Raw genomic sequence first — 68,100 nt, 5'->3', positions numbered from 1 at the left:
GTGGGTCCTCATCTTATTCCCTTTATTGAACAACGAGCTCATCATACACAGTCATTATGCATTTTCATAAACATTTGATGAACAATAACTGTGAGAAACATAAAATATTGTTTTTGTCCTTCAACTGTAATGACCATATGGAGACGCGTTTTGCATTGGAGTCAGCAGTTGCGGTACATCCTCGTTAATAACAGCTCTTGCTATTTTTACTGTTTACAGCACAAATGCAGCCCTTTATGGGGGGGAAGAAGGATTTAATCTGCAGGGTCTTTGCAATGATTTGTAAGAGAGATGCTGTGCCCACATTCCTCTGTGATTCAGTACGAGCTATAATTACTCAGTATTCTGGGCAGCTCTCTTACAAGATGTCAATTTATGTGTAATCAGAGCGAACGCGGCAGCTGGGGATGTCTCAGGCCTCTCCCCCTGCACACACACACGCAGTTTCCTTAAGTTTGCAAAGAAAATATTTTACAAGGCGATGGAGTGAGGTCTCGCCCTGAAAGCAGGGCTGCTGGAGGGCTGGTGGCTGAGCAAGCACACGGCCTCATTGGTGGCCAAGGCATCCTTGACACAAGTTGCTGGCTTTCACAGGCACCTCGTTCCGCTTGTGCTCACCCCGATGGGGATGAAGCCGTTCCTTTGGCCTCCCCTCACTTCAGCTGCCCCATGTTTATTCTTGTTCCTTGGCTGACATGGAAAGGACCCTGATACTGCACTGGTGAGGATGGGAGGCTTGGTCATGGGTGATTACCATCATGCAGCAAGGCTGATGCACATACCGGGTGCTCCGGGATGGCTGTCAGCCATAGGGGAGATGGCTGGCTCTGGTTTCTACCGGCAGTAGGCTCAGCTCAGGGTTGCACCAGGCTGAGCAGACCCACAGACAGCTGCCAGACCCAGCGCCGGGGGCTGGCTGGGGTCCCTCCTGGCTCCTCTGCTCCCCTGCTGCAGTTCAGCTCCCGCTGCCCCAGGAGGTCCCAGCTGTGCCCAAAGACCAGAGCAGGGACACTGCTGTGCTGCCCACAGCACCCTCCCCTCGGGCTGGGTTTTACCACAGTCCTAAAGCGCAGAGCTGGGAGCCTTGCCCAGCAGGTTCCTATGGCAGCAGTGCCTGGATACACTGTCTGCAGAAGCACTCCTAGAATGGAAAGAGACCCCTCAAACCACGGCCATCCCTCGAAGGGGCTTTTCCCCATGGCCCAGAGCAGCCTAGGGTCTGAGGCAGAGCACCTTCGTCTAGGGGACAAGTGGTTCTGCACCGGGGACCAGTCTGGACTCCGAGCCTGAGGAGGGATGCAGGTTGTACCAGAGCTGCTCCACGAAGCAGAGGAGGCAGTAGGGTAACCGAAATCACAGCAAATGTGCCACCGCCTGTCCCCCCCTCCCAACAAAACGCCCAGCTCTCCTGCCCAAAGGAGGCTCGGGAGCAGAAAATCAGCCGGCAGGAGCACCAGGCTGTGGCAGGAGCGGGCAGGAGACCCTGCAAAATCCGGAGATGAATGTCCCAGGGCTTGGATGTGTCTGGCTCACCATGCGAAGCATTAATAAAGTTTCTCCCAGGGCAGGACACAGATTCAGACACGACACTTCCCCTTCAGCGCCGAGTCCCAGGCCAGTGTCGGCCCCGCATGGATTTATTGCTCCCTGCGCTCGTAAATGTCGGCACCGCCGGTGATGGATGCGGGAGCTGGGAAGCCCTCCCCCCAACTTCGAGAGATTTCTTTATTTTTTTCTGATCTTTTACAACAGCCATAAACCAGCTGCTGATTAGTGATGGGTCTTAAAACTTTAGGCAAAAGCTGTTGAAATCAGCTTTAAGTGCTAAGCTTCTCCAAAAGCAGAGCAGCTTAGCGTTTCCCTTTTGAGGTCACATCTGTGACGTGTGGCCCTCTGAGCCACAGCCGCTGCAACGGCAGGTCTGGACAGCCCTCGCAGTCCCCCCGGGTCAGGGACCAGCCCTGCCCTGTGCTGCCCTCCCTGGCACAAGCAGCAGATGTCCCCAAACACGGCCATGCCTGTGGCCCTGGATCCTGCGTTGCCCAGACTGTGCCAGGCAAAGGGCAGAGCCCACACTCCTCTCGGACCTGGGGAGAGATGTGAGGGGCAGGAGAGCATGCAATGATGGGCATCACCACCTCTCCCAGCAGGGCAGCGGGTCCCCCCATCACTCTGGGCTGGCGTGATCCCCATGGGGACTGGCCATTGCTCCCCAGCCCAGATCCAGTGGTCCCAGATGATGGGCAGCACCAGCAAGGACGTGGGGTGAGAAGGGCGGTGCTAGGAGAACCTTCCCAGCGGGAGAGTCCTCAGTGCCCTGAGGATGTGACAGGGCTGGTGGTGGCCATTGTTTCTGGATGTGAGAGTTCAGCGAGTGGGCGACTCCCATCACGTTTCCTCATGAGCTCATTGAGTATCATTGACTGCAGAGGCCACAACTTTGTTTTCTGTTGATGCAGAACATGGCTTCACATTTTGGGATAGGAGATTGTCTTCTGGTGCCTCTGACGCTCCACTGTTCCCAGCTTCCTTCCATCTTCCAGCCCCTGGGTGAGTCCTTGTCCTCCATCCCAGCCTCCATTCACCAGTGTTGACCTTTTCCTGGCTGCTGGCATGGGGCTGTACCTGCATCCTCGGACAGGCTGCTGCAGCACCTTCAGACCTGTCTTGGTTTGTGCACCTCTGCCTCCTTGGCTCAAATAATTTTGCAGAATATATAGTCCTTTTTCCCTCGTTACATTGTTGAAGGTAGCAGATGGATGGATGGATGGAAGGACAGTTGGAGGGACGGATGGAGGGTTGGATGAAGGGATGGGTGGATGGACTGACTGGCTAGAAAGCAAGTGTGGCATTTTGGGCACATTTCCTGTAGGTGATAACCAGCCTTCGACCCACCTCTCTCGCATTCCCACTCCCCCTTCCCGTTACACTTTTGGGCTGTGCAGACCATGTGGAAGGCTCAGACCTGGCAGGTCCCCGTCGCTCTCGCCAGCGGGGAGGAGGCTCCGTTCCCGCGGGGTTGCTGCGTGGACCATCTGTCCCACACCGGGGCTGGGCATGTTCCCTCCCTGTCTGCTGCTTCTCTCAGGAACAGAAGTTAGTGAAGATTTATCATAGCACTAAACCTCAAATTGAGCACATTTGAAAGAAGAACAATTTATTCATCAAAAATATAGCTTCATTTTATCTGCAATTATTCTCAAGTTAAGGCCTCATTCAGCAAGCAGTTGGCTGAATAAACAGCAACTTTCTATGTCTAAACCATCTCATTTTGACATTCCATCACAAAAACAAATGCAGGAGGACATAGCCTACCCAGACAACATTTGGAAAGTTCCCTGGCCGTTTTTTTTCTGCCAGAAAGTGGTGGGACTGGGGAGGTAGGGTAGGGGGCAGCTTTTCCAGCCTTGCTTCTGACCAATATGGAAGGACCGGCTGGGCATCACGTGGGGGACAGAAATCACAAACAGCGTGGTTCATTGGTTTTGACATTAAAGAAAGAGAGCATACAAAAAAAGACAGTTGGCTGCACAAACACAAACTTAACGAAATCATGGGGATGCTTTACCACCAGCAAGAGTCCCTTGGGAGGGCATCCTAAGGAAAAAAAGAAACACAGGAGCGCGGGAAGTTACTAAAAAGAGTATATTAGGTGCACAGCAGCTAAACATCCTGATGCAGAAGAACCACAGGACAACAGTAAAAGACCAATACTGCTGCATCAGGAGCACTTTAGTGTCCTGAAAATCAAAAAGTTATCCTATAAAAATGGGAATGAGGGTATAAGAATGAGTGTAAAGGGAAAGCTCAAGCACATGGGGGTAGAATGAGAAATACTAAGGAGCCAAGTGAGTTACAGCCAGCGAGGAGCATAAAAAGCAACAAAAGAAGTTCCAGAAATACACTGGAAGTGTAATGGAGAGAAAAGAGAGTTAGCACTTGTGTCTTGTGGTGGAGAGAAAAAGCAAAGAGATTACATAGAGAAGTAAATGGTGCCTTCCTCACCACGGTTTTCGCAGGATAAGGCTGTAACCCGTATTTAGGGCAATTATCATCAGCAAGGGGATAGGAGCTGAGGTCAATGTCAGGAAGGAAACGGTTACAAGTTGCCGAGATAAGCTCCGTGTATATGAGTAGTCAGGGGTCAAGAAAAATTACCCTGGAAAATTTAAGCAATCTCTGAACTATTAGCACTAGTTTGTGACAAATTTTGAAGGCTTGAGAGATCCCAGAGAAGCGCAGAAATCTATCTGGGGGAAAAAAAAAAAAAAGAAAAAAAGGAGATGAAGAAGTTGGGGAGTTACAGATCAGCCATCCTGGCTTCAGTTCCTCAAAAAACTTTGGAACAAATTATTGAACGATCCATTTGTAAACACCTAGAGGACAATAATGTGATAAAAATAAAGAATAAAAACCAGCAAACACAGTTTTATCAAGAACGAATCGTGTCAGGACGATCTAATTTCCCTCTTTGCCAGGGTAATTGGTCTAGTGGAGGAAGAGACAGCAGTGGATGTGATATATCTTAGGCAAAGCCTCTGGTGCTGTCCTGCATGTCATTCTCATAAACAAGGCAGGGAAATACAATCTGAGTGCAAACCCCGGGAGGTGGGTAAAACTAAGTGCAAATTGGTGCTCAAAGGGAAGCCAGCCACGCTCCGCTGGCAGGCTGAGAGCAGGCTGCAGGGGGCTGGCAGGGGTCTGTCCCAGGGCGGGCTGGATGCCTTTTCTCTCCAGCAGTGCGGCTGGTGGGCATGCCAAAACGCGGGGGTGACGCCTGGGTGGATGCCCAAAGCCACCGGGGATCCCCAGTCCCCCGGCAGACACTCAGTCATGACAAGTTGCCCTTGGGAAGGAGGACAGGGACCGCGTGGGCAGCAGCGGTGCAATGAAGGCAAATCCTCCTGGGAGGTGGTGACGGAGCTGCAAGCGCAGCGGTGAGGCACCCACCGGCGGTGGGACCGCGGGGCTGGGGGGACTGAGCTCTGGATCTTCGGAGAGATGCAGCAAGCAGGAGCATGCAGAGGAGAGTCCCAGGACGGCTGTGACCGGCCCTGCTGTCCCCGCTCAGCCCCGCACACGCCTCCCAGCACCAAGCCCCATCGGGAGGACTGACACCCTTCTCCAGCCCCCTCAAAACATCTGTGAATTAAAGCAATTCCTCTTAACTGGACATTTCAGGTGATGGGAAATGCATGGCTTTGAGTAAAAAGCCCTGTTAAAAATATATATACATATTCAGATGAAAAGACTCTATTATTATTTTTTAATTATGGTTCATGCACTAAATTAAAAATTCATTCTCCCTCCACCCCCACTCTTGAGCCTCCTGGCTTTTAAGCAGTGACAGCTTCGGCTCCGTCTGCCAGCTCAGCCCCCGGGCCAATGCACGAGGAGCCGTGGTGTCAGCAGCAGCACTGGCCCCGTGCAGAGCCACAGGCCCCAGGTAGCTGCAAAGAGGGGTGATGCTGCATGACGGAGCTCCCAGTTTAAACCAGTCCAGCACAAAACAACACGAATCGTCCACCGCCCCAGAGAGCAGAGGGGTGAGCTCCAGCCCCACCTCCTCATCTGGGCAGATGCTTTCCAGAGGGGGTGCCCAAAAAGCTCCTCCCTGGGCAGCCTCAACCAACAACAAGTGTTTGAATCTACCCTGTGACCTTTGCTTCCCTGTTTCCTCCACCACTGCCAAGACCTGAGAAAACACCCTGTTCTCAAACGAAATATTGCAGACAACCAGAATGACACCATCTTGGAGTTCAGCATCGTGCATGCAGCCCCTCCGCCTGAAGAGGCTTGACAGTTTGGACAGGGAGGAAGGTGTGATGCTGCAATGTTTCTTTGGAGAGGGAAAAAAAAAGGAAAAAAGGACGGCTTTTATTTTTAGAAGTTTTAGCAGCCAAATTGTTGTCAGGCCGTCTGTGCTCTGCCGAGCAACACACAGCGTTGGGCACAGCCAAGAAGAGTTTTCTCACAGAGCAAAATGTCACAATAAAACCAGGTTTAATCAGAATCCCAGCACCCTTCACAGAAAAAATGCCAAATTTTGGACAATTTGTGTATTGTTTATCATCTTTTTTGTTACCGTGATCCAGTAACGGGCGGAAAAATGTGGCACTGGGCCTGAACTGTTGTTATCTTTGGGAACACACCACGTTCCCCATTGATGCCCTCTGGTGATGCTGTACAGCCAAAAGGAGGTCTGGGAGATTAGTTCTTCTCTTCCATCCCCCACCGCCACCCAGCTTGGCCCTTCATTGCTGTCCATCCTCTGCAACTGGAGATGCTGCCAAAAAAACACAAGGAAGGGTGTGGACCATCTTCTTATTTCTCTTTGTTTTCTGATCTTGGACATTTGCCCCAACTTTCCAGGGCTCAACAATCTCATTACAGACTCACAGAACTGCTGCTGTTGGAGGAACCTCTGGAGATGGTATAGTGCAACCCCCTGCTCAGGCAGGGTCACCTAGAGCTGCTCAGGGCCATCACCCACTGGGTTTTGGATATCTCCAAGGATGGAGAGTACTCCTTTTGTCATGATGAGCTCCAATGGCTTAATCATCTTCACATCTCTTTGTTGGACTCAGTCCAGTATGCCAAGGTCTGTCTTGTACTGGGGAGCCCACAACTGGGTGCAACACTCCAGAGACCACCTCGCTTGTCTTTAAAATAAAACCAGTTCTCCGATAATTGTTTGCATCAGAGAGTCAGGCTGTGGGAGCTGCGTCTGTCCTGGAGAGAAGCTCATAACCACAGCTGTCCCCACCTCTGCTCGGCCGTCAGCGTGGGGCCAGGCTGGCAGATTGGCACGCTGCAGCATGGCCGAGGGGACACTTGAGCCCGGGAAAGGGCAGCACCCTCACCCTGGGCCAGCCCCAAGGGTGGTCCTGTGGGCGCCGGGAGGGAGCAGGCAATGGGCTGTGCAGCACTGGCCGGCAGCTGCCATGCGGGCACGTGGCGCCTGCGGAGGTTTTGCCAAGCCTGTCCTTGACGCCGACTCCCAGGCATGTTCCAGGGAGAATTTATTGCTTCAGATCCCTCATAAATGCCAAGTCAGTGTGTGATGGATGGGCTGGGAGCTCCTCCCACATGCTCTCCGCAGCAGCTCCAGCTACTGTCCCCAGCAGCAGCAACAAAATGCCATTGCCACTCGGACCAGGAAAAGGCACATGGAGGATGGCCTGGCAAGGAGCCTTTTGGGGGGAGCCCTGCATCAGCCAGGCATCCCCAGGGCCAGAACAGCGTGTCCCCAGGTGCAGGGCTGATAGACCCACTTTCGTCTTGCTGGGCACTGCTCCATGCACACACCTCTGTGCCTCCTCCAGCCCTCCGATATGCGTGCTCTCCCATAAACACCCCTCACCCTGCGTGAACACCCCTCACCCACACACACACTCCCATGGATGCACACACACACACGCGGTCTTGTGCGCAGTCCAGTGTGTGCTCACACCTGCAGCCCCCACATCGCCACGCCATCATCCCACGCACATAAAGACACTGATGGAGGTGGCCGACGACGTGCCTGGGGGGAGGGCTTGTTCAGAGAGCTGCCATGCCCCATGAGTGTGAACAGGGACGGACTTGGGTGTCCCCAGCCCACTTCCCCTGTCCCAGCACCCTGCAGGAGCCCCGCATGCTGCTAGGCAGGGAAGAGTAGGTGGGGAGTAGGTGCAGCCACCAAAGGGCAGGCTGGCATCTCAGTGCCACCTGGTACACCTACATTAGGGCTCCTTGGGGTGCTTGCCGAGCCCCTGCCATCTCGCGATGGCAGGCTGGAGTGAAAGGAGAATTTTGCCTATGGGAGAGCCCAACGCACTTTCCATGCACCGGGCTGCAGAGCAGTGCAGTGCTCAGGCTGGACGACCGGACAGCGGGATGCCTTGGCTGTAGCACAGCTGGAGCGGAGATAACTTGAGTTTTTAAAGAGAACTGAAGGGCCCACAGTGCTGTGCTGGGGAGGGGGAGGCTGCGGCAGGGGCCGGAGGAGCCTGAGGGGCTGCAGCGGGATGAATTCAAGGGAGCAACCACTTCAAGAGTGGCCCAGACCCTGGGCGGGGGGATGAAGGCAACCAAGAGAAAGCGGAACGGCAAGCAGGACGAGCCCCTCCGTGGCTGCCTGACCACGGCATCGCAGCAGGTCCTCGCTGGCCCGGCCTTGCTGCGGGCAGACGTTTCGGTGAAACACGCAGCGCAGCTCCGGCAGGGCCGCCCTCCGCGCTCGCCCCTGCCCTGGGCAGGCGGAGCGGCCCGCTGTGCCCCGCGGGGGGCACCCGGCAGGGAAACCGGAGAGGTACCGGAGGGCACCGGGGGCTGTGCGGGGCCGTGCCCGGCTGCACAGCGGGGGATGCTGCGGGGGGCCGGGCAGCGCTGCCGCACCCCCACCGCCACCCCCGGCACCGCCGCCACCGGCACCGGCACCACCACCCGCACCACCTCCAGCACCGGCACCGCCACCACCACCGTCACCACCGCCAGCACCGGCACCGCCACCACCCGTACCACCCGCACCACCGCCACCGCCGCCACCGGCACCGCCACCACCACCGGCACCGCCACCACCACCGGCACCACCGCCACCGGCACCGCCACCACCACCGCCACCGCCACCACCACCGTCACCACCGCCACCGGCACCGCCACCACCACCGCCACCGCCACCACCACCGGCACCGCCACCGCCGCCCCCGCCACCCCCGGCACCGTCGCGGCGGGCGGAGCCGCAGCGCCACCCAGCGGCGGCGAGGCGCTACCGCCGCCCCCCGCACGCTTCCCCCCTCGCGTGGGCACCCACCGGCCCAGCCCAGCACCAGCGCACCCCCCTGCCTGCCCCCTGCCCGCCCCCTGCCCGCCAGGACCCACCGCCGTTGCTGTGTACTCCCCCAAAAGCGTGTCCAGACAAACGGCGCTGCTGTCTCAAGTGGGTGGTGTGACCCCAGAAGCAGCAGGAACATCTACTGAAGCCCACATCTGCATGGCAGGGCTTTGACTGTCTCCGCTCCCTGACGCAGCTGCATTCACCTCTGGGGGGGTGAAAGGGGCTGAGCAGCCCCTTTTCTGGCTGTACATGGGTCCTGGTGCAGCTCTGGCCTCTGGTCATCGCCTGGACGAAGGAAGCTAGTCAGTGGAGGAAGCAACGGGAGACCTCCACAGGCACTCTCTCTCATGCCAAGACCCCTCACATGTGCTTTGTTAGGGCTGTATGTCTGTTTCTGGGTAAGCAATGCAAATCTGTTCTCTCCAAAATGCAGGGAAAAAGAGGTGCCACGTGCTCCCTGGAGGGAAGGAGCTGAGAGCAATCCCACACGAGGTGTGGTGATGGCAACCCCAAACTCACCTCAGAGCAGGTTCATCTCTCATCCATCTTCAACCTGCTTTTTCTCACCTTGAACTAGCTGCCTTGCACTTAAAAAAAAAACCATAAAGACAGCTTTTTAGCAACGCATAAAAGGTTTAAACACTTGGAATGACTCAGATCCAGTTTCCTTGTACAGCTGGTTCTCTGCAGGTGAATTTGGTCTGCCTTCGGTCTCAGCATCTGGGGGCTTCCTGAAGGAGTGACTCAGTCACCGTGGAGTGCTGTGGGGTCCCTCCTGCTGCAGAGGAGCTCAGGACTCAGCACAGCCCATGAAGGTCCTTCTGCAGAGCTCCTCAAGCCTTGCAGGGATGGCAAGGTTCTTGACTCGTCCTCCTGGCCAGACCTGAGTACAAGAATTCACAGGAGGGAGATGGAGTCACACCAGTTTTCCAGCACGTTCCTTGTTAAAAGCAACTTCATGTGTGTCCAAGAGCCAGCTTAAAATGCATGGACGTGTTGAGCAGCAGTTTGCTTTTGGTTGCCTGTAACCAGAGCTTGCAATAAGATCCCAGCACCTTATTTCCACCAGGTAGTTTATCTGAGCTGTGTTAGGGTTGTGCTGGTGCAGCAATGCTGGACAGCATCTGCTGTGCACAAGCAGCCAGAGGACCAAAGCCCTCCAGCCACCTCTGGGCTGGCAAGGGAGTGGGATGGGGTGATGGCACAGCCATCCCCACGATATGTGAGGCCACTGCAGTGTCTGCTTCTGGAATATCCACAGCTCCAGAGACAAGAAAACTTGGGAAACCCCAGAGAAAGTCATCTGTCGTGGTGGTAACGCCACCTCATACACCAGTAGGACATGACCCGGCTGGAGCAGAGCTGCAGAGTGGCTCTCGAAAGCAAAAAATATCAGCAAGAGGAACAACCTCTGTTGGGTTTGTCTGCCAAGTCCCGCCTGGATTTTGTCCAACTTTACCCTTTAGGCCTGAAATCTTCCATCCCAGAGTCTTTCTCTTTCCACGTTTCACTGCAAACAGTCGCAGCCAGAGGGACAAGGAGTGCTGAAGCTGGGGCAGCCAAACACCCAGAGGTCTGCTGGGGGGATGGTGCCCTTTGTCGGAGCAGCAGATGAGCTTTCAGAGAGTGAACTCACTTTTTCCAGCTGTATCAGCAGCTCTAATGAGAGAAAATTACTTTGTTTGGCCTGCATTAAGAAAAAAAAAAAATCAGTCACTCTGGTGGAAAGCTGTCACATCGCCAGCTTGTGGAACAGGGACTTGGAGTGTTGCCTTCTCCTGTCCCCAGGAAAATCTGCAGAAATTTGGCCGGTGACGCTGAAAAATGATTTCAGTTCTCATACAGTCAAGGTGCAAGTTTTGGTGACGGCTGCCAGCACTGCTGTCCCAGGCCTGGTGTTCTCCCACCATCCCTGGTGGGACCATCCTCCAGAGCACTGGGGTGGGCTCCGTCCTGGGCTCTCCCTCGTCCTGCAGTCCTGGGGTGGCTGTCACGGCTGTGTGACAGCAGGAACGGGGATCAGGGATGGCAGAGCCGTAGGGGCCTCTGGCGTCTCCAGGTCAGCCTCCCCCTTGGAGGAGCATTAGATTAGGCCATGGCTTGAATCCCTCCAAGGAAGGGTGCTCCCTTTGATACTTCCTTGGGCAAAGAATTAAGAAATTACATATAAAAATCTGACCAGAAGGAATTCTGAATGTGCAAAATGAAGCCACGCAACCACCAGAGTGAAAGATGGGATTCAGCCTTGAGAAAATCAGCATTTCTGGGCAGTAAAGTGCATCCTGAAGTGACACCAGCCGCACAGCCTGTTTTTCACAGGCCACGTTCATCACGAAGGATGGGGAGAGCAGGGGGATGTCAGGCCGGGGAGGAAGGATGCCGTCATCTGCACGCCCTGCGCCGTCTGGTGCCAAAACCTGAGGGTGGGCAGCAGTGCTGCGGTCAGAGAAAGGGGCAGTGAAGTGTCACCCCAGAGCAACACCTCGGCTCTGCCCTTGCTCTCCTGGGGGCTGCAAAAGCAAAGTGCAAAGCCCTCACCTGGGAAAAGAGAAGCCCATGGGGAAGCAAAGGGCTGGTTTGGAGAGGTGGGGGCACAGGGGTGGTGGCTACACAGAAAGTATAAAGGGCGAAAAAAAATATGAGTAGGTCAGCCAGGATCTGCAGCCCGTGCGGTGAGCGAGGATACGTGGGTTTGGACACGTAGTTCAGGGCTCTCCTCAGCCTATGGATGTTCGAGACGCAGAAGTGGATGAACCCTCTGTGAGCGTGCCCTGGCCCTGCAGAGCTCGGCTCAGCTCAGGGGCAGGGCTGGCTGGGATCGCAGGGCAGGGACTGCGGGGTAGACGGAGGAGGACAGGCGATGCGGCGGGTATGCGCCTGCACGGAAGCAGATGGGGATGGAGCGTGGTGCTCAGCTGATCTGTCAGATGACGGACGGCTTGCATGCTGCCGCTGGCTGCGCTGGCCGGGGAGGGAGGCAGACACGGCCAGCACCGGCAGCCAGCAGCCTCAGTCACTTTTCCCTTTTTCTCCTTAATTTGTCCCAGAAGGCCCCTGTCCTCCCCTTCTCGGGCTGTGCCCGGCTGTCAGAGGCGTCGCGGTGCTGGTGGGAGGACGGGGAACCACAGGGCGCTCGAGCAACCCCCTCTCCATCTCCAGGACCTGGCAAGCCCCTTGCTCCCAGCGCAGGAGACTGAGCCTGGAGAGGTGAAAAGACCCCAGAAAAGTCAATCTATTTTCAATTCTATTTTCTATTTTTTTTTATTTTCAGCCTTTATGGGATCTTGCACTTGGAGGGGACCGTCAGGCCCTTTCCCTGGGTGCTCTCCCTTTGCAGGGGCAGCTTGGTGCTTCCCTGGGACAGGAGAATAAGGGAAAGCATGAAGTTTCCCACACAGTATTTGCCTGTGAAAAGGAGGAAGGCAGGAAAACAACACAAAAATAAAGAAAACAGAACAGCTTTTGTCCTTTCCCTATGGACATCTCAGGAGCGCAGGGCAAAAAGGAACATATTTCCTTCCACTTTGTTCAGCTGGAAGAGAAGTCCAAGTGCCACTCAGTGCTACCTGCTCTCAATTAAATACACAGAAAGTTAACAAGCAAAAATAAGTGACACTTGAAAAAAGACAAGTATCAATCGGCTGCTGCGAGCTGGGAATTGACCTGTCCCCTGAACCAGACCAAAACCTGCCTCCAGAGAGGAGCCGTCTCTGGGCAGCGGACATCAAGGCTCTGCGACCGAAGGGGCTTTGCTAGGGCTGTAGCAGCCCTCAAATCGATGAGGCTTTGCTGCGAGGCACCTCTGCTTCCCAAGGCACAGTAATTAAGACCATATTTTTAGAAAAATGAGCCACCACATTAATCAATAAGGAACAGCCAGGTTCTCAAGGATAAGGGTGGCTTGAGTTAATCTGCTACAGCCTTGAGAGCGCTGCTTATCCCGAGTCCGATGGTGTCTGGCTGCTCCCAGATTGCTGCAGGGAGCCCTGCCCTGAGCCCCCGGCACCTTGGGCTCCCGCACCCGCACCTGGGGGGTCTTCGGCTCGGCTCAGCATGGGGAGCCCGGCTCCGTGGGCCTGGCCAGGGGATGTCCCTTGCAGGCAAGGGCTGCCAAAAGGAGTAGAGGGGCTCCTTAGTAGCATCACCTGGGAGAAAGCTGAGAGGTTTGGGAAGGTGCTTGCTGGCGAGCTGTCCTTGGAGGCAACTGGCCCCAGGGACTGCCAGCCCCGGGCACACACCTCCCTGAGTTCACACCTCAGCAGCAGCTCTTGATGGGGGCAGGAGGGGCACAGGCAGCCCCCCACCAAACGCTCCTGCTGTCCCTGCTCCGGGCTGGCCCCTTCTGCCTTCCACCCATCTCCCAGGGACCCACATCCCTGCTCCGCCAGGGAAGCAGAGCCGAGGAGCCCCTTCCTTCCACCCAGCCCTGCCTCTGCCCCGAAGCGCTCCTCTCCCTCACCTTCCCTTCCCCACTGCTTTCCCGGGAACGCTCCCCCAGCACGAGGTGTTTAAATCATTTACAAAGGGCTAAAATAGAGCTGGCTCCCTTCCAGGCTCTCTGGCATCCAGGCTCCATAAACAACCCACCCGCCAAGGGAGTCAGCTTGGAAAAAAGGCTTTTTATGTCTATTCCCCAGACCCCACTTCCACAGAAACCTTCCGGCATGATCCTTTCTCAGCTGTAAGTGCAGCAAAATTGTTTCAGGCGTTCGCTGACCTTCCTTTTCCCCCAGGCACACTCGTGGACATCTCACATGACCCATTTCTACTCACAGATGGAAAACCAGAGGGACACTCTGCAAAAAAAAATTACCTGATGTGGGAAGTCTGATGTGCCTTTCCCTGCCTTGGATATTTCCTAGGTGCCCTTTCAGAGGCAACCTCCCTTTTTTTTATAGCTTTGACCTTTATGGAGATAGGAATTCACCTGGGTATTTTCTTGTGGCTGCTGAGCCACATCAGGCCCCCAGGAACTCAGAGGGAGAATCAAGAGGACATTTATTTCTTAGGCTGCAAGTGATTCACTGAAAATCGTTGGGATGCAAGTGGAAAATGCCAGGGATCAGAGCCCAGCCCAGCTTCCCAAATCCTGACCGTGCTGGGTGAGCAAGGTCTGAAACAGCCAGGAGATCAGCTGCAAGACGAGCCCCCCCGCATCTCTTTCCACCAGCACAGTCTGTGGCAGCTCTCAGCTGCTCTTGCCGGGGCTCCCGACCCACAGAAACACCCCACGAGCTGGAGCTCCCGCCCTGTGACTCCCCGGGTGACCACCAGCAAGTCCCCAAAACTCCCTACTCTGGTCCGGTAGAGGCAGGACGCGAATGCTGCAGCCTCACCCGGCCTGCGCAGTGCTGGGATGGGGTTCACCACTACCCTGGCTGCAGCGGTTAAACCTGCAGGGGCCTCTTTAGCACCACGAAAAAGGGGAAGGATGCGGTTCCCCGGTTCCCCGGCTGTGGGAGGATGGGCCGGCTCCTCCACCCCACTGCCAGCACGGCACAGCAAAGCAGAGCAGCGCTTGCAATGGTCCGTACCGCAGCAGGAGCCAGAGCCACCCCCGGGAGGGTGACAGGGAGGGTGACAGGGCTGCTTGGAGGGGTTAGAGAGAACCAACTCATCTAAATACACCCTGTCCTAGTGCTGGGAGCTCCTGTGCACCCCATGGGGGTTTTATTCCCATCAGTGTGGATATTAGTGGGTCCGGGGGTCTCCCTGAAGAGCGGCACGGCAGGAGGTGAAGCCTCTTGTGAAGAAAAATAACCCTCAACCAGATGATGAGCCACACGTGGTTGCAATCTGGGAAGCGCCGTCCCCACCACCACCTTCTCCTGGGTTTTGCTGGTGGGTCCATGGCAGACGGCTGCCCCTGACCCGTGCTGGGGAAGGGCTGCAGCTCCTGGCCACCCCATCACACCCTGCTCCAAGGACCACATTTAGCAGAGCTAGATGCCAGCTGAGGGTCCGCACCATTCCCCACACCCCTGCCTGCTTGCTGGCAGGGTGTAGATGTCCCTCCCGGCATGCTGGCCCGGGGTGGAAGCGGTTTGGTAGCACTGGTGCTGGGCACGAGTCGGGTGTATGATCAGCATGAGAAATACCTGCCGGAGGAGGATCTGAATCAGCACTCTCCAGGGAAACAGCAGAGGATGGATGCTGGGAGCACGGGGTGCCCGGCGCAGCAAGGGCTGCTGGAGCAGGCAGGGCTGGAGGGCTGGAAGAGCTACGGGACAGCGAGGATCGAGCCCCAGTCCCAAGGATGGGCCAGGGTTGCCGCTACCCCAGCACTGGTCTGGAGGAAGACTATGGTGAGGAAGGCTGATCCCTGCGCCCCGGCAATATGGCACAGCCCAGCAGCCCCCAGGTCGTGCGCCCGTGCCCACTTCTGCCAGAAGAGCGATTTTCATCTCACAACTCTCCCTCCCAGGTGCCGTGAGCGGCTGCTATTACTTGTTGCCATCTGTTATTTTCGCGGTGTCAAAAATGCCTCTCTGCCGAGCACCGGCCCATGAAATATGCATGCCGTGGCCTCCCCCTTTCCAAACTGCCATCTCCTCCTGCACTAAATCCCCTTCTCACCTATTTGTCTTGCACTGAAATTTGTTTCTTTACATCTTATGGCTTCTCAAGCCATCAATAACAGCCTCTCCCCGGCTCAGTGCTGTCGCTGGTGCGGCCCAGCGTGCCCATTGAAGGACCCAGATGTTTGTTATCAGGCCTCGGGCATGTTCCCTGCGTGGGATACAGCAGCGTGGTTGCGTTCGTGATGTGGGTACCCATGCCATGGGCTGGACTGTGCTTCCCACGCCACACACGAGCCAGCTGCAGCCACCGTGCCAGTAGGAGCAGACCTTGAGCATGCACCGTCCCCCTCTGTGCCAGCAGCATCTGCCTAGACATGGTGGGGTACGGGGACAGTGGCCTGAAGGGCATAAAGTCACAGCTGAGGGGTATCGGGAGCTGGGGGTCAGTGCTCTGCAGGGCCATGGTGTGGTGACCCGCAGGGGCTTGGCACAGTCCCCACAGCAGCAGCCTTGAGCATCCCTTGTTGGTCTCCCAGCCATCGGCGGGGCTGCCAGCTCAGGGTTCCCCTCTGCTTCGGGAGCAGTCATCCCGAGATAAACACCATCGGCTTTCGCTTCCACCAAAATGTGGCTTTTTTTACATTTTGTCCTTGCGTTTGGATCTGAGACTAAAGTTTCTCCAGAAACTCAGACCTGGCTGTGCACCACAAACTCCCCCTCCCAGCCTGGAGGCTCTGTCGATGCCGCAGGGCTGCCAGCTCTGCCGGCACAACGGGCAACGCTCGGAAACTTTCCCTGCTAAGATCAGGCAAATATTTCCCTGGGGTCACTGATGCTGTCAGAGCCTTTCAAGGGAATTTTCTCTGTGGCACCTGGCTGAGAAACAAGCTCCCTGCCACGGCAGGGGGGTCTGGCTGTGGCTGTTGGTTAACAAGGAGTCATGGCTTGGTAAGCCATGAGGCTAAAAGGGAGCAAAAGTTATAGCTGATTAAAAGTTTTTAATTGCAGCGGTAGCATCTGCTCCTCAGGCTTTAATGCAGCTCAGTGTAACGTTGGCTTTTTTTCTCCAACAGGCGTTTGAACTGCAGCCTGAGACTTCATGTGCACAACCTCGTCGTGGCAAGGAACTTCAGGTGAATTATTTTGCTCTAAATAGCATGAAAGGGTTAATGCAGTGCAGGAAATATTTTGAAGGCAATGGATGTTTTTTCATAGCTGACTTTTTACCCAGCTCTGTTAGGGGCAATGCCACTGTCTGCTCTCACCATGGAAGGATGGGATGTCCCAGAAGGAAACCTTGCAAATGAGCTCAAGGAACTTCTGTGGTTTCCTGCTAATTATAGCAGTGCCAGTGCTGGGGCGTGGAGGAAAAAACATCTGCTGTAGCTAAGTGGTAGCTGTACCTCATCCAGACAGGGCCAGACTTTTTCAGTTCGCTGGACTGGGGGTTGCTTTGGAAAAGAAAAGTTTTGCATCGCAGCTGCTGGAGCCTTCTCAAAGCTTCGGGCTCTTTCTCCACACCCCACTCAGGACGTGGTTTCCCACCGCAGCCAACCTCGCAGGGCCGCTGCTGCCTGCTCCCCTCCTGCCTGGCCGATGCTGCCTGCGCTGAGCATCCCCAGGCACAAGATGTCACTGAGGAGCTGGGTTTGGGGAGGTCTGCATCAGCCCGGAGTCATCCTCCGGGAGCCGCTGCAAACCTGGGCCTGGAGAAGTGGGCATGGAGAGGGGACATGGTCACAGAGAGGGGACGTGGGCACGGAGAGGGGCCGTGGGCTTGGAGGTGGGATGTGGGCACGGAGAAAGGATGTGAGCATGGAGAGGGGAGTGGCTGTGATGCTTGCTGCTTCGAAACGGTCCCGCAAAAAGGAAGGAGGTCCCTGCTCTCTGCTCCCCGGGCCAAGAGTCGGGAGCGTATCTGGCCGTGGGGTGCCAGGGAGGTGCTGGGTGATCTCTGGAGTTCAGCACTGGGTGTGCCTGGGAGGAACAGCCCAGGCAAACGCCTGCCAGGAGCAGTACGGACACTCAGCCCTGCCTGGGAACCTCTCCGCGGTGGGGCTCTGTGGGGCAGGCAAAGCCCAAGTGCCCCAGCCCGTGCCGAGGGAGCCGGTCTCCTGGCTCAAGCCGCCCCAAGCACCCCAGCGCCCATGAATCCTGGACCAAATGAACGAAGATTCAGCTGAAATACCCAAATCGTTCATGCACAGACCAGGAGGAGCAAGCACAGGGGCTTGCAACATCTCTCCCATGACAGGTCCCCTGAGTCCCACGGGCCTCCCAGCTCTGTGGGCTGGACGTGCCACAGCTTCCCCCAGGGATTGCTACGAGGGGACAGGAACCCTCTTGGTGCACCCTTTGGCCTGCCCTGGGGCTGCTCTAAGGGGTCAGGAGCCCCTTGGCCCTGCAGGATCGGCCCCGGTGCTCCCTTCAGGGCCCCTCCAGTGGGAAGGGGACTGCTTCAGGGCTCCCCTGGGACCTCCATAGCGCTCCCTGGGGCTCCTCCAAGGGCATGGGGCTCCCTTCGCCCCTCCCCAGGTGTGCTCCAAGGGGACAGGGCTTCCTTCGGCCTCACCCGGGGCTCCCCTCGGGCCACCCCTGCCCTTCTGCGCCCTGCCCGGGGCTCCTCGGAAGGGATGCGCCCCCGGGGCGGGGGCGGGGGAGGGCACCGGCCTGGGGGCTGCGGGAGAGGGTCCGCGCCGGGCAGGGTGGTGCCGGTGCCGGTGCCGGTGCCGCGGCAGGGCCGGGACGCGGGGCGGGGCGGAGCGGAGCGGAGCGGAGCGGCGGCTCCGCAGCCCCGGCGGGCGCGGCCGTGGCCGTGTCGGCGGGGAGCCCGGCGGGGCGGCGCCGGGCGGGCGGTACTTAAGGCGGCGGCGCGGGGCTGGCGGCCCCGCCGTGCCCATGGCTCCGCCGAGCGCGGCCCGGGCGCTCTGCGCCGCCGCCCGCCTGGGCGTCCCCCGCCGCCCGCGCTCCGCGCCCGCCGCCGCGCCCCGCGGGGCCGCTCCGCCGCCGGCTGCGGGCAGGGGGACCCGGCCGGCACCGCCGCCTCCTCCCCCTCCGCGGGGTGCGGAGCGGGGGCCGCCGCCGCCCGCCGTGGATTTCGGGGACCCGCGGGAGGCGTTCCGCAGCAAGAGCAGCGCGGAGCTGCTGCGCGGGCTGCTGGTGCTGGGGCTGTGCGCTGTCGGGCCGCTGGTGGAGCACAACCGGGAGGTGGGCGGCGGCGGGCGCCGGGCCCCGGCCGGGGGTTGGGGGGCTGACCGCTCCGGGGAGGGGGGCGCGGTCCCGGGCAGGGGGGGTCGCCGCTGCGGGTGGGGTGCCGGGCCTGGGGGCCTGCCTGCTCCGGGGGGGGATGTCGGTCCCAAGGCGGGCGGGCGGGCGCTGCCCGCTCCGGGGGTTGCCAGTCCCGCACCGGCGGGCCCGCCGCTCCGGGGCGGTGAGGGAGCGGGTGCCGGTCCCGGGGGACTCTTGTGGCCGGGGGGGGCGGGGGGGGTCCGCTGCGGGCCGGGTGCCGTCCGGCGGGGCGCTGAGCTGCCGTTGTCCCGCAGCTGCTGCAGCTGTGCCAGCGGGTGCTGGGGCAGACGCTGTTCGAGCGGCTGATGAAGATGACCTTCTACGGGCAGTTCGTGGCGGGGGAGGACCAGGAGGCCATCAAACCGCTCATCCGGCGGAACCAGGCCTTCGGCGTGGGCGCCGTGCTGGACTACAGCGTGGAGGAGGACCTGAGCGCCGAGGAGGCCGAGCGCAAGGAGCTGGAGTGAGTGCGGGGACGGGGACGGGGACGGGGCGGCGGCGGGACGGCGCGGGCGCGGCGGGCGCGGGCCTTGGCCGCTCTGCTATTGGCTGCGCCCGCCCATCCCCCCGCTCCCATTGGCTGTGGAGCCGGGGTTGCGGTGCGTCACGGCCCCGCCTCCCGCTGGGCTACCGCCGCCGCCCCCATCCCCCCCAAACAGGCCGGGGTGCGGCCCCCTTCCCCGGGTGCAGCCCCGCCCCCGGGGTGCAGCCCCCTCCACCCCAGCACGCACCGGGGTGCTGCCCCCCTCTATTCCTCCCACACTGGCGCCCTGTCCCCCTCAACCCCCCTGCACACACAGGGGTGCTGCCCCCACACTGGGGTGGTCCCCCCTGCCCTCCGGGATGCTGCACCCCCTCTGTCCCCATCTGTTCCCCCTCTCCCCCGGGGTGCTGTTCCCCTCCACCCTCCTGCACAGGCTGAGGTGCTCCCCACCTCTATTCCCCTCCCACTCCCCCTGGTGTGCTGCCCACCCTGTCCCCCCTTCCCTACCCCCGCTGGGATGCTGCCCTGCTCCACCCCCACATCCCCTGGGGTTAGACCCCATTCTGCCTTCTCTCCCCACTGGGGTGCTGCACCCACCCCACTGCACACACCGGGGTGCTTCCCTCCTCTATCCCGCCTTCTCCCCCTTGGGGTGCTGGCTCCCCAGGGTGCTGCCCGCTCCATCCCCATCCCCCACGATAGACACCCTGGGGTGCTGCCCCCCACCACTTTCACCCACTCAAGCTGGGGTGGTGAGCCCCCCGCCAGGTCGCACCCCCTTCCTGCACTGCCCCCCCACCCCGGGCAACCTTCCCTGCCTCCTGCCCTCTGCCAAGGTCAGGCGCTGGCCCAAAGCCACCGGTAACTTTCCACTATTCGGGCTCCAGTTTCGGGTGGCTCTGCTCACCCGATCGATGGGCTGCTGGCTGGCACCCGATGGTCACTGGGGTGGGTGGTGTCCCCCCACCCAGGAGAAGGGTGGCCCTGCCAGAGGCGCAGGCTGGGGATGCAGCGCTGCCCCGAGCGAGGCTGCGACAGCCCCGTGTCCCTGTTCGCGGCCGGGGACACCATCTGGCTGCCACACGCTTGTCACATGGTGTTAAAAATACAGCAGAAACGGCTTTTTGGGGTGATTTGCAAGTGGGGTTTTGGGTCGGTGCGGTGATGCAGGTGCTGCCACGGGACACCTCCCAGCCAGCGCCGGGAGCCTTATCTCTGCTCCCCACCCAGGCGCTGCTTATCGGGGACCCCCCGCTTGTTGCTTGCCACTGCTGCCGGAGATCCCCGTCGGCGTGAAGGTCCTGCCCGTCCGTGGCAGGACTGGGCAGCTTGCGAGGGCAGCGATGGCGTGGGAGCTGCACGGGGGGAGGCAGGGCTGTGCCCATCCCAGCCCCTTGCAGATTGAGCTGCAAACTGCATTTTTTTAATATCAAAGCTTCAAAATACCCCGCTTGTAGCCTGTGGCGGGGATGGCTCTTTTGAAGGTGTGGAGCAGCGGTGTTTTTAGGAGCGGCTGGTTTCTTCCCTGGGCACGCAGCTGCGGTCCGGGCACAGTGCTCAGCATCCCCGTGGGGCTGAGCTGGCGGTGCCGGTGCCACCGAGCTGTGCCTGTGCCAAGCGCTTCCTGCGGTTGACCACCGAGGGCTTTCATGGGCAGGCTCTGCCTGCACCTGTGTCCTGCCTGCTCACGGCAGGGTGCTGGTGGTTTGTGAGCTGTCTGGGCCACGCTAGCCCCCCCCAGAGCAGATTTGGGGATTGCATGCGTGGGACTCCTTGCTAGGTGAGCTCTGCCTGTGCTGCGCGGGTCATTCTCACCCAGGAGAGCCTGGCAAAGCCACGTGCTGGGACCCGCACCCCGCAGTGCCACCCTGCCTGAGCCCCAGTGGGATTCGCTCCATCAAATGGGCAGGGGGGAAAAAATGCCACCCTGGTGGTCACCCAGGGATGTCACGGAGCAGGGACAAAGCCCAGGGGAGGCGTGGGTGGCATTGGAAGGGCTGTGTGGGACTCTGGCCCGCACCAAGCGTTGCTCTGGGTCCTCCTTGGCTCTGTTCAGGGACAACACCCCACATTACCAGTGCTGCTACCAGGGATGGTGCCCAGCTGGGCTGTGCGTGGCTGAGAGGGGTGACTGGTCCAGGGCTTGTGGCTGCTGGCCTCGGGAGCTGCATCCTTACCTCCCGTGAGTGCTTTGGGGCTCTACCCCACTGCCAGGCAGGAAGCAGAGGTACAAACCAGATGCAGCCAGCGGCTTTTTTGGCCTCCTGGTGCCATCTGCTGTTGTTTCCCCAGGCAGAGCTCCTGCAGGCAGAGCCGTGCTGGGCTTACCAGTGCAGCCTGCTCCTCTGGAGCAAGCTGGAGATAACAGCAGGGAAATGCCCTTTCCTCCCCAGCAATGGGCCCTGGCCGCTCCTTGTAACAGGCTTTCTGGTTGGCAACAGCAATGCCATGCGGGCAGGCACTGGCTTATCCTGCCTGCTGCAGGCTCATACCTGCCCTGCCCTGCCTGGGCTGGCATCCAGAGCTCTGCCAGCTTGTCCCAAGAGTCCTTGGCCATGTGCTGAAGGCTGCTGCCAGGTCATGGTGACACAGCTGGAGAAAGGTGTCCTGCGGGAGCAGAGCCTGGTGCCGTTCCGCTCCCGGGGCAGCGCGTGGGCTGGGGGCTTCAGGATGGGTGCAGCCCTGGGTGGGTGTGGAGAGGCAGTGCTGTGGCTGGGCAGGGGCTTCTGCTCCCCGTGGGGGGAAACAAGGAGTCCCCCCATAGTGGAGGTGGTTGTGGTCCCCTTGCAGCCTCGGGGCCATTGCTGGCCCATGGGCATCCCAAGGCAGGAGATGGGTTGGGGTTGTGCTAACATGGGGAAGGACAATCCTGCCCCCAAGCGCTGTCAGGCACCTGAACCGTTCTGCCACACAGCACGTGGACTTCGCTTCCTCTTGAGATTTCTTGCGTGGACACCTGATACCTGCCCCAGCGTGGGATTACAATCCAGCCCGGCCAGTCAGCCTCCCAGAGCTGCCTCCTCCCCTTCTCCTCCTGCTCCCAGTGCTGCTGCCACCCGTGCCCAGTGCTCTGCCTGCATGTGCTGTGGGTCCCTGGGATCATGGGGTGGATTCTGCTTAGCTTGAAGGTGTGTAAGGAGGTCCTGCGATGGTCCTGGGCTGGTGTGTGCTGGCAACTCATGCATGGGGCAGACTTGAAGGTCCCTTCTGCCAAGAGCTTTGATTTATTCCTACCTGCAGGGTTTTAAGCATCACCCATAGCTCTGGTCTGGGCTTCATGTGACCATGAGTTTTTCCTTGGATGTGGTAATTCAGGGACAACTTCTCCCTGGTGTTCCGTCATCCCCTCTGCCAGACCCATCTGCTGACGAGCAAAGCAAATACTCTGTGCTCATGGCACCCTCCTGGTAACCTCCAGGGCAAAATGGATTATTGCCTACTTATTTCTGACAAGGGGACCTTTGCGCTTCTCCCTGAGACGGCTTATTTGATTGAGCCTGATCAAAAACTTCCTGAAAGCCGTCTGCTGTGTCAGCTGGATTACCCTTCTGAGCAATACCCTTTCGAGTCTCCGTAACCTGTTTTGCAGCACTTGGAGGGCTTGATTTGTGCACGCCTCGGGTGAGTGTGAGCTCCCAGGTCCTGAGCGTGCCTTGCAGGTGGCTCCTTTCTGGTTACAGCTTGCCAGAAGCATTTGGGCAGCGCCTGGAGATGTGTCCTGCTCTGAGAGACTTGCTCTTGGTTTGCAGAAGGGGTGCCTAGGTATAAGCTGGGTTAAGTTGTACTTGGTAGGTGTAGGAATGGCTTTGCTGGCCAAGACTAATATTGCAAAGAAAGCAGATGATATCCAGGAAGAGCTATTTCTTCAGCTGGAAGGAGCTTCTTTATTTTGCTTGATGCAGAACAATAAAGCGAGCACCATGGCACTGCTTTGAATGCCCCCCTCGGGGATGAAGGGCTCAGTGCAGTCATGCAGCAGGAATGCTGCTGGAGAGGGTGTGTTTGTCTTCAGGAACACAAAACACTTCAAATTCAAGGGTCCTGTTTGCTAATTTAGTTGTGTGCATTCACCCTGGGTAGGTCGGAGGAGGCTTTGCTCCCTGCCACTTGTCCCCAGCATCTCAGATGTTGGATGCAAGGTGTGCTCTGGGGTTCAGAGCTGCCCTGCTGTGCTGTGGCTGGGACCTGCCCGTGGGACCCATCTCTCCCAACATGTCCTCAGAGTCCCAGCAGCGTGTCCAGCTGGAGCCTTCCCCTGCACCACTCTGCCTGCTCTGAGGGGACCTTCCATCCACTGTGGGCTTTGCTATCGCATCCCATCCCTGGGTGTATGATGTCTCCTGCTTCCTTTCCTCCACGCTCTGTATTCAGGGACAGAAAGCTGCTTGACCTGTCCTCAGGCTAGCAAAATCATGGAGCAGAGCCTGCCAGATGTGGTGCCTCCTGCTCCCCATGAGCTCTGGCTGCTCCTGCCCCGGTTCACGCCAGGCTTTGCTGTGCTTTGAGCAACGCGGGGCTGTTCCTGGCTCCGGGGAGCAGGAGGGAAGGGCTTGTCTCTGCTTGTTTATGCTTCCAGCAGCCCCTAATCCCTGTCACAGGGTTTCTATGTGGGAGAACATGTTCTGGGACCATGCCACGTGCCTCTCCGCTCTCTTGTGTGAGTCCTCTGGTTCTGGCTGGGTGGCTTTGCTGCTTGCCTCGCAGTCTGCTTCCCCACTGTTGGGCACGGCCAATTTTGGGACAGTGACTCCAAGGCAGAGATCTCCTGGAGGAGGTGGCTCTGCTATTGCTCAGGACTGCTCTCCAGCGGCTGGCACTGTTCCTGGGTGAAACCTCGGGTCTGCGGGCTGGATTTAGGGTGTCAGCGAGAAGGCTTAGCTGCTCAAGCTCAAGGAGGATCTCATGACTTGGCCAGCGTCCTGCTGGACTGTCAGAGCCCTGTTACCTCTGTGGCAAAGAGCTTGGGCTTGAAATTACATCCGAGGTCAGCTGGAGTTGAAGCTGAGACCTTGTTTGTAAGTTGTTGGCTAATGCTGAGGCGCAGAGGAGCGTGGGCAGCTGAGCTGCAGCAGGGCATCCTACAGCTTGATGTGCCCTGGGTCTGGAGGAGCTCCTTGCTTCATGGTCTGGCCACTGGTGCCTGTAGGGTGGGGAGGTGTTGGGATGAGGTTTGGTGCTCCACCATGGTGAGGACCGTGGGCTGGTGTGGTCAGAGACGGAGCACCCAGCCCCACCAGGGCTGACATTGTCCTTGCTGTGGGGTGGGCTGTTTGAGAGCAGCTCTGGACCCTGGGACAGAGCATCCTCCATGTGCTGCCTCAGGGCCTCCAGGTAACACTTGCCTGGATGTTGAAACCCCATTGCCTTCCATGAGGGGGCCTGGGGCATCCGACCAGCCAGCGGAGCTTGTGCTGAGCAGCATTTGATCCATTGGTGATGGGATGGCGAGGGAAGAGCAGGGTCCAACGCCAGGCTGGCGGAAGGGGAGCCTCGGAGCTGCCCTGGCCACCAGCGTGGGGTTGCAGCAGGTTGCTGACCTGGCCCTTATCTTCCCTGTTTCTCTTCTTAGCTCCTGCACCTCTGCAGCCGAGAAGGAGATGGGAGGTAAGTGACCCAGCCTCTCCTGCTGACAGGAGATAGCCTGAAGGTCCAGCTGATCCGGGCACTGTGGGCCTGGTGTGGGTGAAAGACCCAGCTCCCACAGCCTCAAAACACGAGCTGGATGAAGAACATCTTGGTTCTTGGCCAACCCTGCTCCTCAGCAAAGGCTGAGCCCCTGCTCGGGCAACAGAGCAGGCAGGGCACGTTGCAGCCCTTGAGGGCTCTTTTGAGGTCCAAGACGGAGCCCCTCTCCCCTGCGCCCATGGCAGAAGCTCCTGGGGAGGCTTGTAGGAGCTCAGCAGGGCTGCATGGCCCATCTCCATCCTCTTCCACCCCAGGAGCAGAGCAAAGGGAGAAGCAGTACCGAGCCCATCGGGGATTTGGGGATCGCCGCGGTGGGGTCATCAGTGCCCGCACATATTTCTATGCTGATGAGGCCAAGTGTGACCAGCACATGGAGACTTTCCTCCGCTGCATCGATGCCTCAAGTAAGTGCTCCATGTGTCCTGAGCAGCCCCACTGTATCTCACTGTATCTCAGCTTGGGGACTGCAGGGACCCTGCAGCCCACCACTGTATCTCAGGTATGTCCCTTCTGCCCAAGCACCCTGCCTCTTGGGCTAGCTCTGTCTTTGTGGCTCCATCCAGGTGGCAGCTCAGAGGACGGCTTCTCAGCCATCAAGCTGACGGCACTGGGCAGACCTCAGTTCCTGGTGAGTGACAGGGCTGTGACCAGGACAAGGTGGGTCAGAGCCAGGGCCACGGATGATGCATCTGTGGGGGCAGGTGCTTTGGGGTGCCAGGCTTGCTGCAGCAGCATCTCTACTGATGGCAGAGAGGAGTGGGCACCAACAGGCTGTCCCCTGTGTGCCTGAGGCCACCCTGGAGACCCTGCCTCAACTTTTGGGGACACATGAAGAGCTCAGAAGTTGAGAGGTCTGAACGTGAGGGTGTGGGGGTTCTGTTACTGCTAGGCTTGGCCCGAGCTTGGCCAGGGCCCCCTGCTATAGGGTCAGGGTCTGCCTCAGGCTGGGCACGATCCTGCAAAGCCTCCACTGCAGGAGGCTCTGAGCCAGATGGGCTCCAGCCAGGGTGTCTCACCTTAAGCTCTGTCCCCACAGCTGCAGTTCTCAGAGGTGCTGGTGAAGTGGCGGAGGTTCTTCCACCAAATGGCCGCGGAGCAGGGCCAGGCTGGCCGGGCAGCGCTGGAGATGAAGCTGGAGGCGGAGAAGCTGCAGGTGAGGCGGGTGATGTCTGAGGGAGGAGGCTGTGCTGCCGGGGATGCGCTGCTGGAGGTGGCCAGTGGCTGTAGGGATCACGGAGCAGCCCTGACCTGTGACAGCTCTGAGCCTGGAGCAGTAAGACCCCTGTAGCCCCTTGGCACTGATGCTCCTTTTGGTGGCAGGAGGCCCTGGCCAACCTCGGCATCGCGACCAAGGCGGAGAGCCAGCACTGGTTCACAGGCGAGAACCTGGGTGTGAGTGGGTAAGCTGCCTGCGACCTGGGGGGTGCCGCGGGATGGGCACGCTGAGGGACCTTGTCCCTCTTCCTGGGGCAGTGGAGCAGCAGCAAGGAGAGGTCTCCAAAGGCCAGCACTGGCTCAGCACAGCGACCAAGCAGAGAGGAGGTTTCGGTAGAGGTGACAAGATGGGTCAGGGTGGCATGTGCTGTGTACCTGGCTTGCTGGTGGGGGTCATGAGCTGGTAGAGACCCCCCTGCCCCTCAAGGCACCAGTACAGACCTGGCTCTCTGCTCCCAGCACTGTGGACCTGCTGGACTGGAACAGCCTGATCGACAGCCGCACCAAGCTCTCCAAGCTGCTGCTCGTCCCCAACATGCAGGTGGGTACCCATCTCTGCCACCCCTGGAGTGGCCCCACAGGGAGGACGCTGCCAATGCGGGTCAGCCTGTCCCCGTCCCCCATTCTGGTCTCCTGCTGCTGCTCCAAGATTAGGGTGCCGCAAGGACTCATCCCTCTGTGTAGTTTGCCTCCTCCCTGCCTTTGGCCACCAACACACGCCTCCCTGGTGCGGGTTTCTGTCTCCTGTGGGCAGGGCTGGCCGCAGGCAGGCAGGGTGCCACAAGCTGTTCTCGTTTCAGACTGGGCAGCTGGAGCCTCTGCTCTCGCGCTTCACTGAGGAGGAGGATCTGCAGATGAAGCGGATGCTGCAGCGGATGGACGTCCTTGCCAAGGTCGGGGGGGCTGGGGCTGGGGGAGCTGGGCACAGGTGCCACCGCAGAGAGGGAAGGTGTGTGGCAGGTGGCACCGTCAGACCAACCGGCATGTTGTTCACCCCCCCAGAGAGCCACGGAGAAGGGCGTGAGGCTGATGGTGGACGCGGAGCAGAGCTACTTCCAGCCAGCCATCAGCCGCCTCACTCTGGAGATGCAGCGCCGCTTCAACAGGGATCGGGCGATCATCTTCAACACCTACCAGTGCTACCTGAAGGTGAGGTCCGGCAGGAGGCTGGGCAGGAAGGACCTGCTGGAGCAGCTGGATGGAGACCTCTGCTCCTGAAGCCAGGGCAATGCAATGGCACGACTCCAGCGCTGGCTGGGTGGAGGTGGCACTGATGCAATGACCCTGTGCCACTTCTTCCATCTGGTCCCAGGAGGCTTATGACAATGTGACCGTGGATGTGGAGCTGTCGCGCCGGGAGGGCTGGCACTTCGGCACCAAGCTGGTCCGCGGCGCCTACATGGAGCAGGAGCGGGAGAGGGCAGCCCAGATTGGCTATGAGGATCCCATCAACCCCACCTACGAGAAGACCAATGAGATGTACCACAGGTAGGGTACAGCCCCAGCCACGCTCCTCCCTCCCGCCCCACCAGGCACCAGGCTCGGGCAGCCTCACCACGCAGCTCTGTGCTGTCCTACAGGTGCCTGGACTATATCCTGGAGGAGATCAAGCACAGCCGGAAAGCCAACGTGATGGTGGCATCTCACAATGAGGACACGGTCAAGTTCACCCTGCGCAGGTGGGTGCTGGGGAGGCAGCATGGTGTGGCAGGGACTGGGGGCTCGAGGGATGTGGGGGCCCAGCAGAGCTGCAGTAAGATGTGCTGTGGCTTGTCAGGTCTCCTCTGCGCTCAGCCGGTGGGATCCTAGCTCCCATCTGGTGCTCAGGGCTTCGGTTGGGGCTTGGAGCTGGGGCGCAGGATGGTAGCCCACAGCGGCTGCAGAGCTGGCCGCATGGCCCAGCCCAGAGGCTGTTTTAAAAACAAATCCCTCAAGTCCTTGCATCCTAGTATCCATCTGGGACACAGTCAGTGCCGTGCTCTCATACTTGGGGATTATCCCCGCTCCTCTGGTGGGACGCGCTGCCCCTGCATGCTCCGTTTCTCTGCTCTTCCCTAACGCCGAGGCTTGGCTTGCAGAATGATGGAGCTTGGGATCCATCCCTCGGAGAAGAAGGTGTACTTCGGGCAGCTGCTAGGCATGTGTGACCAGATCACCTTCCCCCTGGGTGAGTGCTGGGAGCAGGGGGCACTTGGCAGATGCCCACCTTGACCCCTGGGATCTCCCTGAGCAGCTGCTATGGCGTCTGAAAGATGGATGGAGCTGGGCTATGAGTCTGTCAGAGCAGGACTAGCTGAGGACAGTGCCTTGTTGCCTTTTCCCCAGCTGTGTGGGGTGCTGTGACCCCTGCATGCGGAGGATATAGATGAGAATGTCGATGGAGAATCACATCTGTCTCCTGGAGGCCCCATGAGACTGTGATGGCTGGGCAGGGAGATTCCTGCTCTGGACTGAGATCGGGGTACTCCTAGATGGGGCAGAGACAGGTCCTGGCAGCCAGCAAACCCCTCTTGTACTTCCTTGGCTGGGGAATGTCACTTTGCTCTGCTGGAGGTGCACACCAAGTCCCGGGCTCTCCGCTGGCAGGGTGGCAACAGGCTCTTGTGTGACCGTGTCCTCTCCTCTGCCGCTGGCCCAGGCAGCGGAGCAGAGCCCCCAGGGGCCTCGACAGAGGGACATGCAAGGGTCCAGGTAGCCCAGCTCAGGTCAGGGACTGATCTCCCTGCCCGCACCGGTGTCCAGAGCGGAGACCCGAGGCCAGGAGAGCAGGAGGAGGCAGACCGGGCAGTTGTCCAGCGTGGATGCTGCTCTGTCCTGGAGTTCCCCTCGCAAGCGGGGTTTGGCTGCCTGTCTGCAACCTCCTCTGGTCATGCTGGAAAAATGTGTTAACTTGATGTTTCTGGTTGAATGCGTCTTGAATTGGCCCGGCCCTGGCTGCCGACATTCCCAGGGCTCCTGGTGACCTCGGCCCGCTCCCCCCGGCGCGTTCCCAAGCTCCCTGTGCTGAGCCAGGGGAGGGACGCGCTGCCTCTCCCCCCGCCCGGGCAGGCTCGGCCACGTCTGGCCAGGGCCGCTCCCAGGCTCCCCACCCCGGTGCTCAACCGCAGCCTCCGGCCACTGCAGCCCTCCCGCCCGCCATCCCTCGCTCCGTCGCACAGCCCGAGGGGCATGGGAGAGCTGGGGGTAAGGGAGGCTTTTTTCCTTTTTTTTTCCTTCCCGTCTTTTTTCTTCTCCCCCCCCCTTCCATTTTTTCCTGCTTTTTTCCTTTTTTTTTTTTTTTGGCCTTTTTTGCTCCTCTTGCCCCCCCTCCCTTTTTTTTTCTTCTTTCTCGGTACTTCCCTGACCTGCCTCTCTCCCTCCAGGTCAGGCCGGCTTCCCCGTCTACAAGTACGTGCCCTACGGCCCCGTGAAGGAGGTGCTGCCCTACCTGTCCCGGAGAGCCCAGGAGAACAGGGGCTTCGTGCAGAGGGCGAACCGGGAGCGGGACCTGCTCTGGAGGGAGGTCAAGAGGCGGCTCCTCGCGGGCAGCCTCTTCAGCCCCGACCACTAACCCCAGCTGTGGCATCCAGCCCGGGGTCTCTTGTGCCTTCGCCTATAACCACTATTGCCATTCCCCATCCTAGTTCTGCTGCAGTTTCCCCCCCAGCACCCTTGGCCCTGGGAGGGGAAGTGTCCTTGTTGCTGTTTGAAGCACACACGCCTTCTGGAGGTCACTACTGAGGGTTGCCCTGGCTGGTACTGCCCCGAGGCATGTCCCTCTGCCGTCCTGGGGCTCTTGAGCCGTGCTTGCCCTGGGCTGTCCCCCTGCCAGCCTTCCCCCACCTCCCGGGGGTTTCCTCTTGTGGGATTGCACAGGGAGATCTGGCCGCCTGCTTTGTGCCACGGGCTCAGGTCCAGGGCAGGCTGGGTGGCTCGGGGACAAGCTGGCCTCAGCCAAAAGCTCCTCTAGCTTCTGCCAGGGCTGGGGCTTGGTCTCTTCCAGCTCCATGGAAGCAGATGCCAAAGCAGAGGCCACAGTGACCTGTGAAGGGTGACTGGGCAGGGGCAGGATCAGTCCCTGCTGCCTGTCCCAGGGCAGCCACTACCTGGCTGCTCACCAGCTTTGCACGGACCAGAGCTGGGCCGGTCCTGGGCAGGACCAGGCTCTCCCCCATCCCACCGGGCTGAGCGGAGCCAAAGCTGCCCAGGGTTGTCCATCCTCAGGCAAATGTCCAGTGGGGCAGGAGGGGCGAAAGGAACTGGCCGGCCCCATCCCTGTGCTGTTCCTGCCCTGCCTGCAGTCCCTGGCTCTGATGCCGGACCAGGTCTGCTGCGGGCAGGGGTGGTGGCCATGTGGGAGCACCAGGAGCTGGACGACAGCATGGCTCTGCCGTACACTGGATTTGCAGAGAACGGTGATGATTAAATCGTAACAGTTCTTGCTCCTGTCTCTCTCTTGGAGTTACTGGGCGGCTGCACTACCCTGGTCCCAAAGGGGAGGTCAGTGCCTGCACTCAGCCCCCTCCAGCCGCACGCTTTGGCCTGAGCCAGGGCCAGGGCTTGGGGAAAGGAGCCAGAGCTGGGCTGCACCCAGCGAGGCCAAACTTCCCCAGGCCTGGGAATGGGGAAGCTGTGGAGCTGTCCCTGATGGGCCTGGGGGGAGCTCAGAGCCCTGGGGCATCCTCAGCTGCCCCCAGCACCCTGCTGCTCATGGAGGGGGGTGGCAGCTGTGAGAGAGCCTCTCCCCCCCGTGGTCTACTTTTGGGGGACACGCACCCTCCAGGCTTTCACTGCCTCAAAGTAGGGGCAGTTTCTCCTGGGCTCATTTTGGGCTCTGCAGCACCACAAGCATCTCTGGGCTGCCCTGCCTGGCAGCTATAAGGCAGCGTCTCCTTTTTCCCTGGGTTGTTCTTCCTGCTTCTGGCAAGCCACACAAGCCAAAGCGGTGAAGTTGAGGCTTTCCAGAGATGTTCACCTACTGCCTTTTTCTGTAGCTGAGACGCCCATGCCTTAAAAAACACCTGGAGGTGCAGGGAATGTGCCTGGAGTGTGGGGCCAGGGCAGCTGGTATTTAAAAGCAGTGCCAGAGCAGGCAGCAGCCAGGCTCCTGGTATTTTGGGGAGAAGAGGAGATGCGCTCCCAGCACTGGGCTGCCTCTCCAGCCCGTGCAGGATGCTGCGGCAGTGGCATGGAGCACGCTGCTGCCCCATGGTCTGGGCTCTGCCAGTGCGGCTGGACCCGGGCCTGTCATCTGCTGCAGGCTTCTGCAAAGACCCCCGGCCACCTGCATAGCTATTGCAGGAGCAGATGTTGCAGCTTCTGTGCCAGCAGCTTCATGTATCTGTACATGGCCCCTCTTGACCCCCCCCCTTTTTTGGAGTTAACCCCCTCCCCAGCCCTCTTTCCAGGACAGAAAGGACTTGTGCACCTCCAGGCAGCTCCGCAGCATGCCTCTGCAGTGCGTGCGCTGCTGTTTGCAGAAGCTGTGTACGGGGTCAGCGTGCAGGGAGCTGCCTCCTGTCTATCCAGGGCACCAGATGCCCTTGAAACCGAAAACCCCAAAAATCCCTGTGTTCCCAGCAACCTTTATCCATGCTCAGCCAGAAAACAGCAACCACTCCTTTTATTTCTGGGTGCATTGACCCAACCAAACCCTCCCTGTATCTCAGGCTTTCCTCACCCAGCTCAGCTTTAGCTCTCGCTGCTGGAAGCTGCTTTCTGCTTGTCCCAAAGGAAGGGGAGACATGAAACGGTGGAGGGTATGCCGGTAGCCTGTGCTGCAGCGCGCTCCCTTGCAAGGATGAGGGCTACAGCAGCAGGGGGAGTTGCAAGGGGAAGGAGCCCGGAGCCTTGCAGCAACCATCTCGGCAGCCTTGCACTCAAATGCCACGAGCAGCCCAAGCGCACACGTGAGCGGGGGCTTCTTCCAAGGAGCAGAGCCTGGCCGTGGCCCGGCAGGATGGTGACAAGAGCCTTGTATCGTATGATTGCCTGCTGAAACAGCCACAGAGATTTTTGAACCATCGACAAAACAACGTATTTTTTCCTTAATTTTGTGTTCAGAAATACTATAGTGCTGGGGTTTCTTTTTTCTCTGGTATTTTCCAAAACACAGTTCAACGGGAGTCAAGCACCTGGCGGGGCATTTCCAGCCTGAAATCTGAAAAAGGAACTGCAAACAGTGGTGTAATGGAAAGCATCAAGCCATGCTCGCAGGGCACTGGCACAGGCAACAGCCTCGCTGGGACCAGAGGGCGAGGCAGGACGGGTGCCTGATACCCGTGGGACGTGCAATCCCCCAGCCCTGGCAGCACCAGCCAGCCCAGACCACACCAACCCCTGAGCACCGTGAATCCTCCCTCTGCCTCCTCCCCGCAGCATCCTCAGCAGCTTCTCCAGCCTCTGGCTACCAGCCGGCAGCATCTTCCGAGGGACCAGCTTATCTCCCTGGCTATGGCCCAACCCCTGCCGCGGTGTGGGTTAGACCTGGTAAAAACAGAGCAGCACGGGATCTGCTGCTGCAGGAAGAGAAGAGAGAACTGTTTACTGAAGCCAGAAAACAGCCAAAATCAAACGCATCCTTGCACAAAGCAACAGTGTGGGAAAGGTGTGGCGACGCGAGCCTGCCCCGGCTCACCGGGAGGGGGGCAGAGGAGCACCAGGCGTGCTCGGCACAGCGGGGAGGTGTTGGAGAGAGCAGACAGGAAGGGAATCCCGGTTATGGAAACAGCTGGAGCAAGGCCTCAGCTCCAGGTGGGCACGGCGGCCAGGGGAGGCATGGGGATGCGACCGCCAAGCCTGGCTTCCTGCCTAACTTCAGAGTTAACTCCCTCCCCAGCCCACTTTCCCAGACAGAAAGGGATGCTGAGCTCAAGCCGGTGCTGGGAGGGAACCCGTCCCGAGGGAACTCCTCACGCATCAGTGCAGCTGGGTCACCACGGTCTTGGCATTCCTGGCCGTGGGGACCGAGCAGGGCCACCCGCGTGTTTCTGGGCATCCTCCAGAGAGGTCCTGCGAACAGGACAGGGTAAAGTGGGGGACAGGGATGTGGAGGCAGGGGAAGCTGGGCAAGGGGTGCTGCTTCCCAGTGCTGCTGCCAAACACGTGGAAGGGGACTGGGGGCATGTGAAAGGTGCTGGGGCTGCAGAGGGGAAAAAGGAGGGCTACCCAATGGTCACAAGCCCATTTGAAAGCTCAGGTCTGAAAAGGAAAGCCGGTGGGTTATACGGGGTAAACCACCAGACCTTTTCTCTGTACCAAGGATGCTGCCAGTGGGATGTTGGCTACAATGTGCCAATACACCTGTGGCACAGGGAATGCGGAAAAGGCAATGTCAGGCATGGTCACTGCCACCCGAGTCCCCGCCGGTGGCCTGATGCCAATGTCGCTCAGCAGGAAGGAGGAACGTGCTCAGCTTTGCCTTCCCAGCTTCATGGTCCTGGCTGCTCCCTGCTGTGGCATCGCACACGCAAAGGCCACGGGGCGCCTGGGCTCGCTGCACCCTGCCAGACAAGGTGCTGGACCAGGATGTTACAAATCTGGACTGTCAAAATTGCAGGTCGTCGGTGGCTTCTGGGGCAGTCTCTGAAAGCCAACACAAAGAACACACGTTTGCAGGGACAGTCCTGTAGATTTGAAACTGTGCACTTTGCACAAGCTACTGCCCGTGGCTGGGCATTGGCAGGTCAGCGAGCCTCTTGCAGGCACATTTACTGGGAAGTAACTGCAAAAAAGAATAATTCCCACCGGCAAGACCACCAAAGACTCCACGTTGGGAACCTCTTGTCTGAGCAGGAGAGAAACCTTCCCTGCACATCAGCCCCATGTACTGCAAACACCGAAGGATGCTGGCGGTGAGAACCCACCAAGCTCATTTACTCTTTGCTTGGTGAAGGGATCCTGGGGCTGGGAAGGTGCTCAGGACACCACCCAGGACTCCCTAATCCTCTCCAGAAGGATGCTGCCCAACCCGCGCCTAGTGTGCTGGCAGCTCCACGTCCACAGGAAACCCCCGGAGGTGTGTGGCCCTCAGACCCAGCTCCGCGGGAGATGCACACTCTCCATACACACACTCTCCACAGCTCCTTCGATGCAGCCAGCGCTCGGCAGGAGATTGATGCAGCTATTGAGCTGCATTCGTGCTACCACATGGGAGATGGTTGGGGTGTCCTCCATCCATGCTTTCACCATACCGCTGTCGGATGTCCCTGGAGCTCAGACAAGCTTGAGCCATCTCCTGCAGTGACCATTAGGCTGAAAAGCCAGCTGGCACAGGGTGGTGGCCAAGGGAGCCCTGGGCCATTCAGTATTGCTGTACTGTCATGCCAAGGAGGCTTATTGCCCGGGCTGCCCCACTCGGCCAGGGGTGTGGGAGCACTGCGGGTGCCCAGTGTGTGTCCCCAATTCCCAGCTGTGTCCTTATGGTGGGTTAACCAGTGGCTGCTCTGAAGCCCTTCTGTCCCTGTTCAAGGGCATGCTCCCTTGGCCCTGCCACTGCAGGCACCGCTTGGCTCCCGTGGGTCGCTGCCTGGCTCCCAACAGCCTGGTCCTGGGGCTGTTGGACACCTGGGACTGCTGGACACATGGAGCTGCCAGATGACCAGGAGAGCTGGACCACCAGGACAGCCAGACCACAGGGCTGTCATGCACCTGGAGCTGCTTGGTCCCAGAACAGCCAGATCCCGGGGCGGGTGGGCACCTGGGGCTGCCAGACTCCTGGGGCAGCCAGACCCTGGGGCTCTTGGGCACCCAGGGTTGTCGGGCACCTGGAGCTGCTGGATCCCTGAGTCAGCCGGACCCCGGGGCTGCCGGACTCCCAGGGACTCCCGAGCACCTGAAGCTGCCAGACCACCAGGACAGCTGGACCCTGCGGCTGTCACACCCCTGGGGCTGCTGGGCACCTGGAGCTGCCGGATCCCCATCCTGCAGCACACCTGGGGCTGCCGGATCCCCTGGACAGCCGGACCCCAGGTCTGTCAGGCACCCAGGACTGCCAGACCACCAGGACAGACAGACCCCGGGACTGTCGGGCACCCGGGGCTGTTGGGCACCTGGAGCTGCTGGATCCTCGGGTCAGCCGGATCCCAGGGCTGTTCGGTACCCGGGGCTGCTGGGCACCCAGCGCTGTTGGGCACCTGAGGCTGCCCGACCCCTGGGACAGCCAGACCCCGGCGCCTTGGACACCCAGAGCCGTCGGGCCCCCGGAGCTGCTGCACCCCGGAAAGCCAGACCCCGGGGCTGCCGGACTCCCAGGACTCCCGGCGCCCTGGGGCTGCCCAACCACCACGGCAGACGAACCCCGGGGCTGCCGGACCCCGGGGCCATCCAAACCCCGCAGGCACTGGGCTCCCAGGACTCCCGGGCACCTGGGAGCTACCGGACCCCCGGGCTGAACTGGAAGCCAGGACTTCGCAGCCTTCCCCCCGCCCCGCCTGGGAGACCCTCCGCCGGTTCCGCGGGGCTGCCTATCCGGTAGAGACCCCCGGGACCGCCGGGGCCGTCGGGGCGGCGCTGCCCCGCGGCCGGGGAGGCGGCGGCCCGCGGCCCCCGGAGCCTGGCCCGCCGTCAGGGGAACCAATGCGGAATTTCCTCGCTGGCGGCGGGGCCCCTCCCGCCGCTGCCGAGAGGGGCGCGGGGGAGGCGGCGGCGGCGGCGGAGCGCTCGCAGTGCGGCTTCCGCCCGCCGAGCAGCAGCCAGGGCAGGGCGGGTACCGGGCACGGCGGAGCCGGGGAGGGAGGGGGGGAGGGAGGGGAGGGGAGGGGAGGGGGGAGAGCGCCCGGCCCCGTATGGGATGGGCCGGGTCAAGCCGGGCCCCGCCGCTCCGACGGTCATGGCGGCCCGTGGGTTGCGACCGCCCCGCCGCGCCCGAGCCGGAGCCGCGGTGCTGCCGCCGCTGCTGCTGCTGCTGCTGAGCCGCGGAGCCGCGCAGGAGCTGAGCCCCCGCGGCAGGAACGTCTGCAGGGCCGGCGGGTAGGAGCGGCGGGGCGGGCAGGTGTGGAGGGGCGGGACGGGACCCCCGACCCACGGTTCGGGGGCCGGGACTCGCCGCTCCCCTTCCCCGGGGCAGCCGCGGCGCTGGGCGCCTTCCAAGACAAAGTCCGTCCTGTGCGGGGTGAGGCGGGGGGGAGCCGGGCGCCGGGGAAGGGGCGAGGAGCTCAGCCCGAGCGGGGCCGGGAGCGGGGGCGCCGGTCCTGATCCCCGGGCGTGCTGCGGGGAGCCGGTTCTGGGCACGCCGGGGCCGGCCCTGCTCCCTCTTGGGCCAGTCCTGCTGCGGGGAGCCGGTCCTGGGTGCCCCGGGGCCGGTCCTGCTCCCCGCGGGAGCCGGGTGTGCTGGGGGGAGCCGGTCCTGGGCGCCTCCGGGGAGCAGATCGCGCTGGGGGCGCCGATGCTGCGCCCCCCGGGGCCGGGGCCGGGGCCGGGGCCGAGCGCAGGCTGGCAGGATGCAGGATGCTCTGGGTATCCTGGTGGAGCTGCCCCGGGCTGCTTGGGATGGCGGAGTTGGTAGCTCCAGGACCCTTAGGTTTGGCTTCAGAAAGTGGATGCTGGCACTGCCTGGCTCTCCCCGGGGGTCACATCCTGCTTGCCTGGCCGGGGGCAGGGCCCTGGGAGCTGGCACTGCCTTGTCCCCACTCCCAGTGCCCTCCGTGTACCGTGGGTGCCTTTGCAGAGCATCACCTCAGGCCAAGCTTCTCCGCAGCACTCAGGTTTGGTGCTGGCCAGGCTCCTTGGCCGGGCTGGCCCCAATAAAGGGGGGAGAGCGCCCACAGCTGCTCCCTCCCAGCTAGGAGAGCAGGATCTCCTGCCCTTTATGGGGGGCCCAGGCCATAAATGCACCTTTACATCTCACCCATGAGGTCAGATGAGTCCACAAGGAAAACATGTGCTGCGAGCGAGAGGGGCCCACATAATGGCTCCATTCAGCAGGGCCGCAGGGCGCTGGTGCCCCCTCCTCAAATTACAGGCTGAATTTCCTAAGGAGGCATTTCACGAGCCAGAGCCCGCAGCTCCCAGCCCCGTGCCGTTCCTCGGCAGGGGAGGATGCAGGGAGCGGTCCCTTGTCGGCTCTGCCCAGCTGGTTCCCAGCAAAACTGCCACCACGTCCTGGGGTGGCAGATGGGACATGAGAAGCGACCCTCCCTGTTCCCGGCATCCTGCCCCAAGTGCTGAGGATGGGTGCCTGGGTGCTCCCCTTTGCACAGGGACCGCCCCCCCCATCCCCACTGGATGGAGGTGGGGGAGATGTTGCACCCAGCACCGCAGGGCTCAGACTCGCTCCCTGTGCCACCCATACGTGCTGTGGGGCATGCAAGAGGCACTCACTGGGAGCAGGACAGGGTGTATGGGATGGGCAGGTGCTGGGGGTCCTGCCCTGTGCTGGGGGCTGGCAGCAGCTGGGCTGGAGGTGGCTTGGGGAGGAGGTCCCAGCGTGTGTCCCCTGAGCTCGATAAAGCTGCTGGTTGGACTCTTGGCCAGGTGGTTGTGCAAGTACCGGGCTCTGCCGAGCACATCCAGGCATCCCTCGGGGATGCCGGCCATGGTTTCGGAGAGCTGGAGAGGAGGATTCTGCTTCAGCCTCTCCCGCGACCTCCTGAGACCTGGCTAGCGGGCAGGAGAAAAGGGCATATTTGGGGGCTGTTTGGTGTTAGTTTTGTGTACTAAGTGGAACTTGCTCCTAAATTTGAAGCTCTTTTATAATCAGTTACAAGTTGGCATGACCCTCTCCGAAGCTGCTGGTTGGGATGCAGGCTGAGAGCCCTGCCTGCCTGGGCATTGCTTTGTCCCTGTCCTTGCTCTCACTAATGCACTCTTGGTAATCTTTGTTTTTTAACTTATTTTTCTTTTCTTTCTCTGCCTGAAGGGTTTCCATTTACATACGCGATCCTACTCCTGCCTGCACCAGGGGATCTCTGTCTTTGCCTGCACCCCAAGGGTGGTTCGGGTCGGGGAGCTGCAGCTGGCATCGGCCAGGGTGGGATGCTGCTGGCTGGGACCTGGTGGTCCCAAGAGCCCTGTGTGCCACACGGGGAGCTGGATGTCACCGAGTGATGGGTGACATGGAGAAAGAAGGAGCTCAGTGCTGGGGTGATGCTCGGGAGGAGCAGCGGGGTGGGGAGCACTGGGGATGGCCGCGTGGCTGGGGAAGGTGATGGCAATGCTCTGGGCTTCGGGGACGGGGACATGCTGCGCACCCGCAGGGCTCCTCTGCAGATCCGTCAGGCAGGCTGAGAGTGGGGACGTCTCGTGTGGGACCACGGGCAGCAGCTCCCGCCCGAGCCTCAGGGTCTCTCTCCTGCTTTTGGGGGTGTGAGGCCGCTCCTCATTGTTTAGGGGGGCTGCGTTGGTCTGGATGAGGAGCCGTCCCTCCTGCCCCAGGAGCCCTCCCATAGCTGTAGGTAAAGGGGACGTGCTTCAGGGAGCAATGCGGGATATTAATCTGCAAGAAAAATATTCTGCCTCCGTAGAAACCTCCAGAGCATTTGCAGAGGTCCCGTGTCCCGCTGATGCTCAGCGTGAGCGGGATGTGGCCGTGTGCCGGGGGCAACGCTGGCGTCGAGCGCTCGTCCCTGCAGGTCGCTTCTCTGGCTCTGCCCACGTCCCTGCTCCTTTTCTTCCACATCAGCAAAGCTCCCAAGCCCTGGCCACATCTTGGAGGCAGCTCTTCTTTCTTCTTTTTCCCAGCGTTTGTAGTGCTTTGAAGAAAAAAAAAAAGAAATAGAAAATGTATTTGCACTGTACATGTCTGCGGTGGCATGTCCGCGTGGCTCAGGAGCAAGCTTTCAAACAGGTCTCCCAGTTATCCCAGTTCCAGTGGTCACAGGGCACATGGAGCAAGCCCTCTTCGGAGGAGCTGAGACCACAGGACGTGTTTTAGACCTGCTACCCAATGGGTGCCGGTCACCTCTGCGGCCAGCACCGACCCTACCTGGGGCTGGCTGTGCTCAGGAACCAGTCCATGTGCCACGCTGGGATCACCAGTTACCCAGTGCCGCATCCCAGCTGCCTCTCCTTGCAATGGGAGCAAGTTTATCTGCTGTCAAAGCCGCTGATAAACGAGGCGGGGGCTGAGCGGAGGGCTGCGGGACACCATCAGCGGGCATGGTGAAGGAGAGATTAGTTATCTGTTAAAAGATAAGCACGAATCCTGCGTCCGGAGAGGTGGTGGGTGGGCTGGGGTCCCGGCCGGTGGTGGTCGCAGTCCCGCTCGCCTCCTCCAGCTCATGGCAGGGGAAGGGTTTTTCCCTTCTGACACCGTGTTTCAGCAGCTCCCGTCTCCCTGCCATCGGCTCAGGGCTTTCATCGCGGGTTGATGCTTTTTGGTGCATCGTCTGTGATGCCCGTTTTGGTGGCCAGGCTGAGCTGTTTGAGGGAGGAGGTTTCCCAAGTGGATACCCAAACGGAGGGGTTTCCCCTTGCAAACCTGCGATGGTTTCATCTAAAAACCACCAAACACTGACTTTCTAAAGGGTGGAGCTCCCAGGTGGGACAGTGGGTGCTTTGGCCATGCCATGGGAGGGTCAGAGCACCGCAGACCCTTTCCTGCCTGCACCCGAGCATCCCAGCACAGCCAGCGAAGCTTTTCAGGGAGGGCAGCCTGAAGCCTCTTGCAGAGAAGAACCTTGTCTCCAGCCCACCCGGTCCTCGGGGAGTTGGTTTGGTGGTTGACGCCGCTTTGCCGTTTACACCGTGCATCCCCTTGCATGCTCAGCCGGAGCAGAACCCCCCACCCGAGCCCCGGGGTCCCTGCGCTGGGGGTACGGGCCGTCTGCCATCGCAGCGTCTTGCGACCGCTTCGACGGGCTGAATAGATGGAGCTATTTTGGGCTCCGGCTGCAAGGCATTTTTTCCAGGCCTTGAATCATTTTTGTGGTTCTTTTCTGCCTCCTTTCCAATTTTTCACCGTCCGCTGCGAAAAGGGGGACCCGATGCTCCTGGCTCAGCCGTGTGGGTGCTGCCTGCTGAGGGGCCAGCGGTGGGAGTTGCATCCAGCCTTCCCGGTACCCGCGTTTGGCCGGGGGGCTGCTGGCAGCTCCCTCCCCGGCCCCAGGACAAGGCGGTCTGGCAGCCAGACACGGTCCTGTGACTGCTGGGTTTCGAGCGAATACTTCCTCACTGTCTCCTCCTCCTCTTCTGCATTTGTTAAATATAAAGAGGAAAAGGGAAAAAAAAAAAAAGAACAAGCAAAACGCATTCCAGGCTGCGCTGCCGGACCAGCCTGGGTGAAGTTTTCCTCGACTGCAGCATCCGCTCAGACCGTTTATAACCCTCCAGCATCATTCTGGTCACTGGCAGGGACCGGGATGAGTGGGTCGCCCGGGGATGAGCAGTGTTCCCCTGCCTAGGGGGTCCCTGCGGTGTCGTGGCACGGGGAGCGTGTTCCCCACACCTGGGTTGGAGCATCGTGAGCTCCCGGCCATTTGCTTGGGGGGTGATTGACCAAGTGTGGGTCAGGTGTCCCTGTTTAGTCCCCACGTGTCCCATCCCCGCAGGGTGTCCCTGGCTGAGCCTCCGCGGGGGTCTGCGACCCCGTCCCGGTGTTGGCCAGGGTCAAGCTTGTGCCAAAGCCACTTTGGCTGATGATCCTGTGCGTGGTGATTCCTGGAGCTGGTGGCACTCCAGGACACCCAAGGACTCAGGGACCCGTCCTGCAGTTGCCATTGCCCAGCTCGTACATGGGGGTGCAGGCAGGCAGGGGGTGCGTGCAGGCAGGCAGCAGGGTGCAGGCAGGCAGAGAAGAGCAGCCTGGGGACGTTCGCGGTGCGGGCACTGCCAGCCCCCGCTCACCGCAGCCCCCTCCTGCGCGGGGGGGTCCAGTGCCAAGGGAGACAAGCCGGGCGTCTGGCTGCGGGCACCGAGCCATCCCGTCCCGGGAGCAGGCTGCTTTGCCGGACCCTCGGGGGCAGAGCAGTTGGTTTTCCTTTGGGACATTTAGAGCCTTCCCTTTTTTCCTGGCTTTTGTGGGTCTTTGGGATTTTTTTTAACAATAACGGTTGCAAATGTGACTTCCGTTGTTTTATTGCTCCTGATTAATGGGAGGAACTGGCCCTGTCCTCACTCCCGGCATCGCCTCGGCTGGCTGGTGGGGCATCTCAAGCCAGTGCCTGTGGGAGCCCTGCAGCAGATCTGTGCTCCCTGCACGGTGGAGGAAGAGCCGACAGCTCTCCTTGCCCCACGGGGTGCAGCAGACCCGGCCAGGGTTCAATTGACTGGGAGCAGGACCTGTTATCATCACAGCATCGGTGCTCCCGGTGGGTTTTTGGGCAGGACCAGGACTTTTTGAGGGTCGTAACCATTTGCGGTGATTTTTTCCCTCAGCTCCTCAGTGCTCGTGTGCTGCCCGGGATGGAGGCAACAAGGAAGCGAGTGTTTAATAGGTAAGCACCGGCGTTTTGCTTTATTGGACACTGCTCATCTGCCCATCCTTTGCTGAGCCCTCCTGGCCTCACCACCGCTGTCAGGGGCCATCCTGATGTGCCCTGCGGCGGGGACCCCCTGTCCCGGGGACCCCTGCCTGCAGCCAGGCTCCCCGGGATGCTGGAGGCTGTCCCGCCTCCCTGCGGTGCTCGAAGCCAGCAGCGTGTGGATGGAATGGGTGCTCAGCCCCAGTGTTGGGGTGCTGGTCACAGAGCCCAGCCCTGGGGTACCCCCTGCCCGCACAGTGATGCCCTGGGGTGCCCCAGCCCCCAGTGGGCTCCTCCGTGGGGAGCATCGCCCATGCTCCCAGGCCGGGGGGTTTCTCACCATGCCGGCCAGCTTTGTGCCTAAGGATTTGGGGGTGCTGCTCTGGGACTCAAGGGACAGCGAGGTGTCCCCCAGGATGAAGCATGGGGACAGGGGAGATACAGCTGCAGGGATGGGACCCAGAGAGTTCCCACGGGTCCTGCAGCAGCGTGGGGAGCCAAGCCAGAGCCGTCGGTGGAGGAGAAGCCGCCAGGACCAGGCACGTGTCCATCGTGGCCCCGTTGGGGAGAGGCTGCCAGGGCAGGCAGGCTGTCAGGCAGGGGCCACCGAGCCTGCAGGCAGGGCAGCCCTCGCTGGCGCCATGCCAGGCGTTACAGCTCTTACCAGGGGCCACGGCGAGCCCGGCACGGATGCTCAGCATGAAGCCCCGGGAGCTCTCATCCCCTGCACTGCCGCCACGATGCAGGCGGCTGTTTTGGGGTTCCTGTACTGCTCCCCGCAGTCTTGGCTGGCCATGGGGCTTGCCTCGCCCCAGGAGAGCCGGAGGAGCTCTGCGCGCCGGCTCGGGGTGTCAGCAGTTAGCAGCTGGCAGCAAAGACCACGTAACCAACTAACCCACCGTGCATGAGCCCTCATAACCGCTCGCTGCATGCGTTGGGTGCCCGCGCACCGGGAACAGGACATGGTCCCTTCAGCGTGCCGGCAGGAAGGAAGGAGGACGGGGTCTGCCAGAACAGTGGGGGGAGGTCCCACCAGCGAGCTGTCCCCATCTCCTTGCCGCCCCAACCTGCTCTAACCGTTAGACTCACTGCTCCTAACCTGTGTAATCTGTCTATTTTAGGGGTTTCTATAGTATCCATCACCGTAGGTCTAAGAACTCGCAGGTAAGGTGGATGGGATGGGTGGTCTGCTCTCCCTCTCCCGGTGGCTGAGAAGGCTTGTCCAGGGCCATGCGGGATCTGCCTGCACCTGCCTGCACCGTGGTGCTGCCTGTCCCACGTCCTGCGCCTGCCCTGCTCGGGGCATTGGCCCCAGCGCAAGGTCCCCTCAGCAGGAGAGGGGCTGGTGGCCTTCGGGGGCTGGTGGCCTGCATGGGAGAGGCGGTGGTGGGGGTGGCAGTGACACCGCTGTGGTCCATAAGGAGTGCAGGGAGGGGGACAGGGGGACCGTGCTTGTGGCTGCCTGCAACCCCCCCACCCCATGTCCCCGTCCTCCCCCGGTGCCTGCAGGCAGCCCCTGCCTGGAGCTGCCTCTGCCGGCGATACGGAGCTGAGCGAGGGATGCTGCCGCTGGGTGCAGCCGGTGACAGGGACGGGGCTGGGCTGGGTGGCAGGAAGCTGGTGGCCAGGATGGAGCTGAACAGGGTGGCAGGAGGCTGGTGGCATTTTTCTGGTGAGGGTCCCATCCAGCCTGCCCGGGTGCTTGCCAGGACAGTCACAGTGCCACAGCTCAGCAGCACCCCAAGTGCCACTGCGCTCCCCTTCCCCTGCTCTGTGGGGCTGGGGGAGTTTTGGGGGAGCAGGGACGAGCCCGGTGGCACTCATGCTCATCCCTGCCATCTCTCCATCTGCCCAGCTGTGTGCGAGGGGAACTTCACCTGCAAGGAGAACGAGGTGTGCGTCAGGCCCAGCGAGTGCCGCTGCCGCCACGGCTACTTCGGTGCCAACTGCGACACCAGTGAGTACTGGCAGGGGCCCGCGTGTCCTCGGCCGGGTTCACCGGGGTGGCCCTGGAGTGCTGGCTCATCCTGGGGTGACTTTCCAGAGCAGAGCATCAGGGACGGGGCTGCAGCTGCTCTTGCTCTGCACGTGCCTGTCCCCCTGGCTTTGTCCCCAGGGCATCGTCCCTTTGGAGGGGTCTCCTCTGAGACCCAGTGCGCTGGGCGGAGAGAAGGGGACTGCGGTCGAGAGGTCCCGTTGGGGCTGGGGGTCTCCACCGGTGCCTGGTGGTGGGGTTGTCCCACGGGCAGTGCCAGGGCTGATGGCTCTGCCCGCAGAGTGTCCCCGGCAGTTCTGGGGTCCCGACTGCAAGGAGATGTGCAGCTGCCACCCCAACGGGCAGTGCGAGGACGTGACGGGCCAGTGCACCTGCAACCCCAACCGCTGGGGTCCCAAATGTGAGAACGTCTGCCTCTGCAAGCACGGCAAGTGCGACCAGAAGACGGGTAAATGCACCTGCGAGCCCAACTGGTGGGGACCCCAATGCTCCAGCTCCTGCTATTGCAGCCACAACTCCCAGTGTGACCAGCAGACGGGCAACTGCCTGTGCCAGCCGGGCTGGTGGGGCCGCGGTTGCAACAACCAGTGCTCCTGCAACAACTCGCCCTGCGAGCAGTTCACAGGGCGCTGCCAGTGCCGAGAGCGGACATTCGGGCCCCGCTGTGACCGTTACTGCCAGTGCTACAAGGGCAAGTGCAACCAAGTGGATGGGACTTGCACGTGCGAGCCGGGCTACCGGGGGAAGTATTGCCGTGAGCCGTGCCCGGCTGGCTTCTACGGCCAAGGCTGCAGGAGGCGGTGAGTGGCCGGACCCATTTGGGCCTGATCTGGTACCGTGGGCTCAGTGGGAGGTGGCAGCAGGAGGTTTCGGGGATGCTGCGCCGAGTGACGGGCTCCCCCTTGGCCGTTGCAGGTGCGGGCAGTGCAAGAGCCTGCAGCCATGCACCGTGGCAGATGGGCGCTGCCTGACCTGCGAGGCAGGCTGGAACGGCACCAAGTGCGACCAGCCCTGCTCACCCGGCTTCTACGGAGAGGGCTGCGAGAAGCTCTGTCCCCCCTGCAAGGATGGCCACACCTGCAACCACATCAACGGCAAGTGCTCCCATTGCAACCCCGGCTGGATCGGAGACCGGTGAGTGTGGGTGGCCGCAGGGTTGGGCCCCAGCGAGGTGATGCCCAGCCTCCCCGCTGCTCCCTGCCCGGGGACCAGGGGTGGCAGTGGGTTTCTGCAGCCAGGACGGGAGGGGAGGGCAGGGATGGGCTGAGCCTGCTGGCATGGCCGTGAGACCGGAAGGAGACCCCTGCCCCATGCCCCCAGGTAACGTTGGGTGCTTGCGGTAGGGCTCAGCTGTGAAGCCGGGATGCTTTCCCGCAGGCTCTCGTGTCCAGGATTGGGTCTGGGGTTTTGCAGCACCCAAGTGGGGCTGACAGTGCACAGCCCCATCTCCCTGCCTGCAGGCAGGAGGGCCGGGGGGATGCCGGAGGTCCCCGGGAGCCGTTGGTGGTCCAGCCGCCTGCCCTCATCCCTCCCCAGGTGCGAAACCAAGTGCCGGAACGGGACGTATGGGGAGAACTGCGCCTTCGTCTGCAGCGACTGCGTCAACGGCCAGTGCCACTTCGAGACCGGCCGGTGCCTCTGCCACCCCGGCTCCCACGGCACCTAGTAAGTGAACCATGTGTTGGGGTGCACCCCGAGGCACGGTGACACTCGGGCACCTCCTGCCCCCTTGGGTCCTATGCGGTTCCCAGCCGAGAGGCTTCCTGCGATGGAAACGCTCACGGGCAATAATTGGGATGATTTTTGGAGCAGAGGGGAAAGGACACGCTCACGGGAGCCGTCAGCAGCAAGGTAATGCTGCGAGAGAGGGATTTTGCTTTAGGAAATGGCTATTTGGCAAAAACAAATGCCGTTGACAAAACGGTGGTGGTTTTTTTCTTTTTTTTTTTTTTTTTAAGTCCAGGGTGGAATTTCTAGCCGAAAAGAGAGAGAAAACCACATCCCAGAATAGCAAATAGCCTCACAGGCACGGCATCTGCTGGGTGCTCCTGCTGCAAGCTGCAGCTCCAGCCGGAGTCTTCCTCACCCCCAGGAAGAGCCCCCCAGTCCTTCCCTTTTCCCCTGCCCAAGGAAGGGGCACAAGGGACGTCAGAGTCCTGCTCACATCCCCGGGTGTTTTTTTCCAGTGTGGGACTGAAGTGCTGTTTGAAAAGGCGAGGAAAGTGTTTCCCACCCGGCCGGGCCACGCAAACCAGCTCCCCCACGTCCTGCCAGGTGCTGCTTGGATTTTCCCAGGAATTAACCGCGAGGCTGGCGGTGGCAGCAGGGGTTCGGGACCAGCGTCCTGCCCGCGCTGGCATTTCTCTTGGGGCTTAGAGATAGGGAGCATTTGGATTTCGGGTGGATTTTTGGGGGGCTTTGCCAACCAGTTGTGCTGCCAGCAGAGCTGCGGAGGCGAGCAGGGAGCCAGCTCAGGATGCCCGTCCTGGGCATTGTTGCCACCTTTGGTAGCAAAGCCGGAGGTGAGAGGGTCCTGGTGCTCACCGGGGGTGTGCGGCAGCGATTTTGGCACAGTGCCGGAGGGCATCGCATGAATTAAATTGTTCCGAGGCCCTGGCACAGCACTGGGTACGCGGGGACCGGGGGTGCTCGGGATGCGGTCCCGGCCCCAGCAGCATCCTGGAGCTGTAAGCGCGGGCTGAGCTGTGCCATACGGGTGCGCACCAGGCGGGCTCGGGGACTTCCTTGGTGCTCGGGCAGATCCCTGTGACTATGTGCAAACTAGTGTTTTTGTCAGCAGTGTATAATTTTGCTAAAAACGGATGATTTCTGGCATGAAGGCAGAAGGGGTGTGCTCACCCTGAAGGGGTGTCCTCTCGGCTCTGTGTCGGGAGGATGCTGAAGGAAAGGCTGCTAAGCCGCTTTGTGCACACTACGAACATTTTATCTCCTCCACAGCGTTCCCAGAGGTGTCTGGACCCTCTTGAGAAAAAATCACCCCCCTCTGCTCTCCCAAAACTCAGCCTGGGGCAGAAATGCGGGTCCAAGTGGTGGGGCGAGGCGTTTTGCGTTGCTGGGGAGATATCCCAGCTCCCGGCCCGCAGCGTTTGCTGCCCCGGCACAGCTGCTCGGAGCGGCCGCAGGGGCTCAGCGCCCGTCCCGGTGGGCACGCGGCGCCTGGCGGGCACGAGGCTCGGCCAGGGCGACACTTTGCAAGTCGGCAGAGCGTGAAATGGGCTGAGCCGCCTCTGGGCACGGCGCCGAGGGCTGAGGGGCAGCTGCGTCCCCAGGGGAGCAGGTTTGGGCTGGAGCCCGCTGGCTCCTTGTGGCTGCAGCAGCTCCGGCTGGGACGCAGCCGCCGGTGAGCAGCTGGTGGAGGGTTTGGTGCCCAGCAGCGCCGCGGGCGTACCCCGAGTCCATCTGGGTCCTTCACTGTGGTGCCTGGCCCACCGCCGGGGTGGCAGGTCGGGTCAGTCCCGCTGACATCAAGAGCCCTGGTTGCTTTGGCGTGTGCTCGTCGCGTGTTTTCTGTGCTCAAGCCCTTAATGCTCGCGGGTCGGTGCCCGTTCGTGCAAGTCCCCATCACCCCGGTGATGCTGTCAGGGACGTCATTTTACTGGTGGTGGAGATTTGATGCTGGGCTTAGCTGAGCCGGGAGGGTCCGCCCTGACAGAGTGGATGCCTCGGGGCTGCTCAGTTGTTTTTTCTTCTTGGAGGCCAAAAAAATAAAAAACAAAATCAATCTGGGCACCTTCCCAGCTCGTGGCCGCCGTGGCTCTGCCCAGCTCAGCGTGGGGGGGTCTGGGGGTGCCGTGGCCATGTCACCACCAAGCTGAGCTGGAAACCCTGCACGTGACCCCAGGTTGTCTTTAGATGCGACTGCTGGGTTAACGACCTTTCGTAATTGCCGCACCTAATTGCGAAGCCGTGCACAGGGAGCAGCAAGAGCATCTGAGCCCCAGCCAGGCCAAATCCCCTGAGCGATGGGTGACGCAGCTGGCTGGGCGATGGGCTCCTGCTCCCTGGGGGTCGTGGGGTCCCCAGGGTGCGGGGGGGCCGTGATGGAGCAGCCTGCAGAAGTGGACCCTGCTTTTCCCCGGAGCACAGAGGGTTTGGGAGGAGGCAGCAGCCGGGGTGGCGAGGGCTCTCACCTGGCCCCTTCCCTCCAGCTGTAACCTGACTTGCCCACCCGGCCGCTACGGAGCCAACTGCGCCGAAGCCTGCAGCTGCCACGACGGCGCCTGTGACCCCCTGACGGGCGCCTGCCACATGGGTGAGTGCCGGCGGGCACGGGTCAGGGCGCCGGGCTCTGCCACAGGGCCATCACCGGGGCTGAGCCGGCCGGTTTTGTCTTGCAGAGGCCAACCAGAGGATGGGGGTGATCGGGGCAGGAGCCCTCCTGGCGCTGCTGCTCATCCTCCTGCTCTCCCTGCTCTGCTGCTGCTGCGTCTGCCGCAAGAAGGATGAAGCCCGTGGGTGAGTGCCGGGGCCGGGCAGGCTCTTGCCGGGCTCTGCCGCAAAGCCTGAGCTGGGGAGGAGCTACAGGTCTGGGGACATCGGTGCCCGGTGTGGGGCTGGAACTGGTGGGGCAATGCAGGGACCACACTGGGACAGCAGTGCTGTGGGGAAACTGAGGCAGAGCTGCACTGCCCACCTGGCACCATGCACCCTGGGAGTCCCCAGGGTCTGAGCAAGTCCCACTGCATCCTCAGGGCAGCACCCTGCTGGGGGACTGATGGAGGGGCTCGGGGTGAGCCCTGCCTGGGGACCACCTTCCCCCTCTCCCTGACTTTGTTTCCCTCTCGTGGGCCATCACTTCACGGAGACCTGCCAGGTCCCCTCCAGTCTCCGGGGGCCTGGAGCTGATCTGCAAAGGGAACCCTAAAATATAGCAAGGGCATCGAGACAAGACCAAGACCCCCGGAACAAACCCCTGGGCCACGGGGTGAGACCTGGTGGGGTGATGGGCTGCGGCACTGTCAGCTGTCCCACACAGGGACATTCGGGGCAGGGAGGGCGAGTTTCTGCAGGAAGATCGGGATGCTGGCAGTGTTTCGGCAGCACCGTGTGACATCCCACCATGGGGACTGAGATGGGGACAGCCCCATTGCAGGGCGCTTGTGCTGCTCAGCACGGGATGAGCAGGTCGTGGGAGCTCCTCCAGCTGCAGAGAAAGCCCCCCCTCATGCTGCCAGCCAATGCACGGGAACTTTCCGGAAGCCTCCCCTTGCAGTCCTGCCAGCTCAATCCCAGCCCGGCACATCTGGCTTGGAGAGCCTGGGGGCTGCGTGTAATTATCCCGCAGATAAAAGCACAAACGCAGCCCCGCGTGGTGAAGTATCGCACAGGAAGAGGGGAAATGGCTCAAAATAGATTCCTCTCTCCCGGGGTGCCCCGACCCCGGCAATGTCCCCAGACAGCTGGGTCACCCGTGGTGCTGTCCCAGCGGTGGTCCCTTGCCAGAGCTTCCCGAGGGACTGCAGCAGCGGTGGGCGCATTGCAGGTTGCCTTGCATCAACACACGAAGCCGCTTGCTCTTGCGGCTGCAGATAATTGCTTGAAACCTTGGCCCCAGGAGGCTTCAAAACCAGCAAGCAAATAAAGAGAAGCCACGTGTTTGTTTTGGGGTTGGGATGATTTTTTTTTTTTTTTTAAAGATTTAGGGTCTTGGCCTGGCCTTGAGGGTGTTCTGGGGCCGGGCTGCCGATGGCCGCAGCTGAATCCGGCCCTGCCATCATCCCCTGGCTCTGCATTCCGGTGCGATGTGCAAGCTGCTGCCCGGGGCTGACAGTAGCCCCAGCAGGTCCCTCGACCCCGTGTTTCCTGGGCACCCCCCTGCCCCGAGCCACCCCAGGCTCTTCCCCGAAAGCCCTTTGCATTTGCAGCATCCCTGAGCTCCTGACTCGCTGTCTCGCCCCGTGAAGGCTGTCCCCGCCACGGGGCGGGCGCCGGTGCCTCTCTGATGGGGCCGTCGCCTTCTCTTGCAGCTCCAGCCAGGATCCAGCAGCAGCCAAGAAGCCGCCGAGACGCTTGTGTGGGCGTTTCAGTCGGATCGGCATGAAGCTCCCGCGCATCCCCCTGCGTCGCCAGAAGTTACCCAAGGTCGTGGGTAAGGTGCTGGGGTTTGGGGAAGGGGCAGGGAGCCAAACCCCGACGGCTTTACGCCTAGCGGGGCAGCGCACATGGCTCACAGCATCCTTTCCAGCCCCAAACCCAGGGCGGTGAGCACGGCAGAGCTGTGATGGGGACATGCGGGTCCCCGGGACCGTCTCCATGCTCGGTGCGAGCTGTCTGGCTCGCAGAAGCTCAGCCCTTTCTCAGTCTGTAGCTTCTGGATCTCAAAGCGCATCATTTTGCTTCGCGAGGGCAGGTGCCTGGTGCCTGGAGCTCTGCTGAGCTGTTTTGTGAGGTTTTTACATTCCCCAGGTAGAGGAGCGGTCCCTGTCGCAGCAGCGAAATGCCTTGTTTGCCCTTTTGGTCCTGACCTAACCCTGCCCCGGCTTTGTGTGGGGTCAGGGCATCCGAGCTGGGGCCGGAGCCCACCCCCCTGCTGTGCACAGCAGAGTTGAGGATGGAGGGGCAGAAATTTTGGGTGAGCTCCCTATGTTGCCCAAGCATGAACTGGGCTCATAGAGCGGCTGCTCACACCCAGCAGAGCTCCTGATCCAGGGGTGTTGGGGCTGTCGGGGACCCCCGACATCCAGGCAGCTGGGGAACACTGTACCCCGCACGGTCTGAAACCTCCCTGCGCTCATCCCAGCGTGAGGACGGGGCTGTGCTGCCGCAGAGAGGACCCTGTTGAATAAACCAGGGGGCAAAGGCAGCGCTCCCCACCCTGTGCCGGCATGGGGCTCAGTCCCGTGTCCCCCCAAGCCCAGCAGCTCCCTGGGTGTGCAGCGCTGGCGGGACGCCCCGAGCAGCCGCATCCTGGCATGCAGCAGCATCCTGGCATGCAGCAGCTCGGCGTGAGGCCACATCCCCCACCCTGGGCCGGGGGGGGACGGCGGTGGCCCCCATCCCGGCACACCGTGCCCGAGCTCCAGCATCAAAGCCGGGGGGGACGACTCCTCGCCACATGAGGCACGGCAAAGCCCTGCCCCGGAGCAGGGTGCGCCAGGGCCGGAGAAACATTCCTGCTGCAAGGATAACAGAGGATAACAGAGGCCGTGTTTGTGGAAGGGGCCGGGCAGAGCTCGGGGAGGACAGAGGGTGCCTGTGTGCGGCGAGGGCAGCGGGGGCTCGAGGGGGCTGCCTGCGCCTTCCCTGCGCCGGCCCGGAGGCAGCTGGCGCCCACCCAGCTGCTCTGTGTAAACAGGGCGGCCGCAGCCCCCGGAAAGGCTGAGGATGCAGCGCTGGTGCCGGAGGGATGCTCGGGATGGTCTCGGGTCCCAGCCAGGCTGGGGCTATTCCTGGAGCCCGTTCGTGGGGTTGGGGGTTGTTATTTCACTGGGGGGAAAGGCTTTGGTCAGGGGTTGGTTTGTGTTCATCGTGTTACCCCGCAGGCCACGGCGGAGCCGCTGTGGTCTTCAGCCACTCCCCGTCCCTCTGGTGCATGGTCTGGTGATGCCTCCGGCCCGCACCGCGTCTGGGGACCCCCTGGGCGAGGGAGGCCTGCCAGCGTGCCCGCAGCAGCTGCATCCCTGCGATGCCCGGTGCCCGCGGTGCCACGTCAGCGCGTGGCTCCACCTGGAAGCTATGCTGGCTGCTTCACGGTGGCAGAGGCTGCCCGTTCCCCGCGTTGGTCCTGCCGTGGCAGGAGAGTCTGGGGGATGCTGAAATGCCCTATCCCAAGTGCCAGGTCAGCGCTGGAGGTGCTCAGGACCCTGTGGGGATGCCACGGTGAAACCAGGGCTGGCCAAAGCCAAGGACGCCTGATAGATGGTCGCTCCAGGTCTGCTCGTATCCTTGCACAGCTGCCGCCACGGCTGGGCGTTTGCTAGCACCAGGCGGGTTTTCCCCTCTGGGCTCGAGCATGACCATGGTCACCACCAGCGAGCACAAGCCCACGCGTGATAGAACCTCCCCAGGTGGGGCAGCAGGTTTTGAAGCCCCACCAAAGCTCATCAGGTGCCTGGAGCCCCAGGTGCCCCCCTCAAAAGCTGCTCCTCTGCCTCAGCACCAGCTTCGAATCCGCAGCATCTCCCTGGGGTTGCACCCGAGCTGGCAGCCCGCGCGGCCACGTCCTGGGCTGACGCCAGTGTCCGCGGTGCCAGGGTTTGGGCATCCCTGTGTGTGCGGGTTCCACAGGGTTTGCTTGCCTGGGACGTCAGTGGTACCAGTGCGGGTCTCGGTTGTGTGTCACCCCTCGGATGCCGGGGCTAACTTGAGCTCTGCACCACGGGGTGCCTGCTCCTGCACCCCACCGCTGCCTCCCCTCCGAGCAGCAAAGCTCGACTGGCCCCCAGGGTGATGCTGACCACAGGGAGCTTGGGATGAGTGAGGTGGTGGCCAGGAGGGCTCCGGGGCCGCCCTCCCACAGCCCTTCTGAGGCTCCTCGCCGCTGTGTCCCAGTCTTGAGGCCAATCGGCCGCCGTGCATCCAGGGCTGGGGTCGGCACCCTGACGCTGTGGCCCCAGGAGGTTTCGGGGAGAAGCAGCAGGAGAGGACCCGAGGGAAGTGAGCGCATTTCTCCCAGCCCCATCAGCCCATGATATATCGGCCGGGGAGGGGATAAATCCCAGGGGACTATGCAGGGGCCCTCGAGCCCGGCTCTGGGTGTGCTGCACATCCTCTTCTTATCCTTTGGCCGTATCCTGGGTCTCATCTGAGTCCCAGAGACGCCTCGTGGCCGTGAGTCCCAGCCACTCGTCATGCCCCCTCTCAGGAAGCATCTCCCTTCATCCGCTTCCAGCCGGCTGCTTTTAATTTTCCCTTTTTGGTTTTTATTACAAGGAAAGCCGTGTTGAAACTGCCACTTCCCCCTCTCCAGGCCCTTTGCTCCTTAAATATCACTGGTTGTTTTTTTTTTCCTTTCTCCAAGAAGCCAAACTATGCAGGGGCGAGCGTGCATCGCTGCCGTCATTTTAATGACCCTGCATCTCTGAAGCCAGATTCCCTAATAAAGAATAAATGTTCCAGTGGGCATCCCAATAACACTCAGAGATATTTTATTGTAAAACAGGGATGTGGTGCAAGAACCAAACAGTCCGAGCAGGAAATTGCAGCGTGACTTAGATGGTTGGGATGTGCGGGCAGAGGTTACAAATGCCTGGAAATATCGACGTACAGCTGCTGCGCGGGGGGAACCTGCCCTGCGCCCTGGGTTTGTGCAGCCCTTGCCACCTCCGCCGGGGACAAAAGCCAGCAGGCAGGGGATGGGGACAAGAGGCGCTGATGCTGCCCAGCTCTCGGGGAGGGTCGGTCCCCTCCACCCAGCTGGGTGCTGCCACGGTCCTGCGGGTACCCTGAGGACGAGGCCGAAGCTGCAGGCACCAGAAAAGCACCGCGGGGTGGGCTGGGACATGAACTTATCCAGCAAAAAGCCTTAAAAATGCTCAAACAGAAAAACCAGTCCCTCCCAGCCCAGACAACTGTCACTGCTCAGCTTTTTTTTTTTTTTTTTTTTTAACCATTGAAACCGAAAATATTTTTAACACCAAGTTTTTCCTCTCTGGTGGTTTTTCTCTTCCGCTCAGCTTCTCTGTGGGCGGCCCCCATGGCGGAGGGGGCAGCGCTGGTGAGAGGGGGGATGCTTCTCCTCAGCTTCAGGATGGGAGAAGCTGGCAAAGGGATTGAAAAGTGGCAGAACTGGGAAAAAATGGTGCTGCGCATCCCCCTGCCACGGGCATCCTTTTACCATCCTTCTACCTCCTTTTGCAGAAGCGGAAGGAATAGGAAAATGCAAATGGTGACGCTGAAGTGACGCTGAAGTGGAAATTAGAAATGGTGACGCTGAAGCGGCAATTAAAGCCGGCAGCTCATTTCTTTCCCCAGGAAGGGGACGGTCGCAGCTCCAGGACTTTCTCTGTGGGGTGGCCATGCTGGGTTGTGCAGCCCATGGGTGACCACCGGGATGCTCACAGGGTCCTCATGGGACCCAGGGTTTTGGGTGGCTCATTCCTCTGCCATGGGCATCCTCAATCTGGGCAGCTGGAGACCTGCCATGGAAAGGGGGATAGATGGGAGGTGTAAGGCTTGCACGGGCTCTGCTGTCCACAGCCACTTGTCCCCAAGCATGGGGGATGCTGGTCACCACCATTGCTGGTTGATGGCCTCTGCATGCGGGCGCTTGGCTGGGGGACCTGGTGGGGATGCACGGTGAGAGCTGTCCCCGTGCCTGGGATGCTCTCCCTGTCCCCGAGACCCACTGGCAAGTTGGGCAGGGGGGAGCTGTGCAGCATCCCACCCTCCTGGCTGCCGTGGGGGCTGGGGGGTGCGGCAGGACAGGCACTGACAGCAGTTCCTTGCCCTCGCAGTGGCCCACCACGACCTGGAGAACACCCTGAACTGCAGCTTCATCGAGCCGCCCTCCGTGGTGGAGCAGCCTTCCCCATCCTGGTCATCCCGTGGCTCCTTCTCCTCCTTCGACACCACGGATGAGGGGCCGGTGTACTGCGTCCCCCACGAAGGTGAGCAGGAGCAGGACTTTGGAACCATCACCAGGGGCCACCTCCTGCTCAGTGGAGAGGTGTCACCCTTGGTGGTGGGGACCGTGTCACCCTGGCTCCTCGTGCTCTGGGAAGGGATGCAGGTGCTGATGTTGCCTCCCGTGCGGTTTGAGCTCCCTCCTCCAGTGTTTGCTGCTCCGGCTTTGTTTTAAGAGCCTTTTTGTGCTGGGGTCCCTGACTGGGAGGAGGGGACGGGGAGACCTGGGGACACACCCGGGTGCGGGGCGGAATCGGGTGGGATGCCATCCCACCGTGCTGCAGGAGCATCTTGGTCCTTCCCCTCCCTGGGCACATCCCCACCTGACAGCCCCGTGCTCTCCTCCCACAGAGAGCGTGGGCGACAGCAGGGACAGGGGGACACCCGCCAGCCCTGGGGACAAGCTGGTGGCCCCAGCTGGTGGGGAGGAAGCAGGCGAATACACCTTCCTGAAGGAGACGGGCTCCGTCAGAGCCTTCCCGGCCGACAGCAGCGAAACGCCCCTGCTCAAGTCCTCGGACAGCGAGCGCTCCTCCTGCGGCTCAGGCTCGGCCAGCGCCGCGCTCTACGCCCGGGTCGCCCGTCTCTCCAAGCAGTCCAAGGAGGAGGAGGATGCTGTCATGGAGTCCCGCAGCCCCGGGAAGCCGCCATCCCCGGAGAGGACCAAGCCCCGTCCCCCAGATCCGGCCACAAAGCCCAAAGTCTCCTGGATCCACGGCAGGTACAACTCCAGCCAGTCCAACTCACTGCCAGCGCCCAGCCGGTCCCCAGAGCGAGCGGCCGCCCAGTCTGGCAGCCCCGAGCAAGGCCAGGGCTTGGCCAAGAGGAAGAGGAGCCCGAGCGAGACGTCGGCCGGCGTGCAGGGCAGAGCAGAGGAGAAGGGCAGCGCACGGGGCAAGGAGAAAGCGCAGAAACAACCAAAGGAGCCCGGCGTCCCTGAGGGCAAAACCAGCCTTGCCGGGGAGCCCCAGTCGCCCTCCAAGCCCAAGCAGAGGAGCAAAGCCGGCTCGGAGCCGACAGAGAGCATCAACGGGGCGGTGCAGAACGCCTTCCGAAAGATGGGCGCCTTCCAGCCGGAGCGGCGGGTCGGGGACAACAGGGATGCTCCCCGCAGCCCCGGCGCCAGCAAACCCCGCTCCGAGCCCCTCCATCCCCACTTGGCCTCCGAGCTGGCCGCCCAGCTGAAGGAAAAGACTCAGAGCCTCAACAAGGGGGATGGAGGCACCCGGGCGAATGGGGTGGGCGTCCAGCGGGAGAAGCCCACCCCTCCGCAGAAAGCCAGGCGCTCGGCGGCCGCCGGCAGCCAGAAGACCAGCAAGCCCTTGCTGCCCACCTCTCCCCATCTGCAAAAACTGATCCCTGGGGCGGCCGAGCCAGTGGCCGGGGAGCCCAAGCGGGTGGAGAAGCCAAGCACCGGCATCGGCCAGGACCAGGCTCTCCCCAGTGAGCAAGTGACCAAGAAAACCCCCATTAAAAAGCCTCCCAGGAAGAAGAGCCGAGAAGCCAGCCTGGAGCAGCCCAGAGCAGCCGCCGTGCCCGCTCAGGCAGTGCAGTGACCGGGAGCCGGGCACTGGCCCCGCGCCGGCTGGCTGTGCGCCAGGAGGAAGGACGTTTGCCGGCACGGCCAGCAGACGTGGAAGCCTGGACTGGGCAGGGGGCACTGGAAGAGCCTTGAGCCTCCACTCTCCCCCCCTCCATCTCTCTCATCCTCCTTGTTCCTTTAGTCTCCCCTGCCCCAGGACCTGGTCCTCCCCATCCATGCCCTGCTGCCTGCTCCCTGCCCGGGTCTGGCAGCTCGCCCTCCCCGCGCAGGGCAGGACCGCAGGGAGCCGGCCCGGCTGCCAACCCGGGGGGGTCCGTGCGTGGCATATCCCCCCCACTTTTTTGTAGCAGTATTATCGATCGCATAAGCAGCGCTTGTTGTACTAGACGTACCCACGGTATATTCTGCAGTAACGGAGCCGCTCGCTTCCCGCGCCCCACTCTGGTCTGTCGGGCTCGCGGTGCACGGGAGAGGGAGGGTGCTGCTGCTCGGGGCCCAGGGCATCGCCGGGGATGTGCCCCACATCCATCACCGGCGGCAAACCCCTGCCCCGGCACCCCGGGCTCCAGGCACGGCTCTCCATTGCCGGTCGCGCCGCAGCCGTGCCGTGCCCGGCGTGGGGTCGAGCTGGTTTCGACCGATGCCTCCCTCCCGTCTGCCCCTGGGGTTGCTTCTGGCCAGGAGGAAAGCACTATTTATGGCCGGAGCTGGATGCCCTTCGGGCTCCCACGTCCCATCCAGCGGAGTTGGAGGGATTAGTTTGGTACGACAGAGCCTGGCACCTCTGCAGAGTGCTTTCCTAATAAATATGTATTTCTTCTGTAGGTGGGTGCCGTCTCTCCATGCCCCATGCTCCCGGGCAGGCAACGTGCTGGGCATCGCCTGGTCTGGCTCGGGTGCTCAGCCCGGTCCTGAGCGGGATGCGGTGGGGGGATGGATGACCTTGCCGCAGGTACAGGCAGGGGGTGACGGAGGCAGGTCCCCGCTGTGGCTGCTGCTACGGGCTCCCCTGGCAGCAGAGACCAGCCCTAGGGGTAAGATTAGGAGCCCCTCATCCCCCTGCCCCCCGCCTCGTATCCAGCATCCTCCCCCAGCCCAGCAAGAGCCCGGGGGCGGGAATGGTCTTGTGGTCAGACCCTCTCCAGTGTAGCCAGGATTGGACCCTGGGGCTCAAGAGAGCTCTGGCCACTGGGCAAAGAGAGTCCACCCCCATCTGGGTGCTCAGGGTGCTGGGACACAAATCTGGGGGGACACGGGGGGCTGGCAGTGGGGTGCAGGGCTCTGACCCCAGCTTTCTAACCCCCCGCCAAGGGGCTACCAACCCCCCAGCGTCTGGGCTCTCCACGCAGCCCCGGGCACAGTGCTGCCACACGGCAAGGCTGGGACAAGCCCAGGGGCCAGCTGAGATGGGCTTTCTCCCACGCGGCTTCTGCCTAAGATTCCCGAGCAGTCCTGCCTGCAATCTGCCTGCGCCCTGCCTGCACACCACCTGCATGCTTCCATCACTTTGCCTGTGCGCTGCCTGCACACTCCCTAATCTCTGCGTGCTTTTTGCAAGCTCTCTGCCTGCTGCCTGTGCTCTGCCTGCTCTCTGCCTGTGCTTCGCCCACGCTCTGCCCGCACGCTACCCGCATGCTGCCCGTGCTCTGTCGCTGCCCGGTCTGCAGCGGGGAGGCAGCGGTGCCCTGAAGCCTCTCCCAGGGGACGGAGGGCAGCAAAGCCCTGCCTGCCCTGCTGCTCCCAGCACTTGCCCAGGGCCCGCTGCCTGCGGGGCTTTAAATCCAGCTGCTGTGGGCAGGGGGGCTCTGGACCCTTTGGGGCAGTGGCTCTGACCCTGCCAGGCTCCTTCAGCCTCAGCCAGAGCCTCTGCCAGCCCACGGGGCTGCAGCACCCACCGCTCTGCCCGGCTCTCCCCGGAGGAGCCAGAGCCGTGAGCTACAGGGGAAAGGAAAAGGGGGCTCTGCTGTGGCAGGAGCCAGGAGCACCAGTGCCCGCTGTTGAGCCCCCCTGAGCTCTGCCCACAGTGAGGGACGATGGCCCAGGAGAAGACCACCAGACCAAAAGGCCAACTGTGGGGCAATCTCGGAGGTGATGGAGGCAGCTGGTGGACACCAGAATGGGATGAGACCACCTGCAGCCAGGACTGCAGCCAGCCCAGCATGGCACTTGCGGGGGGACGGGGCTCCGGCGCGCTCCCTGGCATCGCTCAGCATCACAGAGCTGGAGGCAGCGCAGTATCTGTGATACTGGCTGGGGAAGCATCATCTCATAGCAAAAAGCTGAAGAATACAGGGATGGGACATCACGCGATTTGTCAGCGTTGCTTGCAAGACTCCTGGCCACTTTTCAGAGTTCCTTCACTCTCCCTCCCCTTTCCTTCAGGTTTTACTTGGGCAGATGAAAGACAACAGCTGAAACTACGCCAGGGACATCACACAGCAGAGTAACGGGAGGTGATGAATCAGCCCAATGTCACCAAAGCCAAAACAGACAAAATGAATAGAAAAATGGGCGCACTGGGCTTATGAGACCTGGGATGGCATTGAAGTCCCCTCCCTCCACCACAGAGGCCACTGGAGAAACAGAAGAGGCTTCCAGGAAGCTCAGAAAGGTCTAGGAGAAGGAAAGGAGTCGAATCCAGGCAACAGAAGTGCAAAAATAAATACAATTAAAGAGGAAAGAGGTTGTCACAGACATCACGCAGTCCTGTACAAACCTCTTCACATCAGCACTGAAGAGCACCTGGGGGGAGCCAGCTGTGATGCTCATGATGGTGACCCAGCAAGGTGAATTTGGGAATAGCCCCAGCCTCCTCGCAGCGAGGCTGCACTTCCTCACTCCTGCAGGCCGCAAAGCTGGGGCTGGTGCCCCAGGAAGGTTGGGCACTGTAAGCCCGCCCCGGTCCCCAGGCTATCCCGGGACAGCAGAGCTTCACCCAGGCATGAGCCCATCCACAGGCTCTGACCACAGCCCCAGGAAGCCAGAGGAGAGCCTACGAGTGAGCAGCCTACAGGTAAATGCAAAAATCCCACGTCCCAGACGCTGACATGCATCCTGGCAGGTCACTGGAGGCTCCAGCCCAACCAGGCAGCAATGCACCATGTCAGGGTGTCCGTGGTGTTGTCTGGCCGAGTCTTGGGAACCTCCAAGGATGGAGATCCCCCAGCTCCCGGTGACTGTCCCAGGGCTGCGCTGCTCTCCTGGGGAAGAATTTTCTTCTGGGGTCCAACCTGAACCTCCCAAGCTGCAGTCGGTGGCTGTTGTCCCCCACCGTATCACCTGGCACCATCAAGAAGGATTCAACTCCATCATCTTAGTTGTTGGCTGCTCTCAGACCCCCTTCACCTCCTCGAGGCCAGGCTAACCCAGCCCAGCCCCCTCCACCTCTCCTGGCGCAATATGTGCCAGCTCCATGACCATGTTGATAGCCCACCTCCGGGCCTCTCCAGTTTCCTCACATCCCTCTTGAACTGGGAGGCCCACATCTGGACCCTACTGGGTGGAGAGGCAGCAGCTTCCTTCAGGTGGCTGCCCATGCCTTCCCAATGTCCCCCACTATGGGCTTTGCCTTACTCTGGAGAAGAGCAACAAGCAGCTGATGTTCAACCTGAGGTCCACCATAGCCTCCAGGCTCTTTTCAGGAGGGTCCTTCCAGCTCAGATGGGTCAGATGCTCCTCCAAGAAATGTCCTGTGAAGCCACAGGCCATGAAGGGACATCACCATCACAATGGATGAGTCATTGCCACGCCTCAGCATCACGCAGGGCTGATTTCTTCTGCATAATGTGACCATGAATCTCTTTTCCAAGCTTCCTACCAGAGCCTGCAGGCTTTCCTCCCACTGCCACACTTTGGTGACCTCTGACTGACGGCACCCTGCGATAGACACTGTTGAGGGGACTTCGTTTAGGCGTCCACAAATCAGCAGATGCTGAAAACCATAAAACAATGTCCCCTGCAGCTGTGAGTCCCACCAGAAAGATCATACGTAGCATAAATACACTTGCTTTTCTTAGCCGCTTTCCACCGCTCTCTTGGACATGCAGAAACCTTTGACCTCAAGGAAAAACCAGCTGAACCCAGTCACAGGAGGAAGTCGTAATGTGGAGCAAAACCAGGTCTTCTGCTCACCCAAGATGGAGCAGAAGCCACTTTCTCCTGAAGCCACCTTCAGGAGCCACCTTCCCTGAAGCCACCTTTCTCAACAGGTCAGAGGTTTTTGGTGACAACGTGATGGCTTGACTAAGCACGTTGCATGGCCTCCCATGGCCGAGGAGAAGCAGTGGATGAGGCTGGCAGGAGATGCTGTGATGGATCAGGACCTGCCCAGCGGCCACCAGCCCTCCTCTCCACCGGGACCTTGGCCAGGAGAAGCAGAGGAGCACGGTGGCACTGTGGCCCGTCCTCTCCTCCACCAACGCTCTACCATTGGTCTTCACATTTCATCCCAATTTCCCAAACCGAAGAAGGAGCCATTGGGTTGGACAACAGCGCATTTGTTTTGGCTTGGCCAGCGAGCAGCGATAAAAGCGAGCCTCTTGCCAACAATTCATTTCCTATTTCAGGCCCTACCAAAAATAAACTCAGAAGGGAAACTCCAATGAGAACGAAACACACGTGAGACAACGGGCTCCCAAAATTATGTAGGAAATTTCTCTCTCAACGCTCACTGGGAGGGGGGACGGTGGTGCCAGGGGTACTTCATGCTGGAGGGGAAATGGTGAGGGGCTTGGGGAGCTCCACCAGTGGTACAGCACAAGCCAGGGTAAACTAACGGGGGTATAAATACATATTCAGCCTACACTGCGTGTAGTGGCTTCATGTGGGTGCATGCTACACATGGGGAAATTCCTCCTTTACCCCCCAAAGTGGATGTAATGGTCCCTGGATGCCTTCCCTGGGACACTCAGCTCCAGGGATGGCCAGGCTGGGAGCACTGGAATGTCCCCCGGCCAAGTCGGTGACATCCTCACACAGCCAGCATCCAGCTGGCATGGGGCTCCCTGCAGCCAGGCTGAGCAGATCGCCCCGCAGACTGGGACCCCAAAGAGGAGCAGCCACCGCAACGCCACCAAAATCATTTCACATTCCTCGCCGCAGCCATCGGCGACCTCATCACCGTCCCCAGAGGACTCCGGTGGCGTTTGAGTCGCAATACGTAACAGCCTATTTGCAGGCTTGCGTGTCCACCCTCTGCCCACTGGCTCTGCTCCCGCGGCAGAGCTCAGCTGCTGCCAGCCCCAGGCACCAAGGAGCCCGCAGTGCCACGAGCACAGGCGCCGCGGTCCCGTGGGATGCCCGGCCCCGGCATCAGCCCCCAGTGGGAAGGAGAAAGCTGTGCCCAGTGCGCTGGGGTCCCAGCTGTCCCCGTGAGCGTGGGCTGTGGCTCCAGGACCCTGTGCCACCAGCCCTGGAGCGGCATGAACACCTTGAACCAGCACCTGCAGCTTTCCCTTGGGATGACGGAGCCTTTTGGTGGCTGCTTGCAGCCCTTTCCCCCATGGAGGGCTGCCGAGGCGGCGGTTGTGTCGCTGCAGCCTTTCCCTGTGCCTGAGATGCCACGAGACACGGGACATCGATCTAAATATCTACTCCAGGAGTATGTATTTGTTAATATATATACATATATACACACACACACACACACGTGTATATATTAAAAAATATATTTACACTCCTACACTCCAGGAGTAAATTTTTTTTATATGTATACACATACTTATTTTCATATATATACCTATATACACACACACACACACACGCACACTCTCCTATATACTCCTGGAGTATATAATATATATACTTATATAAGTATATAAGTATAGATATATGCACTTATATATTTTATATATACATACACATATATTTTTATATACATATATGCAGATATATATGTGCAGATATATATACACATTTATATACTTATATATTTGTATAAGCTCCAGGAGCTGCAGGCGAGCACGGCCAGGCCAGGCTGAGCCTGCCGCCAGCCCACAGCACCCAGGTGCCAGCCCTGCCCCAAGCAGCCACGTGGCAGTGCCACCCGGGCCGGGTCTTTGTGACGCTGAATCCGACAAGCGCTGCGCTGGCATCTCCCTGGAGGAGCTGGGGTACGGGGAGCCACAGGCGTGGGGGTCCCCCAGCACGGACCCGTTGGGGGAGCAGGGCAGGGGGGTGTCTGGCGGGGACCTCACCTCCCTGCCCCATCCCGAGCCCAGCAGCAGCTCCCGGCTCTGCGAGCGGGAGCTGGCACGTCCCTAATGCCATTTTGTCCCCGCTAACGGGCACCCAGGGCTGGGCAGAAGGCCACCGTCTCGCTCCTCTGCCCCGTCCTCTACTGCGGCACATCGCGCGGGCTGAGCTGACGGGTGGGCATCAAACCGGAGACGTGCCCTTGGCTCGTTGGGGTCTCCAGGGGACGCACCGCAGCCCCCCGACCCTCCAGCCCGAAGGACGGGGTGCACATGAATGTGCCGTTTTGGGGGGACGGTGCTGTGCCCTGAGCAGCCCAGGACGGCGCGGGGGGGCTGCAGCTGGAGCCCCGCACTCGGCAGGCACCGGGCGTGCGTGCACCACCTCCCCGGGCCGCCCGCTGAGCAAACCCACTTTGGCTCCTTTTTAAGACTCTCCCTCACCCAATGGAGTAGTGGAAGCGTTCGCATGTGATCCAGGGCACCAATTAATCCCTGGCCGTAATGAACTGCACAGAGCAAAGGGACGAAGCTCAGCAGCTGCAGCGCTTTGGGATGTAAACGCATTTCTAGCACACGGAGCCATCTCTGAGCAGATCCAAGAGCCTGAGCCTTTATTCCAGCCCCTGGAAGCTCTGTCCGGCACAATTTTGGAAAAAATCCCTATTTTTGCATTATGGAAAGCACGAGTGCACTTGAATCCAAGTGCTTCGAGCAGGAGAGGAAGAATAATTAGGCAGAAGAAAGGCAGAGACATCCGCACCGCCGCTACCTGATTTATCCCCGCGTCTGTGCTGGCCCGGCCACACGCTGTAACGTGCCCGGCCTTGTTTAGTCTGTATGGGAGCACAAATCACGGCGCAATGTCGTCGCTCTGCCAGGGTCTGGATTTCATTAGGAGCCACATGATCGGCCTCGGCTGCTGCTGGGGGCTGGCCGCGCTCCCCCCGCAGAGCTGCACAGGATGCAGGGGCGACGGGTCGGGGCGCGGGGCTGAATGGGCGCCTTGTCCGCAGGTGAGGAGCAGCAGCCGCCTCGGCGGGATGGGGTTTGGTCCCCCTGGGATGTTTGAAGACCCTGAAAATATCCTTAGGGGAAGGGAGCGGGGCCTGAAACTGTCCCCTGCTCGTGTGGGGACTGTTGGGGCACAGCAAGATGGAGCCCCTGGAGCACCCTTAGCCCAGAAGACAGGCCCCACACGTCTGAGTCACTGCTCCTTCCCCAAAAATCAGGCTGCTGAAATGGAGGGGCACAGCCGGCAAACAGGCAGCCCCAGGCCAAGGGGTGGAACGGGCTGGCTGCAGTCTGCCGCATCCCTTGCAGCCCGCTGCACCCTTTGCATCCCTTGCACCCCTTTGCATCCCTTGCATCCCTTGCACCCTTGCACCCCTTTGCATCCCTTTGCACCCCTTGCACCCCTTTGCATCCCTTTGCACCCCTCGCAGCCCGTGGCCCCTGCACACGACTCCCAGCCGAGCCCACACGCTTCTCTCCCTCACCCCGTCTCCCTCCCAGGTATGAAGCCCCATGCAGGGGCCCAAGAGCACCCACGGCAGCCGGCTGGGAGCCCCTCCAGCAGCGTGCAGGGGAAGCAGCTCCCGTCCCTCGCCCAGAGCGAGCCCAGGTTCGCCAGGCAGGGCCGCGCAGGCAGGACCATGTTGTCCACGGGGTGGTACAGACCTGTCACCCCGTGCCAAACAGACCTTGTGACAACCCCTCTGCTCTGCAGGGAGTGGAGACACGAGGAGCTCCTGGGCTGCTGAGCCACAACCGACACGAATCCGCCCCGGCTGAGCATCCGCGTCTCCTCTCGGTGAAGGATGTGCAGTCAGGATGCGCGCGTGCAGCATCTCCTCTGCGTCCCCATGGATGCTCAGCCCAGACAACCGAAGCCTGGCCATGTTTTCCAACACGTTTCCAACCATGCTTGCTCCTCCCGGCAGGTCAAACCCAGCTTTTCCAGCTCGGTAGCCCTTGCTCCGCCAGCTACGTCGGCAGCCAGTCGGGAAGGGAGCACAGAGGTTTCACCCGGCACCACTGAGAGCCAGCGACCACCTCAATCCAGATCTTATTTTAGCTGCAGCTCAGGGGTGAAATTCCCGTTCAGATATTCAGCTCCAGAGGCCAGAGTGGGGGAAACACATTTACTCCGCTGTGTTTAAATTGGAATAAATCCGGTGAGCCCGAGGCCGTGAGGCTCTGGCGGTCCCGGCCACGAGCTCTGCTTGCCCAGGGGACGAGTGTGCACGAGGCTGAGGTCAGACACAAGGTTAAAGTGGCCCAAGAAAGGAGGGGAGGAGGCTGGGGACGGGCGGCAAAGCCACCAGGGTGGGTGACCACGCGCCCAGCGCGGTATGGGGATGGGGGGCTGGTGCTGGAGCCCCTTCCCCAGGGGTGCAGGGGGCTGGAGCAGCTCTTGGAGGGTCCAAGGAAGAGCTGGAGGACACTCGGGGAAACCGCCCAAACCAAGCCGGGTGAGGAGGGCAGGATCCGGCCCCAAGGAGAGGAGCCACCCTGAGCCCCGGCCCTGCGGGGGGTTTGCTGCGCCGGGAGCGCCCTGGCACTAACCAAGCACGCTGTGGCTCGGGCAGAGCTGCTGTCACATCACCGGCTCGGCATGGCCGACCCAATCCGTAGCCGTGCCGCAGAGAGCGGAGCCACTGGTGGGATGCTTGCCAGCTCCCAGCCCAAGCCCCACATGATGCTGCCTTGTCCCCTGCCCCACGGTAAAAGCAGTAAAACCACATTCGGTGCAAAAGCCACAGTGCATCGGCCTCTTTTGGTGATGGCTGGCTGCCCGGTGAAACCACGCTCACCGAAGGCTGAGCAGCCGTGGGGGGAGCTCCCGGCTCTGGAGCGGTGGCTCAGAGCCGTGGTGACGTGGCGGCTCTCCCGTGGGGACACCGGGCTCGGGCAGCTGTCTCCTGCTGATGGGTTTGCACTCAGGTTTCTCTGGAGGATTATTCCTAATCGCAACGTGCTCCGATTGCAAAAATGAGCTGTCCTGCTCCATGCATGTGCGCACCTTGCTCCCAGTGCCATCTCTGCTCGCCTCAGGGTCCAGCAAGGCCATAAAAATGCTGTTTTCCAGCGTTTCTGAGCATGCAGACATGCCCTTTGGGGGAAGGTAACGTCCAGGCATCCCTTCCCTAAACAGGCAGCGGACACCTTTGGAAATCTCTCCATCCTGGGAGGTGTTTTTCCTGTGGGTGAGTGCAAGAAGCCTGAACCCCATGGGGAACCCTTTACTCAAGGGAGAGGACTCTGATGGGAAACAGAGTCCCTTTGGCCCTCTGGCGCACATCCCATGCCGGGGCATGGGCTCCATCCCACAATGTGTGCTTGTCCCCCTGCTTCTCACCACCCACCTCGTCACCAGCAGGTGGGTGGTCTGGGGGTTCGAGAAGAAGCAGTGGGCCAGGATCAGCCCCTGGCTCCCTGTGCCGAGGCAAGAAGCATCCCGCTGTCCCAGGGCAGAGCCCCACTGCCATGAGCACCTGAATGTGGCCTCATCCTGCCCGGCTGGGCGCATTGCTCCGTGCGCATGGGCCAGCGGCAGCTGGAGCGGGATGATGTGGTGGGACCACCTGCAGGTCCCATTGGGCTCTTCCCCAGCCCCTCTCCCCAGGCGAGCTCCATGGTGGGGGTGGCAGGGTGGGGAAGGACAGAAAGAGCTTTCTCGCTCCTTTTGTCCCTCCGAAGCTCAATCCGGGCCAGGTTAAAGCTCTTCCTGGACATCACAAGCCAACTGCGCGGCTGTTGCTGCTCTCAAGCCCCTGGGTCCAGCCACTGTGATCCCCTCCTGGGTGCTAGCAGGTCCTGGGGAGCATGGGAAGGGCCCACGCTTTCTCCTCCCATGCTGTGCCACCTGAGCTGTTTGTGGTACCACTGCCGACACTGTCACCTGGTCAGGGACTCTCCCACCCCAACTTGAGCCCACAACCCAGGAGCCTCGTGCACATCCTGACACTTCATGATGTGCTCCCTGCCTGGACCTCCTGGGGCGTATGGAGCATGGGACACCCCCGGGTCACTCATGCTCTCCAGCCCCGGTCCCCATGCGTGCCACCCGCCCACCTCTCCCACGCTCCCAGACCCAGCCTGGAGCTGCAGATTGTCCCCAACAGGAGACCCAGCTGCAGTTCAGCTCACTGAGCTTCTTCCCTTGACTCGAAGCACCGCCGTGCCCCTTGTCCTTCTGTCCCCATGGCACTCGTGCAGGTCCCAGCAGAGAGCCCTGTCCCCTGGCTCCAGCTCCATCCAGCACAGCAAGCTCGCCCTGAATCACTGCCGGCATCCCACCACATCCCAGCCCAGCATGAAGGCAGCACGAGCCCTCTGCAAACCAGGGCCAGCTACCTCGTGGCATGCACACCGACTGAGGTATCTGCACCAGGTCCCCCAAAAGCCCAGCCTTTGCAGGGCCCAGCCCGCCAGCCTGCAGAAGGCAGCACCCGGAGCTGCCGGGCTAATGAGAAGCGCATGGGACCCACATCTGGTAGCGATTGAGCGGGGAGCAGTGCTGGGAAGGGAGGAAGCGCAGATTTCCTGCAGCACAAAGGAAGGGAGAGGAATGTCCGCGGCAGAGCGGAGGCCCTGGGGTCCCCCGTCCCTCCGCCGGCTCAGCTGCGATGCCTTTGCTAGGGGAGCAAAGGCACCAGATCATGCCTTGCTCCTTTGCTGGCACTGCTGGAGCTTGTCCCTGGGAACGTGCTCCCCCCTTCCCCAGGCTGAGCCCCCTCTCCATGGCTGCCCCCCTTTCCGCTCGCAGGGGTGCACAGGCTCCCCACGGCCACTGTGCGTGGCTCTCACAGCCGTGCCAGCCCTCCAAGCCCCGTGCAGGGTCTCTACCCTCCAGTCTGGTGCTGCTCAGGGTCAAGGTCAAGACCCTGCTGCTCAAAGTTTGGGGTCAAGACATGACCCCATGCCCCATGCCCAGACACCACCGGGCTCCAACTCCCCCTTGAAACGGCCTTGGGAAGAGAGCAGAAGCCCCAGCAAGGCGGTGAAGGCGGCAAGATCAAGGCAGGGGCTGCTCCGTGCTGTGACGATGGGGATGTGACGCTTGGACGGGGCCAAGGCAGGCTGCCTGTAGGCCCTCAGCAGTGCAGGCAGCTGTGTCGGGGCAGGCAGCTTCCCTGGTCCTGTGCTGGTACCAGGTGAAGCCTTGGCCCCTCCACCCCCGAGCATCCCCGGCTGCCAAAGGGATTTCGGGTTGTATTGCTGGGGGAACACCCTGTGACAGCAAATCCCTGGGTTCAGGTGGCACCAGGGGAGGACATTTAGCAAAAGCTGCCGTCAAATCTTCACGGCGGAGGATGGCAAAGTGTCGGGGATGCTTTTATCCTGGTCTTTCGTATCACCCCAGCTGGAGCTGAGCAGCACGGCTAATAGCTTTCAGCTCAAAGACCCCGTTCTCCCCTCCCCAGCAGCTCAGCAGGCTGCAGCCAGCCAGGCTCTGCGCCACGGCTCTGCCTCCGGCGGCTCCAGCGCGGCAAAAACCTCTTGGCAGTTCCCGAGGATGGGGTTGGGGTGATTTGCCTGTTCAAAATACGGGGCAGCCATTTCACAGGGACATCGCTGCCAAGCTGGGGGAAGAGCAGGCAGGGCATGGGCAGGACAGACGGACGCAGCAGGGTTAACCACACAAGGCAGTGGTCTAAGCAGCCCAGAGGCAGAGGGATCTGCAATCAGCACACCCAAAGCCTCTCCAGGACTTGGGATTTGGGGATCCTTGGATGGAAATCCGAGGCAACCAACCGGGGGAAAAAAAAAAGGAGCAATTTATATTCAGGGAGGTTTTAGGGATGCCCCGTTTCCCCGGGGATGCTCCGTGTTCTTCTCTAACATGGATGTTTCTACTCCCCTCGAGCAGGCAGCACAGCTTTTGTAAGCTTTGAAGTCATGTTAAAACCGATACTTTTTAGGCAATTTTTAATACAGTTCAGTGGATCTTTCATTTTGCTAATTCAAGCCAGGACCCTTTTCATGCGTGCCACTGAAATGAATTTGCAGCTCGGCCTTGCACTAAACATTGATCTCATTACCTGCAGCCGAGCGCTCACGAAAAGAAACCATCGCCATCCCAGCGGTGTGTTTGAAGTCAAAACACACTTAATGAAGTCCGTGTGTTTTCAGGGATTAGAAGGGACCCGAGCAGCCGCGTGGTCTCGCCCTTCTCAGGGCTCCCCAGTGAACCCACAAACGTTGCCTTGGCTTTGCTCTGGCGCGGTGTCCGTAGGGAAGGGTCCCCAGCTCGCGGGCGGAATTGAAACCGTGAAACCAAGTACCCGGAGAGCGCAACTCCTGCGATGCCCGGGGTCTCTGCATTTTCGGCCGTGGCAAAGTCACCCCGTACGGCAACTCAAAAGCTGCCAAACGCCATCCGAAATGCTTTT

The 68,100-nt window shown here is 60.9% G+C and overlaps 2 protein-coding genes across 3 annotated transcripts; both read left to right on the top strand.

Annotated features, from left to right (window-relative positions):
- The first annotated feature begins 18,323 nt into the window (after nucleotides 1-18,323).
- PRODH (proline dehydrogenase 1) lies at nucleotides 18,324-30,412 on the top strand. 2 transcript variants are annotated; one of them, XM_072880403.1, is made up of 14 exons: nucleotides 18,324-18,546; nucleotides 18,882-19,090; nucleotides 24,681-24,715; nucleotides 25,051-25,200; nucleotides 25,360-25,424; nucleotides 25,833-25,949; nucleotides 26,117-26,196; nucleotides 26,471-26,552; nucleotides 26,812-26,904; nucleotides 27,014-27,160; nucleotides 27,324-27,499; nucleotides 27,592-27,690; nucleotides 28,090-28,178; nucleotides 29,374-30,412. In XM_072880403.1, the coding sequence occupies exons 2-14, from the start codon at nucleotides 18,933-18,935 to the stop codon at nucleotides 29,559-29,561; spliced, it is 1,479 nt and encodes a 492-aa protein (XP_072736504.1). In that variant the 5' UTR covers nucleotides 18,324-18,546; nucleotides 18,882-18,932; the 3' UTR covers nucleotides 29,562-30,412. The 2 variants fall into 2 exon arrangements, with proteins under 2 accessions (XP_072736504.1, XP_072736505.1); XM_072880404.1 differs by lacking the exons at nucleotides 26,117-26,196; nucleotides 26,471-26,552 and having other exon boundaries at nucleotides 18,414-18,546.
- A 5,333-nt stretch (nucleotides 30,413-35,745) lies between these two features.
- Nucleotides 35,746-56,330, top strand: SCARF2 (scavenger receptor class F member 2). The gene is made up of 11 exons (XM_072880395.1): nucleotides 35,746-35,959; nucleotides 41,303-41,361; nucleotides 43,244-43,345; nucleotides 43,665-44,184; nucleotides 44,300-44,518; nucleotides 44,921-45,049; nucleotides 47,554-47,657; nucleotides 47,743-47,860; nucleotides 49,372-49,493; nucleotides 53,800-53,952; nucleotides 54,320-56,330. The coding sequence occupies exons 1-11, from the start codon at nucleotides 35,781-35,783 to the stop codon at nucleotides 55,522-55,524; spliced, it is 2,910 nt and encodes a 969-aa protein (XP_072736496.1). The 5' UTR covers nucleotides 35,746-35,780; the 3' UTR covers nucleotides 55,525-56,330.
- The last annotated feature ends 11,770 nt before the right edge of the window (nucleotides 56,331-68,100 follow it).

Source organism: Ciconia boyciana, chromosome 15, assembly GCF_034638445.1.
Source record: "Ciconia boyciana chromosome 15, ASM3463844v1, whole genome shotgun sequence".
Classification (NCBI taxonomy): Eukaryota; Metazoa; Chordata; class Aves; order Ciconiiformes; family Ciconiidae; genus Ciconia; species Ciconia boyciana.
Note: the sequence above shows the minus strand (reverse complement) of the source record. Positions and strands in the feature narration are given on the sequence as shown.

Bases quoted from the DNA above. Each gene is read 5' to 3' on its own strand.
- PRODH (XM_072880403.1), top strand. From the start codon at position 18,933: ATGAAGATGACCTTCTACGGGCAGTTCGTGGCGGGGGAGGACCAGGAG. The intron at 19,091-24,680 runs GTGAGTGCGGGG...TTCTCTTCTTAG, and splicing joins GCCGAGCGCAAGGAGCTGGA to CTCCTGCACCTCTGCAGCCG. The intron at 28,179-29,373 runs GTGAGTGCTGGG...CTCTCCCTCCAG, and splicing joins CCAGATCACCTTCCCCCTGG to GTCAGGCCGGCTTCCCCGTC.
- SCARF2 (XM_072880395.1), top strand. From the start codon at position 35,781: ATGGGCCGGGTCAAGCCGGGCCCCGCCGCTCCGACGGTCATGGCGGCC. The intron at 47,658-47,742 runs GTGAGTGCCGGC...TTTGTCTTGCAG, and splicing joins GACGGGCGCCTGCCACATGG to AGGCCAACCAGAGGATGGGG. The intron at 53,953-54,319 runs GTGAGCAGGAGC...CTCCTCCCACAG, and splicing joins GTACTGCGTCCCCCACGAAG to AGAGCGTGGGCGACAGCAGG.